Source organism: Medicago truncatula, chromosome 3 (assembly GCF_003473485.1).
Source record: "Medicago truncatula cultivar Jemalong A17 chromosome 3, MtrunA17r5.0-ANR, whole genome shotgun sequence".
Lineage (NCBI taxonomy): Eukaryota > Viridiplantae > Streptophyta > Magnoliopsida > Fabales > Fabaceae > Medicago > Medicago truncatula.
The window spans coordinates 45,755,887-45,827,318 of NC_053044.1; the positions used below are offsets into that span (position 1 = coordinate 45,755,887).

Sequence of the window (71,432 nt, forward strand, 5' to 3'; positions counted from 1 at the left end):
CCCTTGTGTCGAGGTTTCTTTGAATTCCGATTCTCATGTGCGGAAGATCTTAGAAGTGTCTGATCGAATGACACTTGGAACTTGAATCCGGAATCGTTACGTTTATCTCGTTGGTCACTAGATTTTAATTCCTTTAATCATAATCAAACTCATAGTCAAGTATGGGTTCGTTTCCATTATCTCCCTCTAGAGTATTGGCACCCTAAATTCCTTTTTGAGATTGCTGGGGCTATTGGTACACCTATTTTAATTGACGAAAATAATACAATTCACTTCTTTGGTCACTATGCTCGTGTACTAGTAGATATCAATTTGGTTGGCATTCTTCCTGATTCTTTGTGGGTTGAAAGAGAAGAATATACTTTTGAAATTGAGATTGAGTACGAAAAACTTCCTTACTCTTGTTTCACTTGCAATTATATTGGTCATTCTTTGGATCATTGTAAAAAAGATCCTTCCAATAAAATTGCTCGTGAAATGGGTGCTTCCAAAAATGATCAAGTTAAAAAAATCAAACATGATTTGGTCCCCAAAAGACAAGTGGATCAAGTGCAAGACTGCAACAAAGTTATGGCCAATGAAGACCCTATTATTTTTTATATAATAAGGTCTAAGGAGGTAGCAGCTACTGTGTTGGTGGGAGATCCTATTAACCTTTATGAAGAATCTACTGGCATTTCTGTTGGAGTAGTTTATGTACAATCAATACAGGTTGAAATTCCCATTGAGTAGCCTGAGCAACAAATAGAGAACCAACATAGCACACATTATCCCGATATGCATATAGTTGGTCCCTCGTGCAATGTCGTGACAGACTTAGACTATACTCAAGATCCCCAATCTTGGTGTGGTGGGATTTCTTTCAATGTCACTGCTTCTGAAGTTGTTTTAAATCTCAACGTCGCTCATGACTTGGAGATTTTGCAGCAACACTGAAAAGGAAAGGGTGACATGAGGCCGCGAGTTTATACCGATGAGGAAGAGCGAGAGGCGGCCATCAATTATTTGAAAAATTATAATGCTCTTATGGAAGAGCCCTTTAATGAGGTGGTTTCCAATGCCAAGAAAAAGAACAAGCATAAGGGTTTTCAGGTTCATAATACCCGCTATAGGGGTAGGTTACCAGATTGATTTGTTGTTTTCTTTTTGTTTGTTTTTTCTCTACTATTTTTCTTTGTCTCTTGGTCTGTTATGTTTCCTTTTTCTTCATGTTTGATTTACTTCCCTGTTTGAGAAGGTTTTGGTTTATGTTCCCCTTCTCTTTTTTATCTATATTTTTTGGGCGTGACAGTTGGTTCACAACTACACCCCTTTTTGCCCCAAAAAAATTAAAAAATTAGATAGATCATTGATGTTTCTCCTTTGTATATGGTGTCCCTGATAAAAAAGCAAGGAGAAAATATTTGTTAAATGGCATTGAGAAATGATATTTTTTTTAACCATTTTAAAACAGTTTTTGAAATATCCAGAAGTCCTAGCTCAACTGCAAAATGCCAAAATTGTTAGGCCGGATGTCATGACCGGGGTTCGAACCCCGGTACCTCCACTTGTGTGTGAGAATTTATAATGGCTTTGCCATTTCGTCTATCTACCAAAAAAAAAAAAAAAAAAAAAAACAGTTTTTGAAATAATTCTCACTTATACTTTTTTCTAGAAGAAGCTCTCTCTTATGCTCTCTTATTGTATTCTTCCTTTTTCATTCTTCCCTTTTCTCTCTATATTTTTTTATTCCAAAAAAAGAGAAAAGAAAATGTTGTGGCAAAAATTATACGAAAAATGATTGCACAAAAGTGTGTGATAGTGAAGGTGGATGAGAGTTTGTTTGGTGCACATCATATTTAAATGGCAAATGTTATTATATATGCACATCAAACATACCTTAAATCCATTCGTCTGTTTGAGAAAGATGCAATGATTTTTAAGAAGACACGAAATATATACTGTATTGTCTTTTACCAATCACTTTTTTTTTTTATTCACATGATTCAGAATTTGAAGCTAACCAACTTACTTAAAAGGTACGACCTCTTCAATTTATTTTAAAATCTACACGTTAAGTTATCAACCAGATTTTAATCTCCAATATGTTTCTGTCTATTTTAATAGAGCAATGCTATATATCAAGAAAGATTTTATCAAGAAAATTTTAAGAATGACATGACTAGAATAATCACCCTTAGATTTTATCAAGAAATAGTTCTGAAATTAATGTTAGCCAATAAAATCTCAGCCTGACCGGAAATCATGGGGTGGTGGATGTTATGTATTTTTTTATGAAAGGTTAATAAATGAGACTAAAATCACCTAATACAAGTGTAGAGCAAAATAATCAAGCAACTAAAACAACTTGGGGTGACAATTATAAACACAAGGAAAATTAGAAAACAACAAAAGAAAATTTGTTAACCCAATTCTGTCCAATACTGACCTACTATGTGGAGAGAGCAGCACAGAGAGCAGCTCTTCGTTCACTTATAATGATGAGTAACTTTACAACAAAAAGATATCAAAGGGTTACAAGAATCAGTCTTCAAACCTAATTCTACACAAAATCCCGAATCTATTTCTATGCCCAAAGAATCTATCCTAATTGTTCAAGGTGAATCAAAACAATCTCAATCCTAGTGTTGTTTGTTGCTAAGAGAAATCTATCCTAATTATAATGACATGATCAGAATAATCACCCTTAGATTTTATCAAGAAATAGTCCTGAAATTAATGTTAGCCAATAAAATCTCAGTCTGGCCGGAAATCATGGGGTGGTAGATGTTATGTATTTTTTTTATGAAAGGTTAATAAATGAGACTGAAATCTAAGGGTGGTTATTGTGTCATGTCATTCTTGATAAAATCATTCTTGATATTTAGCATTTTCCATTTTAATATAATTAAACTCCAATGGATTTTTCCTTAAAAAAAAAAAACTCCTTGTGAATTTTGTTCATGACTGATCATCTTTGAATATTTTGCTACCGGTTTTTTTTTCTTCTTCTTGTGCTACTAGCTATGAAGAAATAAAAAATAAAATAATTGCTTTTAGGTAGAATTTCAAAGTCAAATAAGTAATAACTATCTAAAATTTTATTTTATCTTCCAAAGTCCTGAAACGACAATGAAATGTTCAAAATATGATGCTCAATAAGTCCCAAAAGTAGCTGAAAAATGTGATACCTGGTGTCACAATGCATGGGTTAGTATCACAGATGTTTATCAAAGAGCCTTCACCAACCTTTAACCGATATCTTTTCTCAAATAACATTTTCGAGAAAACCAAATATTACGTCATATAATATATTTAATCTTTTAACATCATAGTTAGACTATGTTTATTTTATTTATACAAGTAATTTATTAAAAACTCTATATGACTTGAATTAATATATTTTTTTATTTGCAAATTAATTGTAATTGAACCAACTATCAATTGAACTTCGATCTTATATGAAAAAATTAGCTTAGAAGGTGAATATGTCAGGAACATTTATACATCCGACAGTTAAAAAATTTGAACAACAACGGGATTCAAAACGAACGTTTAGCATGAATCTTGTGTCCAATTTCGACATTACAATTATTAACCCAACTTTTTTTTTTTTTTTAAGGAATTATTAACCCAACTCTAATAACGTGTTAAATGAATTTAAATTTAATCTTAAAAACTAACTAAAAGAATGAGCGTTCAAACATATTTATACACTTAACGGCCCAAAAATTTGTTCAATGTGTGACTACAAACAACTTCAATATAAACAAAACATGTTGTTTATATTGTGAAGATTGAACGATTAAGTTTATTTTTGATATCACGATAATCATACTAAAAAAAATTTCAAAAAACTTTTTTTTAACTACAAAAACAACAAAACATGTTGTTTATATTGTGAAGATTGAACGATTAAGTTTATGTTTGATATCTTTGTTCAAAAAAAGTTTATGTTTAATATCACGATAATCATATTAATTTTTTTTTCAAAAACCTTTTTTTTTAACTACAAAAGCACAATAGATTATAATCATTCTAACAAAGCCAACGTGATATCAAACATACATCAACTTAAATTAATATATATTTTTTTTTTAAGAACTTAAATTAATATTTAAAACGCAACGCAAGGCAACTTAAATTTGACCTTGAATTGTAGAAGTCACGTTTTCAACGTTCAACCAAGAGAGGTCATAGACCTTTGCCCTGGGAACTCGTAATCGTAACATTGAAATTCAATTGGAGCCTTCTATATCTTGGACCTGCCTTTTTAATTTCCTCTTGTTAAGTTAAAAGAAAATATAAATACCTGGCTAAATTTTATTTTTCATCCTTTAAGTTAATTTTAAGTTTTGCTTTGATCCATTAAGTTTTTTTTTATCTATTCTGGATCCTTTAAATTCATTCTAGATACATTGAGTTTTGTTGATCCAACTTTCTCTTATAAATACGATCGGAGGGAGTATTAGATAATTCGATCCTCTAAGTTTCAAACTTAAACATTTCCGTTCTTTTTATCAGGATTAAAGTGTCCAACATTCATAACTTAAAGGAAACGAAAAAAATTAAAGGATCAAATTTTATAACATTTGTAGTTTAAGGGATGAAAATGAAACAAAATAGACTTAAGGAATCAAAACGAAATTTAAAAATAACGTAAAGAGTTAAAAATGTCATTTAGCCTAAATATTTCATATAGATCTATTTTTCGTACACCCGTTATATTTTTTTTGTTTTACACACACCCATAATGTATTTGATTAATCACGAATAAAAAGATAGTTAAAACAATTCACGTTAAAAGTTATGGTTATTTTATATAAATTAACCACAATAGTTGAGAATTAAATTAATCATATACTAGTATTTAACTAAAGTAATCATATTTTTAAAAGTGATTAATCATATATCATATGGACATCAAAAATTGAATGTTCATCAATCATTACTGAAACGACAATTCCAGTCCTAATGAAATTTCTATTCATATAATATATAATAGGTGTTAACTTTTCTTTACTAAAAGTGTGAAGCATCAATGAATATTTAAATACAATATTTTATTAGACCTACAGAAGACATAAAGGATAGTCTATTCCCAATCACTTTTTAAGTTATTTATTTATTATTCAGAAATCAGAATTTGAAGCTAACCACTTAAACGGGGTGCAAGCTCCTCAATTTATTTTAAAATCTTCAAGTTAGAATTTAATCTGCAGTATGAATTTTTTCGTTAAAGAAACTTATCATAATCTTTGAATACACTTGCTACTAGTTTTTTTCTCGTGCTACTTGCCATGAAGCAATAAAAATAAAATATTTTTTTCTTTAGAGTTTCAAAGGTGATTAAATTATAATTATTTAAAAATTTATTTTGTCTTCCAAATTCCAAACGGCAATGAATTCAAAATTAATTATTAGGGACATTGTAAATTGTAAAAGAAATGTAAGAAAATATTTGTTGGAAGGATAGCTCATTATCGTTTACCACTGTTTAAAAATATTTTCTTACATTTCAACAAGCTATCCTGTGAATTTATTTTATCTTCCAAACTCCAAAAATCATCACAATACACAGCATATTTACAGCACCACATTAGAACTAGCAAAAGGTTCAGTCAAATCGCAAAGTTCAAATCCAATTTATAGTTATATAGCTAAATATATTTTCTTTCGGTAAAAATACCTTTTTTCAAATTCAAACCATGAGAACAGCATCTGGTAAAACTTAAAAATGTCTCAAAATGCTAATAGTATTATACCTTGTGTTGAAAAAAGGACAATAGCCAGGCAAATATCCAACATTCATGTTTAATAGAAAAACAAGACCAAAATGGTAGCAGCAAGTCTAGTCTAGTTTAAGCCCTACAGAGTAACCAAACTGATTAAACCCAATAAAACAACTCTGGTACAGTAATTATCCATTAAATAATTCAAATCCACTCAAACATAATTCCAATATCCCAGAATAATGCAGGAGCTTCAGAGATCCGCCTGCATTTGTCAGCAAATCAACCGCTACCAGACAGAACCTGCAACAACAAAAAGTTCATGCTTCATTAGGACGGACATCACAAATTTCTATAACAAATATGCAAAAGAAGCGTAGCCTAAAACTTGTGTAAATTACTACTCTATTCTGGTAAAAAAAATAAGGAAATAAATTTATCACCCAGATGTTCATCCTCACTTAACAAGTGCTTTGTATAACATCCAAAATTTCAATTGTTCCTACTTTCTGTAATATTGGCTCTAAAGTGAGAACATAATTGCGAAGGAAAATGTCAAATACAATATATATCGATTTAACGATATATCATGTTCCATTCTTTATTATCATGAAAAAAAACTCATTAAAATTCTGAATCATATAATCAGATTTAAATACCTGGCGTGGTGATCGCGGCGGTGATCGCGGAGACGCTGAACGTGATGGTGATCGTGGCCTGTAATTGGATAAACAATTCAAGTGCATAAAAATGGTGGATTTGCACAAACTTAAAAAATAAAACCATGTCTAATAACTTTATATACCTGGCAGGCTTGATTGGTGATGCTGATCTGGATCTGGAAATAGACCGTGACCTAGAAACAGATCGCTCCAAAGACCTACTGCAGAATGAAATAACATGATTTACCCAAATAAGTAGTATGTCTAAAAGGCATGATAATGTAGCACGAGCCAACATCACAAAGTCGCAATACCTTCTGGCCCTTTTCGGACTTCTGCTCCTGCTGGGGCTTCTGCTGCGGCTCCTTGAACGACTGCTCTCATACTTCCTAACCTGCAAGATAATACTTTTAATTATGTATAATTCTCCAGATAATCCTTCTCATACAAACAGTGAAATAGTCCTACACTCAAACATCAAGTTACACATGCAACGTTCATTTTATAGAAGAAGAAACAAAGACAAGACAAATAATAAGGGTGCAAGATCGTTCAACATGCAAAAGTTTGTACGATCTGTGGCAATGATCACATATTAAAGCCATTCAGAAAAAAAACATTATCCCCTCCCAGAGACGATAAATGAAAAAAAATTATAAATGTTATTACAGATCTGGTTACCCGAATATATGATCTCGCCCAAGGATTTCTGAACTCAGTGTCATCCAATTTCCGAATCTGTGAAAAAGAAAATATGTTAAAAAACATATGGAAGGGGAATATTGTATAAAGCTGGGAATAACTCATCAAAATGAAACACTTACAGCATATTTCATGTCATCGTAATTAGTGTAATCAACAAGGCCAAAAGTCCCTGAGCAGAAAAGAGCAGTATGAGTGGAAGAAATGATAACTATATTGCAAGCACAAACATATATTGCAAAAGGACAACACTCCAGAAAATAGGAAGTTAGAAATAGCCATCTGATATCACAGGCTTATTCTGGTACCCTGCAGACTTGGTCACTAAACTAAAATGAGAGTGTGCACTGAAACAATTGAGAAGAAAAGGTGTCTACTAACATGGTCATTCGTCACTAATACCAGAATGACCAGCTGCGGGGCTGATCATGTTACTCTTTACATATCAATTGTGATTTCCATTTGAGGGGGAGCCTCAAGCCATAAAAATATTAATAAATTAATTTAATACAAAACAGAGGTGATCTTCAACCAAGTTATTTATCTTTTAGTAGGCCTTGGTTTTTTTTACGCCACTCAGATGGAGCAGAAAATACAAAACATGCACCATACGACAGCATAAATATAGAAAAGGTAAAAAGCTGATAAAGATATTGCAAAACAAAAACCAAAATAAATGTGTACCTTCACTGTCACGGGAAACTTCAGCAAAGCAAACATCACCAGCTTTTCGCATATGATCCTGAAACCAAATATTAAAATTGTAGGTGCTATGCTGATGATTTGAGTATCTCTCATTTGTTATTTTTTATGAACATTTTGATACCTTCAAATCCTGCCAGGATGCAGAAGATGGGAGTCCTCGAACAATAACTGTAGTAAACAAAAACAAAAAAGACTAAGATACTATGGTGTGTAGAAAATCACGAAAAGTTAGAAAACAAAAATATCTTCAATAATTATTGCCGATTGGCAATAATATGCATAAAAGTAGAACAAAAATCACTTGTAATTTATGAATCACATAAAGCAAACAAGCACATACAGTAACAAATATCGAAAATTGTGAATTCATAAACATGCAGATAAGAGTCATGGACAATGGTTCAAGAGTTCTCAGCATGAAAAATCTTAGAATGCCATGAATCGGGGAAATTTAAATTCCCTTTTTGAAAGAAAATTTAAATTCTTCCTTAAAGAATGATAAACATGATATTAGTCGGAGCTTAATGGGTGAACAGCCTAAATGAAAAATAAAAATGCAATTCCGCGTTTTTTATTTGGTAACAAAATACCATTCAGCATATGTTCCCTATCATTTTTATATTGAAAAAGGAATCCCTAAATAGACACACCTCGAAATTCAGAATGGCGAGAGACACCAAAACGGCCCCCACCAGCACTATCACCGCCGCCGCCTCTTCCACCGCCGCCGCCACCACCACCATACCCACGTCGGTCACTTGATGATGGCCCTCTGCCTCCATGGGCGAGCTCCACCTACAACAAGAACAGATTAGGCATTCCGAAGAAAGTTTTCACCTCACAAGACAAAAGTTGGAACAGTCCCTTACTCTTAATCGACAACCATCAAAGTTGTAACCATCACGACCCCGAATTGCATCTTCAGCATCTCGAGCATTGTCAAACTACCAAGCCAAAATACAAGTAATCTAGTAGTGAGAAAAAGGGTAAAGAGTGTCGCCAAGACAGAAATATATAAGAGAGTAATTATAAATACCTCAACAAAACAATAACATGGAGGGCGAGGAGGAACCTTCAATTCAATTTCCATTATGCGGCCATACTGTTAAGGGAATAATGGAAAACCATTGTAACATGACTATGTTAGTACATAACAATCAACCTCAAACATTGACCCTTGAAGCTACGTATAAGATAAGAATCAAGCAACAGATATAACTAAGGGTAAAATCCAAATCCAAGTTAACAAAGCTAAGCAAACTATAGTCCATTCAAAGGAAAAGGAGGTCAACAGAAAAAATACATGGCTGTAAGTAGTTAAGAATATATGATTCTTTATCCTTCATAAGTCATAAGAATTGAATAATGCAAACTATCTGCTTGTCAGTTAAAACAACAAACAACTACCCAAACCTTTTCTCGTTAACTGTTATCATCTGAATTGAATATATGTTTAATGAATTTTACTAATCGGTTAACATAATTGTAATTGATTTCCAGTAATTAAACAAAAAATAAATAGAGAAGTAGAAATGCAGGTTTGAGTAAAAGAAATTTTCAGTTCAAAACTCCTAATGGTGTAAAGGTAGGTTCCAGACAATAGGAAGATATAGAAAAATTCAGTAGCCAAACAAATTGAACAAAACACAAAATATCATGAACTAATATCATGAAGACATGAACTGAAGGCACCATAACATGGAAAACAGGAAAAGTACGCAGCTCAAACCTTGTAGAACAGATCTTCAATTTCTGATTCTCTTATATCAGCGGGCAGGTTGCCAACATAGATTGTGCGAGAAAAGCGACTACTCATATTTGATTGGAGAAATTGTACAGTTCTACAAAAAAACGGAAGCTCATCAACAAGTAGAAATCAATTACTGTCTGAAGCCACGCCTAAACCTGAAACGCCTAACTATCATCATTCTAATGATTACACAAACAAAAGTAAATAAAACCAAAACTATGAAGCAAACCAAGAGAGCAATCCTTGAAGAGAGCCGTGCTCCACAAGCTCCATTGCTCATTTGCTCCAAAGATGCTCCAAAGCTATAACAATATTGAAAATAAATTTGCTCTCCTCATCCTTTCCAGAAAATTAGCAAGCATAATCCTTCTGAGAGTGAGGAAGAATCTCCAATTATTTAAAAAAATAACCACAACTCCACCCCGATTCTCCCACTCCCACTCTATATTCCCTATGTTTGATTGCAAAGCTCAAATTTGTCCAAGCGCTTGTCATCTATCATAAAGAAAGCATTTGTGTCATGAGATCAAATTATGATCATATACTCAACAAGTTACCTTACTCATCTCTCGTTTAACCGCTTTGACAGATCAAACCCTAACATTACCCTTTTTTTTATTGATTAAACTAGCACTAATGGCCATTTTACAACCGTCCCCGTTGGTTACAAGGCTAAGCTCTTACCACTGAGCTGGTGCCTCAACTGTAAACATTACCCCTTGTTAATTTTACACACACTTGTTTTAGCTGCTTATTCTCCGGGACAAGTAACTGGTACTACATTCCTATACCCTCACCTCACAATCTGAAATACCCATGTATACAATTCACAAATCCTTAACTAGAATCATTACCCTTTTACCAGCTTCTTCAATCTCGTCTGCAGATTTCACCCCGTGAAATACACAAACTTAAAACGCAACCACATCACCTAAATTGGAGATTATTTTCCAATAATAACTAAGATATACAGAACAATAAAAATTCAAAATTCTAACGTGATAACTAAGCAGAGTCTTCAGAAATTGCACCCAATAGCATACAAGGTGGGCAGGCAAAACCCAAGTTGCGAATTTTAAAAAAAATTCAAACTTGGAGCTCAACGATGGAAATGAGATAAAATTTACCTCAAAACCCTAATTTAAAACGGGAACATTCAAAATTCAATAGAGGCATGAAACAAATTCAAATTCAACAAATCAAAAGAAATTTGATGCACGCCATACCAGAAAGATTACAGCTTGAGCACCCAATCGCTGCAAAACTGAAGCCGAAGCTGGAACAAGATCCCTACGAAATCGAGAGAAGAAACGAAGAGTTTGAGGCAAGAGATTAGGGTTTAAATCTATGGATCCGAAACGGGTTTGGGCTTCAATAGAAAAGGAAAACGGCCCATCCTTTGTTAATGATTGCTAATCGCACCCCTTATATGCTCAAATTTGTACGACGGTATATTTTCAGATGAAATACACCACTGAAAACGTGCTTCCGATATAATACCTTATTTAATGGGGAAAGGATGAGAAATAGTCGTAATTTTTTTGAGCATTTTGATTGGGATTATTTAATTTGAGGGAGAAATTTGCTATTTCAAAAGGACATATACACTTACATCTTGCCACCCTAACAAAACCACTTAACAAAAGGAGCATTTTGATTGGGATTATTTAATTTGAGGGAGAAATTTGCTATTTTGTAATTTAGGATCCCAAATTGTCCGACGCTCACAATTTTGAGACTCAATTAGTTTACTTATTCTTAAAGAATCTAAATTAGATAAGAGACAACATGAACAGGTGTTTATAAGCGGGGACAATCATCGCATCACAAACCAGTTTTGTAAGGTTGTGATAGGACCAACCATAAATTATAAGATTAATATGTAAATATCATTTATATGTAGGGTGTAAATATATTTTATATTGATTGAGAAATCACAGTTATGATTTGACAATGTCTTGATAGTTAAGATACCCTTGTATATATACACGATTATGCAATGAAATATACGAGCCAAATACAATCTTACATGTCCAAATATGTGATGCAATGCTCAAATCTTCTATCCATGAACCAAATGGCCGAATATACAAGATAAAAAAAAACACAGGTTTCTAAAAGAGTGTTGTGTGGCGTGCATTTAAATCATTTTCATCTTATATTTTGTTGATCTAAAGAAACACAGGTTTCTAAAAGACAATCTAAACTCGCTTCATACCTAAACCAAAACCCTTTTTACTGTCTGGCAAAAAATATACGAAGCAAAAACAAAAATCCGACCTACCGAACCAATGGACTAAATTGATGAATTTTATATAGTTTAGAGAATATTTTTTATATTTTTATAGTTTAGTGACTAAATTGGTGAGAAGTTGATAGTTCAAGATTAAAATGATGGTTATTCGATATTACACTTTAATATTTAGGTCTCTTCAATATTACATAGATTAAGGCCCCGTTTGGATAAACATCTTATATAGATGCTTATAGCATTAGTGCTTATAACATTAGAGCTTATATCATAAGCTCTTATACTTGATAAGTTATTTATGTTTGGATATGTACACTAAAAAGTACTTACATAAATTGAAGTGTTTGGATGTGACATTACATAAGCAATTATCGAAATTTTAAATATTTTTAATTTAACAAAAAAATCAAAGAATTGAACCACAGTTATCAAGATTTTTTTTGATAAAATTAATCAAGGTGTAAAAAAACAATATTATAACATATTAATTATAATTATATATATATATATATATATATATATATATATATATATATATATATATATATATATATATATATATATATATAGTATAATCAATATTTGTTCTTAAAAAAAATATCAATATTCATATAAGATAAAATTAACATTAGAGGTGTAAATAAACATATCATATATATTGATATTAGTGTGCAGTTTGTTACCCAAAAAAGACAAGTTAAATTTGTTTTTTTATTCAGTTTCATTTTGTTACGTAACAAAAAAAATAATAAAAATCTTCTTAAAAAAAAAAATCTTAGTTACGTTTGTTACTTTAGTAAGATAAGTATATAACAATTTTGTTACTGATGCACCGCCAAAGATAACTAACATTATAATTAAAATATTCTTTCAAAAAAAATTATAATTAAAATATATGTTTTGAAAAAGTGGATCTAGAGAGAATCGAAAGAGGTTACATAAATTCATAAGCTCCTTGTTAAGCCAGAGGGTAAGCTGAAAATTTAGGCTTATTAAAATATGGCATAAGCAGCTTATGAAACTATGATAAGCTATTTTTATTTATTTACCCAAACGCCTTTAAAAAGGCTTATGGGAGTAGATAAGCCCACATAAGCTCAAAATAAGCCAATCCAAACGGGGCCTTAGACTACTAAAAATGATTTTTTATTATTATTGTAAACAACAATTATTTATCATAAAATTATATATTTAATATAAAGTGCAGATAAACTTTATATTTTTGACCTTTTTTACACTTTGAATTCTCTTCTTCGTTCTTCCGATCACTCTTTCATCCCTCATTCAAAGATATATTTGTTTGTCTCTTTCTCCCTTAATTTTTTCCTTGCATGTTCTCCCTCTTGGGCCTCCACAATATGTGTCTATCTGTCTTTAAATTCTAGAGAGAATATCAAGGTAGAGAAAACGTAAGGAAAAAAGATTGAAAGGCAGACGGACACAGATCTTGAATGAGGGGGAGGATGGGAGAGTGATTGGAAGGAGAGGATGCAAAGATTTTACGGGAACCCGAAGTTTCTTGATCTTATTTGTTTCAGAGCTTTGTTTCCATGGATTGCCGTGTTAGTAATAATTATATTCATCGCACTAAGAACTTTAAAAAGAGAGAGATCATGCGGTGTAAAAAAAAAAAAAAAAAAAAAAAGGATAGCAGCCATATATGGATTAATTTCTAAACAAAAACTCTGCTTCTAACTTTATCTGTTCTCCAATTATGCAGACAGCTGATCTTTTTATCCTTCTGTTCGTAATATGTATGTTACAACAAAAATTCAGATGAAAGTGGAAAGTGAAAAGTAAAAGAAATTGTTATCTTTGTCTATGGAAATAACCAAAAAATTAATGAAAGAATATATTTGAATACCAATATGCTCAGCACAGATAGCATTGAGACATGTGCGTTGCCGGAGCACCTTATAACCTATACCTCTCAAATTTCAGAAAAATTGGATGTTGTATATCTATAGACTGTAGTTATGATATGCACGTCCACTATCAGTCATTTGGATCCATTTCCTCATCTTGATCCCAGACTTGAGTCTGATCAGTTTTACCACCATTTTTTTCAGACTCAGATTCATCAACAAAATCATTACTCTCATAATCTGGGAGCCCATCGTCTTCAGATTTTACCCCTTCTTTCCCCATCGAACCTGACAGACTAGCATGCTGCATCCATTTGGGGCAAAGGTCTTCGCCTCCATATAGAAATTGGCCATCCTCACCTCTAACGCGGTTAGCAACGCTGGCAGAAGCTACTCTACAAGATCATTCTGGAAGTGGATGTGAAAGGAACATTGCTGGTTTTGACAATCGAGATTGCCTTATGAGGCCTTCCTCGGTCATACTTTTGTTAAGATGTTCTTGCACTAAAATTGTCCAATTGTGTTTTGGATGGTACAAATTCTCACGGTTCATGTTGAAAAGTTCCGCAACAACTTTCCTGTAAGAAACATGAGGAAATAGGGTCACTAAAATGTAGAATTAAGGGAAATTTCAACTAACCAAAACCACAATCAACTACATGGTTTTCAAAGAATTAGAATGCTGAGAAGTTCAAAGCGCGGAAACAGAAGTTCATCATACTCATCACCTTCAGATGCATACATACATGCAATTCTCAAGGCATCAAGACAATCAATAAAAAATTACCGCATTAGAAAAAACATAGGTGGAAAGGAAGGAAGGCATACTATGCACACAATTTATTGACAGAACAACACATATGCATAAAATTTATCCAGAAAGTGCCAAAGACAGGCCCTAGGCTTGTCTGTGGTCTGCTGCAAGAGAATTGTCTTGTCTAGCATTTGTTTAAATACTGACATGTATGGATGTCTGGAATAGGACCGAAGAAAGTTGTAATAGTGTTCTTTAGATAAATATTCAATCAAGAGTCAAGACAAAACATGCCATCTCTGAGCATTGTTGGTTACTGAAGTGGAGTAAAAGGAAATAACGTGGCTCGTTGCTCTATATATTTACCCTTTCCCCCACATAGTTCCAGCCCAAAAAGAAAGAGATCACAAAATAATGTCATCTTTCACCCGCTCATTGAACTCAGTAACTTGGCAACTCTAGTTCCCCAATAAAATAAGAAAATTTGATGATTTATATGAAACCTTTTTATATCTTAATGAATATCAATAAATTGAGACAAACACCAAAGAGCACTTACCTGTCCGGTCGGTATGTTCTAGAAGAAGCAGTCTCGTGCAGCCGATGTCCCATGACAAGGCTTGAAAAATATGGCCATCCACTTCCATCATTGTTATATCCAGGAAAGAAGGCATCTGCTTCCAAAGAAACAATGTAATCTAGTGTGTCCCAAAGTAATCTATGCGCTTTCATCCTCATATCCATAGGTGAAGGATCAGGTTCTGTAGGGGTCTTAGTGATCCAACCATACCAGCCTTCCTTTTCATGTTGGTAAATTGGTCTATTTGGAGGTGGCGGTAGAGGCCGAGGCCGAGGACCGGCCCTCTTCCATTCTTCTTTAAGTTCTTCCTCGCTTTTTGAAGGAGGTGTCCGAAAAATATTTTGAGGAAGAGGTGGTTCAGGTCCAACCAAGTCAGACAATTCTTTCTCACTGCACAAGGAAGTGCGATCCAGTGTATTGATAAACATGGACCGCAAAGGAATTAAAACACGTTGACCTCCGAATGTTTCAGAGCCAGCCAGGTAAATTATTGTTTTGGAAGGATAACCCATTACTCGAAGGAGAATGCCAACCTGTAAAAGTTTAAACAAAATAACAAATCTAATCTCCGAACGGTAAAAAAAATTAATTCCAAAAGGCAATTCATATTTATCCACAAAAATGGAAGCAATGCTCCCAGAAGGCCACATTACTTCAATTTTAATTGTAAAATTTGTTGCACTCAGGCTAGATCTTGCACGCACAATTGAGAGCCATTAGCATTTTAGAGTTGCTCGACAGGTATTTTGGGTGCAAAATGAATTTGTGCAGGATGAATTTATTATTTTCAGTTTTAAATTTCTTGATTTGTTTTTTAAACAAAATTAGAGTGCAAAAGCAACACATGGCAGAAATGACATCTCAACTAAGTTGGCACCCCAAAACCACCACATATCTTGATTTCAATATCTCTTTCCAAATTTTACTCAAGCAGTTTTTAAGTGTTGAGTGGGGCGGGGTATAGTGCAATGATCGGAGTTATGGCTGCATGACGAGGTGGTCACAAGTTTGAGCCATGGAATCAGCCTCTTCGTTGGGAAAAACCCAAGTCCCACATCGGATAGATAGGAATCCTGATAAAAGTTTATAAAGAGGAGGCCCTCATAGGTTTGTACAGATGAGTTAGGCCCCAATCATGTGATTCAAGGTGACCTTGGGTTTAATGTAGTAAACACTAATTACTGTCATTACATCATGGTAGATTTGTACGGATGAGTTAGGCCCCAATCATGTGATTCAAGGTCACCTTGGGTTTTAATGTAGTAAACACTAATTACTGTCATTACATCATGGTTGATTTAGCATTACTACTACCCCTGAAACCTTCAAATGCATCCCGTCTTCCCCCCCAAATTACTTCAATTCTATCATTATCATTAATAAATTTGTTCATCAAATCTTTTAGTCCAATCATGTTATATTACTTGTAGCCTAGCAACAAAGAAAATTGATAAGGAATCATGATAACCCAACTTTTATCACATGTTTTGGTGCAAACAGCATAAAAATGAAAACCAGCAAAACAAATGTAAAAGTTCTTCGAACGACTCGAATAAATTTATGTGTTTTTATAGAATGATTTGTAACTTCCCCTAAGAGTAGTAAACATTAAAAGCAAGAGAATAACTCTGTTTCACAGTACATATACTTGAGTGAAAACATACAGTTTCTAAATATGTTCAGCAGGGATCTTCTAAGAAAAGTATGTGTAATCATAAAATAAAATGAACTTCCCTCTGCTGCAACTATTAGCGCCTACTACAAGCAAATTGAATATCCTATTCTTTTGGAACTGTCTTAAGGATATTCACCTTTTACAGTTGTTGCAAAATAAATCATACCCAAGCCAACAAATTCTTGGGAGTCGGGGGGACTATTTTGATTATAAGTTCATAAAATATTATATAGAGATGGTAAGACTTGACATCTAAACTTGGCATCCATCCAGGATCAGTGTCAAATGGAGTCAGGGATTACATTTGTCATTGTCTCCAAGTACAAAAGGTTACTTTTAAGATTTTTTTTTAGAAATATGAATCCACGAAATTCTACCAGGAAATAGGACAAATAGGTTACTTTTTTTATTAGAAGTACAAAAGGTTATAACTGAAAATAGGACAAAAACCACGAAAATCTACCAGGAAACCCTACTGGAAAATTTATCATACCTCTTCAGGCATGAGGGGACATAGACCTTTATCTCTTCGCAAGTGTGAATCCACATTCAAATCCTCATTGAGAATTTTATCCTTTATCATTTGAGCCCTTCGATGTTGTATGAGTTCAGTGTGTACATCCTAACAAAACAAAACCTCAACAAAATAAGCAAAGAGAAAAAAAGAAACGCAAGGCAAGCGTAAGGATAAACAGTGTCTGCCAACTGAAATATTACAAGTTTCTAATGTAACCACTAAACTAAAAAAAAAATCAGAAGTAGTGTACCACAGAAAGATTTATATACCGTAAAAGTATAACAATATTTCAATTAGTAATGGTAAGGAAGAGAAACACAACAAACCTGAAAAAGTTCTGCACAACCATTGTATGCCAAGGTTTCTCTCAGTAGGCCAGGATGGTATGCTAAGAAGGGTTGCCCCAATGATCTCAACCTAAAAAGACAGAATAAATTTCTTATACATCAAGTCATCAACTCCAGAAATAGTTATTTTCTGATGAGCAAAGTGTGACCACCAACCACCATAGAGAAAATCCATATAAAACTCTACTGGAAACCTAAAATGTTAGGAGCTCACAATAGAAATAGAAAACGAAAGGAATTATTTTATTTCTTGGGTTTCCACTAACTACTGAGCCATGACTGTATTTACTCTATAAATAAATCTAAATGATTCATCTATACCCTTGTATCTTCCTATTTATTATGTAACTAATTCCGTCTGACTAACTAGGTAACTACTCTGTCCTAATATAAGCCCCATAGCTAACAAACTACATTTTCATTTTGTTATATTGGATAACAGAAACTAAATTATAATTTTTAAAGACCTCCCCCCCCCCCCAAAAAAAAAAAAAACACTTTCAAATAACAAGGAAGTAATATGTAATAGTAATGCACGTTGACATCAATTAGTTTACATTGAAGGCATTCATACTTGTTAACCATACGATGGCCAAGCATTTGAATTTCTGGACGAAATTGAAGGGCCTGGAAAGAAACTCTGCATCTCAGCCTCTGAATCTCTGCCATGGTAGGTGGAAGTACAGACTGCAGAAACAAAATGTGTAAGAAAGGAAATTCTAGGGCCTGATTAGTTTCAGAAAATATTTTTCTGTTTTCACATTTAATTACAAATCTGTCAGAGTTTTTCACTTGTTTCCTGTTTTCAAAGATTTGAACAGAAAAACAATGAAAACAAAAAAGAAGCAATTCCCTTGCTACAAAAGAAAAGGAACATAAGCAAGCATTTGAACATGGGAAGGTTTAGGTGATGGAATCACAACCAATGTTTAATATTTTAAATTATCAAAATGTCGGAAATAAAAAGATATTGTAATTCCTCAAATAGGATTACTTTCAAGGGAACCAATGAGAAACCAAAAAGAAAAAATTGACACAAAATCGACAAGCAAAGTATAAAATATGTGATGCAGGAATCTAAGAAACTTTTAGCATAAAACACTTGATCGAGTGTAAGTCCACCGCATACCATGTGCATTTGTTATCATATTCAGACATTGATTGTTTTGCATAAGAATGAAGCTAAGCAGATCAAGCATATACATGGAAGTCTGAAGTCATTAATGAAATATTTTTGATATAGAGATGAAATATTTTACTCCCTCCGTCCCTTTTTATAAGACTACTTTACAAAAGTTGTCCGTAAATATAAGACTATCGTCAAATTTCTAGACGCATTTATTACTCTTTTTCCAAATACACCCCTCATTAATATTATCAATATACCTTGAAATATGAAAGTTAACATTAAATATCTCTATAGATAAAGAGTAATTTGGTAACAGTAGCATGCATTTGTGACAAATTTATTACTCCAACAACTTTTCTTAATACTCTTGATTTTTGTAAAATACTCTTATAAAAAGGGACGGAGGGAGTACTATCTTTCTTCCAATAAAATCTTGTATCCACACAAAACGGAAGCATTAGTTGACAATTTCAGGATACCGAAATACCTGCAGCGCTCCACCATTGGCAATAATTAATCCAATAACCTTAGATTTCTTTAGCTTCGGTAAAATTTCTTGAATGTAGAAGTTTGGAGAAGATGAACTTTTGGGCCTAAATGTAGGAAATTCATTTCTTTTTCTCCTTTCCATCAAACTTCCAGGCAGGGTCTTTGCAATAATTACATCTTTTTTTAGATATGCTATGAACTGCTCCTCATCATAAAGATAGGAAAAACTCTTAAACATTGGGCTGAATAAAAATTTAAAAACATGAATAAATTATATAAAGGCATCACAGAAAGAAAATATTAGTAGCATAAAGCACAGTGGCATGCTAATAAGTAATAACCACATAAAACTTGCAGCACATACCTTACTCCTTTTGAGCGAAGACTCTCTTGAAATTCTGGAATGACAAGAGTAGCATTTAAAAGCCTAGATATAGCGACCAAATCAGGGATCTATAAGATAAAATAAAAAAGCTGTTGTTAAATTGCAAAAGAAATAGGAATGACTTCAAAATAAAATAAATAAAAAAGGACTTATGCACATCTGATGGATCATACCGATGATCTTATGTTTGCAAATCCACCAAAAACTTTTGCATAGATGAAACCATTATTCTTTTCCTTTGGACCTGGGAAGGAAAGAAACACAAACTTGAAATGGAAAATGTAGAGGACGGATGAAAATGGCACAATGAGGAAATATACATAATATTTAATACGGTTTACTCATTGTAAAAAATTGTCAAACATCATGATCACCAAATAATAGTAGCTCAGTTATGTACATTCTTAGTCAAACTAGAGAAAAGGCAACAGTTACAGCCAACTTAAAGACATGACACTCATCAACAAAAAAAAATCAAAATTAGATAATCGAAATTTCATTTAAAAATCATTTCAATGGAGGAAAAAAACTTCCATTTGTCTAATTTTCATAAAGAGTATCTCTTGTTTATCAATTACATTCAAATAAGAGCAAATACTATGAATTGTACTTTAAATTGTCATGAATGCAGCATCTATAGTTTAGCAATTTTTATACGATATCCATCATTCCTCTCAATTTGTAATTCAATACACAAATTAACAGCTTCTGTTAATCATCTCCATGATACCTTTTTTTCACAACAATCTAGAATCTGGTTACTAGGTAAGATATTGGCAATGCTGAATAAATATATGACTTCATTTAAAATGAAATTTATAAATTCAAAAGAAAAAAAAGGCTAATCACCAAGATGTAAGATAGGAACACTTCGACAAACTTTTACTTTTAATGCCATACCGACAAAATTACAAGCCTAAATAGCACACTTCTGGTCGTCGCATGTCTCCCTAATAGAAAGCTAAGAAATTTAAGTCAAAATATATTACCAGTATAATTGCTTCTAGCGTCAAAACTAGGCTGCAGTGATTCCAAAGACTTTATGGAACCCCATAGCTTCTTATTCTTTACACCCTATAGCATTTGAAGCAAATAAACTCAATATATTAGGGGGTGTTTCGATAGAGGGTTTTGGAGGGAAAGGAAGGGGGCTTTTATTTTGAACATATATTCTGTAATTTAATAAATTTAAAATGAAAGGAAAACTGACATATTGGCATAAAACTTATGTTCTAAGCCCTTATTCACTTTTATAAACTTTTATATAACTCTTAATTCAAAAGTGAAAAATTACACACTCTTTTACTTTCCTTTCCGCCCAGCCAAAGATGTGCTTAAGTAAAAGGCAAAACATTTGACCATATACAAGCAACATATACATGTATAGAATAAGAACCAACCTGCCTTACCACCACAGAAGAAAAATCATCATGAAGACTTGCAATTGCTCTATATGGCACTATGTTAACAGTCCACAACTTTGCGAAAGACAGATGGATAATGATAGACACCACAGATAAAGAGATTACAGAAAGAACAACCCATTTGATCTTAGTTACAAATGCCATATTGGCTCTGTGACTCTACATCACCAATGCCGAACGGCCGATTTTGAACTTAGCTGCAACATCTATAAGAAAAGTATATACAAGAAAACAGGTTCGTCAAAAGAAGCACGCACCACAGTGATACAAGTTAACAAAATAACTATAACATACAAAAAGAATGCACCACATTTGTAAACCTCCACCGAATTACCAGATTCCCCACGTCACATACTATATTTAGTAACATAATTACATGCTTAAATAACAGCATTTCAAGGTTGTCAGAATCAAGAATTTGCATCAGATCAAAAGGGGATAGCAAGCTCGTAAAACATAAAATCGCAACCAAGATCAAAGGATCCTACCAAAACAAAATAAGTACTAAATATATATATTATACAATGCATAAATTAGTCTAACTTTCAAATCTTAAACAAACATATGACAATCAAGTCTCAAATCCTAAACATAAACAATTCAGAGCCTCAAATCTTAAACATAAAACAACCTAGCCATAAAGCTTAAACATAAACGACTCAAAACCAGGATCATTAGAATCATAGGAATCGCACGATTTCCTGTTTTCATGCGACTTTGCAGGGATTTTGCTGAAAATCAAGGTTTCCATGATTCTCATCGATATTATGACAATGATTTTTTGCATTTTCCTTGGATTAGTCATTTTCTCAACATTTTATAGTTGAGAAAATTATGTCATTTTCTCAACTTATGTTTGGTGTAGGGTGTCAGTGTCTGTGGTTAGTAGGCATTTTTCATAATAGTCCTAATCAGCCTTCCATTAGGGGGTAAATACTTGATACCATAAATTAAACATGCAGCACCGGTGGTAAAAAAAAACTAACAATTTTACAGAAAAGATAAATTGTTTAATTAGTTAGATCAACAGAATTACGCAAAATCATGAATTAGGCATAAGATATAGCTGAAACTGAAACTAACGGAACAGAGTAAAACATGCAAACAGAGTAAGTTGTGGAAAAGTGAAAGAAAAAAAAAACATAAAATTAAGCGTAATTCGTTTTTCAATTGTTCATGGATGCATAGAGTGATAAGATAAGAAGCGATTTGAATACCTAGGGTTCTTCTGGAAGGGTGCAATTTGAAGGGGTAGAGCACCCAACCAGCGAGTAGTGTTTGACGTTCTCAGCTGGAAACTTAGTGCTTGTTTGGTATCAAGTCTGATAGCCTCAAAAGCCAGTTTGTTTTTTGAAACGCTGTTTCAACATACTTTTGATGTTTGGATGGGTTTCAGAATCAATTCTCTGAAACGCGGATTTGGCCCCAAACGTGGGTTTTCTCAAAGCTATAAATTGAAGCTTTCACGGCAAAGCAAAATCTGAATCAAACAATTTGTTTTTCAATGACATGTAAATTTACATAATTACCCATATTACAAGTTAACAACTTTCTTCTTCACAAACACACACCTTCGATACAGATCTATCTTCCCCTCTGTGAGCTTGAGGCCAATGAGACCAGTACTGAGTGATGGAGAAATGGTCGGATGGAAGAAAAATAGTGAGATAGGGGAGAAGAAAGGTTAGAAGCGAGGTGAGAAGGAGATGGAAATGGTAGAAATGTAAAGAAGCTTATGAGAAATCTAAGAAATAGAAGAAGGAACACGTGATTTCTAGAGTGACATAAATTGGATTTTTTTTTATCCATTGGGTTGGGTTGTGTTCCAATATTTTGGATTGATAATATCGTTTGATGCTGTGTATTTTCACACCCTTGAAAATTTTTTATATTGTATTAAAAATAACCAAATTGATAAAAAATATATTTTTTTAAAAAAATCTTATAAATTTTCTTAAAAAAAAAAAGATTTTTATAAACTGATAATATATATATATATATATATATTTGATATTCAAACTGATATTATTTTAAAATAAATTTTTGAACCAATAAAAATCCATTTATGATTTTAGATAAGTTCAAATAAGTATCTAAAATAAGAATGGGATGTTTAGTTTTAAATACAATTAAAAGGATAATTTTGTCATTTTACATTCAAAATCAATTTTGATTCAAACTATCCAAACGAAATCAACTCATAAGAATCACTTTCAAACAAGTGTATCCAAACATAATCAATTCACCTCAAACTCACTTTTAACCAAAATCAATTCTCTCAAACTCAATTCTATCAAAATCAATTATCGTCACCGCTATACCAAACACACACGATCAATTAAGCGATTCCGATTGGATCTCTGCGGCAACGAGATTGGATTCTTCACTTTTACTTTTCTCCTAGTCCCGTGAATGGGGCAAAGGAGTGTTTGGATTGTGGAAAATAATGATAATTATATATGATTATGACAATGATTGGATTTTTTTGTGTGAATGCGATTCTTCTTCTTGAAGATCCAGACTCCAATATCACATTCACGTTCGCGTTTGCTTCCTCGATGAGCCTCAGAATCACAATCAAAATCACGTGGATCTTTATTCAACTACACTCTTTCTTTTCTCGAATTAACTTCAACATTACTGATTTACTGTTGTGATATGTCAATGTCGATGAATCAAGCGAATCAAGGGTCGATAACCATATTTAGAAATTGAATATTTACCTATGATAGATGGTGCTATTTCTTTCCTAAAATAAAATCTACAAAAATTAATGTGGAGATTGCATGAAAAAATTAACTAACTTTTTTATAAGATTTTAGATGTCCACGGTATTTATTTTTTTGAAAGAGAAATATCAAATTTTATTGTGACACCAAATCACATCCCTCCGATATATTTATACATCTATTTAATGATTTTTCCCCTATCATTTTATATTCATCCTAAAAAAAACTTTACAGTGTTAAATAAGTTTAAAATAACTTTAAAGTGTAAACTTTATTGTAGTGATCCAATTAAATATTATAGAAAATAATAAATAAGTTCACGACAAAATTTGATTAAATTATATTGTGGAAACAAAATTTCCATGTAAAGTTATAGTCTTAGGGTGTGTTTGTTAAGGTTAACACAAATATTACCAATAGTTAGATTAGCAATATAACATTCCTCTTTATGAAACGCGACTACCCACTTTTCATGACTAAAAGATGTGTGGAGAAAAATTACATTTGATACTTTTAAAGAGAAAAGATATGTTTGTTCACCAAACAGAAAAGATGTGTTTTAAGACAACAAACAGAAACGGTAAGTTGTTGAACTAATTGAAAAATTAATATTTCACGGTTAAATTGCTCTCATTCAAGTGAACTTTAAGAAACTATTGGATTACATAAGAAAGCGCATTGCTCTCATTTCAAATCCAAACTAACATGCAAGATACAGGCATGAAAAAAGTTCCATTGTACAATTTCACGCCAACAAGCATTATAGATTGTCATGAAAACTACTTTTATGACAGTAATAGAACAGTATAAGTGTAACGACATAATAAATCTCTGCAAAAATAACATTCTTATTAGAAACATTGTTGATTCTATTGAGAAAACTATTGTTAATAAAATCTTTCAAAATTAGTAACTTGGTATGATATTACTCCCGCATAAGAATTCAAATGGAATAAGAAAATAAACATATCATTCAGATTCAATTGTCACAAATATATCAAAAACTCCACCAAAATTAAACAATAAAATGAGATAGTAGATTGCTAAAACTCACTTAGATAAACAATTTATAAAACAAAACAAGTTTTGGATTCAGCCACTCCTTGAAAGGAGTCCTAATCTGGCTACAACAAACTATAAAGAGAAACCTAGTCAAACAAACTAAAGCCCATGTCATCGTCACTTTCTTCCTTGGCTTCCTCCTACAAACACAGTATGAAATGCATTAAGTTCAATATATACAACATTATAATCAAAACAAATTGAAGTAATAAGGCATGTCTACGAAGAGCTCATAATTTACAAGTTACTATAACAAAGCTATAATACAACATTAAACAATCGAAAAGACCTAAATGTAAAAAATGAGGATACAGGGCCTGTTATAATTGGCCTACTTAAGTTTGCATAAGTTTTGTGAGACTGTTTGGGAGAATTCATGAAATCAACTTAAGACAATTTGCACAGGCTAACAAGTTAAATTTATTTTATCTTATCTTGAGGGCTTATCAAGAAAAGCGCTACAAAAATAAGCTGTACAAAGTTGCAAATCCAAAGAGTCAAATAATTATATTCAGAGTTGCCTCGAAAAGGATAGACCGATTGTCAAATCCCAACGATGAGAAAAAACGTTGTACTACTTCAGAAATCAAATTAACTCCATGTTTTCGTGCAACTTATAACAAAAGTATTGATGCAACATATTTTCTTAGAGTAATTGCAGCTAAATGACAGTATTTATCTGATACAGATTCACCTCAAAGCAAAATGAGGAATAAAATAGCTAGAAAAATTATATCTTTTAAACCCAGATACAAGTTTTACAAAATAGGTATAACACCAACTTGATCACAACACTATAGACAATCAAAAAACCTTCAATATGCTTTACAAGACAGAAGCATAGATAAAGAAATTCAACAGAACAAACAATGTCAATCAAATCAATTCAAGTTTTTATACTAAGGAATATTCAAATACTATTATACAACCTCTTTTTCAGAACTAGAGGAATTCATTTAACACTACAATACAGATAAATCCTATTAGTTTTTATAGTAAGGAATATTGCAATACTATCAAAACCGTATCTAATTTCAATCCTATTGGTTCATTTCACCATTCAGTAAATCATCTTTACACAATTTCATACAAAAATCAGAATCAAAAAAGAAAGAATTAAAATTGATACCTTCTTTTCCACGGCGGCAGGTTCGGCTGCTGCTGCGGTTCCACCACCAGCAGCAGGTGCAGATACGGCAACGGCGGCACCACCAACAGCGCCGGAGTTCAAAACGAGATCATCAACGTTCTTGCTCTGAGCAAGCTTAGCGAATAGGCTTGGCCAGTAAGATTCAACGGTGACGTTAGCAGCCTTCAACAAAGTGCCGATCTTCTCCGCCTAAACAAAAACCCAAAAAGTAACACAAAAATGAGATCTATGAGCGATTTGGAGATTATTGAAATCGAATTGAAGAGATATAATAGACTTACGGTGATTGGGATTCCATCGTCGTGGAGGATCAAGGTGGCGTAAATGCAGCCCAATTCGCCGGAACTCATTTTGTGAATTGTGATTGTTCTGCCACACAAACTAGGGTTTACGAATTCCAGAGCTGCAAAATGTGAAGTTTCGATATATATAGTGGCGTGTTAACATAAACCTAGTTTAATTGATTGGGCCTTCAAAAATAATACGGGCCATTTTTCCTCGAATAATTGAAGCCCATGATACATAGAAGGATACGATGGTTGCTTTTTTGGCCCCTTATTTGCTTGTATCCCGTAAAACTATCTTTAAAAATATAAATAACTCATTTGGGAGTTATTTTTCGAACAATTTGAATATGAAAATTATTTTTTTGACAATGAATACTTCCTATTGACACAAGTAAATGATGTTTTTACCCCCAGCGGCAGTTAACTGTCATTGCTTTCTGTTATATGAACAGAACAGCATAGGAGTTTCCAAAACTCCATTGTTACGTTTTTTGCTTCCATAGGTGCGAATTTCACAAAGCATAAGCCATTTCAAGCCAATTTAAAGCAAAAAATCAAGTAAGTTTTTTGAATCCTATTGCATTGTTATTTTGTGATTGATTTGTTAGTTTTTTTTTTGTTAAATTGCGATTATAGAGGTTTATTGATTTTATGATGTTATGATAGTTAGGTTGTTTGAATTGTTAGGTTTAGGTTAAAATTGTTAAGATTGTTAGAATTGTAGAATTGTTATGAAATTATGGTAGAATTTTTAGGATTAGATGAATTGTTGTATAATCGTTGTGATTAGTTTAGGTTTGTTATGAAATTTTGTTGTTATGAATTATTATATAATTGTTACGTAGGTTTTGATCGCCAATTTGTTTATGTAGATATGTCTCAGAATCAGGGAAACGTTGAGTTGAACAACAGAAAGGAGTGTGGCGACAAGAAGAAAGAAAAATCGCCGATGACATGGCACGAAATCACATGTGATGGATCCGTTAAAAAGAAGGATTCGAAGGTGCTGGTGTATAATCATTCGAGGTTGAGGAGGAGCGGGTGCCCCAAGGACTGTCGAGGACAACCCGATTGACTTGTGTGACAAATGAATGTAATTGTTTTTTATGTTTTGGATCTTTTTTTGCTTAATTGTTTTGGATCTTTTTTTATGTTTTTTTTTATGGTACATTTTGCTTGATATATTGGTACTGTGAATAAATTCGCGTTTTGAATAAATTCAATTAAAATCGCGTTTTGAATAAATTCGATTAAAGTCGCGTTTTAAATAATTGCGTATTCGAATAAAAACTAATTAAATATAACGTGAATTCAACTAATTAAAATTGCGCAATGAATATATAAATTCGAAAAGTGAATAAATAAGATAATTATTGTTTCATTCAAAACAACATGTATCATGCATATTCAACTATATATGTTATCACATTACATTCCTGAATGTACCTTCCTACTGCAACAATTTTCTTACCTCTAAATGGGGTAAATTCAAACTTGTTAAACAGCACGACTCCAGCATGCGATGAGCATCTTGAATGATGGTATTCAAGTGTCAAAAGAATGAGGTGCATTCCTTGACACTTGGATTCAAGATGCTCATCGAATGCTAGATTCCTGCCGTTTAACAAGTTTGAATTACCCCATTTAGAGGAAGACAATTGTTGCAGTTGGACGTTTGTACCTTCCAACTCCAACAATTGTGTTACCTTTGAATGGAGTAAATTCAAACTTGCCAAGCAGCATGACTCCAATGTTCGACCGGCATTCCCATAGTTCCATTCAAAAGATTAAATTATTGTTAGGTTTGGTTTAAATGACGGTATTCAAGTGTCAAAAGAATGAGGTACATTCATTGACACTTCAATACCTTCATTTAAACCGGCCTAACAAAAATTTAATTTTTGACAGTAACAATGGGAATGCCGGTCGAACATTGGAGTCATGTCGTTTGCCAAGTTTGAATTACCCCATTCAGAGGAAGACAATTGTTGTAGCTGGAAGGTGCATTCATTCAGTACCTAATGACGATCTTCCAGTGGAATCAAACTTTTGATGATATCTTCAGTTGATCTCAGCAACGTCACCAGCATATCGATCCACTGAAACATTTTGAGCTCCCAAAACATGCTCGTCACGTTTTCGTCGTTCGTTAATTCCACCCAAGTGAATGATACTCTCCCCTCGTCAAGCGTTGGATGTAACGTCCTATTTTAATATTTATTTATTTTATTGAGTTTAGATGTCTTTTTATAATTTAGTCGATTTATTTTGATGAGTGATATTTTGTTATATTATATGTTAGTATTTATTAGTACAATATATATGTTATTTGGTGTAGAAATATAAATGTTATCTGGTATAGAAATATATATGTTATAGAAATATTTTATATTTTATATATATATTAGAATAGAATATTGAGATTTTGGGGACATATTTGGAAATAAGAGAAAATAAGTAGTTAATGATTTATATAAAAATGGAGAGTTAGAATTAGAAAATAAGGATTACGTGAAACTTGTTTTTGGAGAAAAAGGGAGAAAACCAAGAGAAGAGAAGAGTCCGAGGAGAGAAAGCGGTAGAGTCCTTCGTCGATCAGTCTAAGGTAAGGGTGGGACTAACATTATTTAATTTTAAGTTGTATAATTCTGAAAATTGAATTTGACATGTTGTAGGTTGTAGTTTTGGGAATTTGGAAATTAGGGTTAGAAGTTGTAATTGGTTGATTAGATGATATAAACCTGTTGAATTAATGAAGAAACAGTGTTTAGACCTTAGATTATTCATAGTATAATGATTAGAACCAATTTTAGGGTTGAGTTGATGAAGATTGAGATTTTCGCTTGAAAAGTCGGTGTCTAAACGTTTTTGCAAATAAGGAATTATGTGAGGTTTGAGAAAATGATTCTTGGGATGGTTGAGACTTGAAATAGCTGTAGATTATGATAGAGCCAAGTGTCAGGAGAGTGTAGGCGAAAACGCATCAAAATCCGATTAACGGTTTGAATTTTACGCGCGAAATGGTGAAAATCGCACTTTTTGAAAAGCTGAGTCTGAACCTGATACTGGTAAACCGTGCCGCGATTTTTGCAGCCATGCTGCGATTTTGATGGCAGAATGTTCAGTGGTTCTGGACATAAAAAACGTGCCGCGATTTCTAAAATCGTGACACGATTTTTATGAACCAGATCCTTCATATTTCACTATTTTTCACCCCTTTCCACTCTGAACCGGGTTTTGGTGTAAATATGAAAGTTTTAGATAATTTTGTTAGCTTTCCAATGGCTTTGGTTTGACTTGAAAATGATTTTTGGTTTTTGAGATATAATCAAAATACTCCAAGGAGGTCTTAGTGAAATCTTAGAAAAATTCAGTATAACCATTTCTAAGTTAGTCAAAAACTTAGAGAATAATTTCAAACCTCAAAACTAGAAGTACTATGAGTTCAATTAAGGTGTTTAAGAGTATTTAACCCATGTTGTGAGTTGATCTTGGGATATAAATGGAAGTTGTTAATAAGGTATAGACTTAGATAGAGTCTGAATCAAATGATTAATGATTGTTGGTTAGTTTGAGATATCTATATAATGTGTTGAAAATGTATGATATGGAAATTATTATTGTTTATATCATTCAAGTTGTTATTATTCATGTTGCTATGTTGCAAGATGTTTATGTTGATGTTTCTGCTGTTGTTGAATCATTATTGTCATTAAGTTGCAAGTGTTGGTCTAAGTTGTAAAGTTGTAAGTTGTTATTCCAAGATATTGGAGTTGTAACACCCCATTTTCCCAATATAAAATTTTTTAAACAATTATCAGAGTAAACATCGAATAACGGGATATCACATTTGAAACATAATCCAAAATCAGTTAAATAACAATTTAACTTCAACAAATATCTCAAACTTTGCAGCGGAAATTAATTCGAAAATCAGTAAATCGTTTTGGCACGTAGGCCCCATCAAAATATCTTAATTAAATAATCAACATCATAACATATCATAAATGATTCACGTAAAGAAATTAATCATGCATAACATAGACCCCATCCCGTTGCGTATCAGAGCGACCTAGACGACTCAGTGAGGCAAGGCCACTCACGACAGCAAACTGCACACTAAGCACGATCACCTGCAAGTTACTCATATGAAGAGCAACATTTTCAAGCAGAAGGGGTGAGATTTCATAACACAATAATATTAATCAATATAATTCAAAATCATGATTAACAACATAATCAATCTTAAGCATCATTGCATCTTCAATAAACAATTATCAAGTAATCACATCATTTCAATCATCATCAATAACAAAACATCTTTTGACTCGACAAATGCGACAATGCAAATCTAAACCTCTTTATGCATGTGGTACCAATCAGGGCATGAGCCCCCAACAATCATAGTATTAATATACTATTAAGGCAACGTGGTGAGGACAAAGCTCAATTCGTGGTGAGGACAAAGCTCCAGGGTATGAGCCCCCAACAAGTATGCTAATGCATGGACTCAATCAATCTAAAACAATCTTAATCAACATCTCAATATGCATCCAATAATTTGGAGCTCAACAACATCTATTCATCTTATAATGACTCATGCAACTTAGTTAAAAAACAGCAGCAGCATAATCAGATCACAACAGCATTATAATTTCATAACAACAATTCATTTTCAACAACATCAAGTTTATTCGAGAATAATTCAAGTAATGCATTTAATCGTTAAATCACATTACAAACAAGTTAACAGTTCTTAACAACTTCACAAGTCTCAGTTAACATCTTAAATAGGTTTCATTACTACCTAATTCAAGTAATTCATTCAACTCAGGTGACGACATTATCAAAAGCACTCAGTTCTGGAAGTGCTCGCGAGGCGAGAGCATCTGCTCGCCATGGCGAGTACTTGCCAGATTTCCAACTAAGGTTGTTCCAGGTTCAATCTTGTTCTAAATCATCCTCTAATCTTTAGTAAACATCGAAAGGTACTCAAAAGCTTCTAAGGTTCAACTCAAAAGTCCAAAACACGAAAATCAACATTCTCTCTGGTCATGCTCGCTATGGCGAGTAGGGTTGCTCGATGTGGCGAGCTACGACTTGTAACTCGCGAGGCGAGGGGTATTGGCTCGCGTGGCGAGCGATGAACTTCATCCCTCGCGAGGCGAGGATCATCGTTCGCCAGGGCGAGCGATGAATGTTGGCTCGGGCAGGATGCAGTTTTCTTCAAAAATTCATCTAAACTCATGGTTTAAAGGCTAATTTCGATTCTAGAATTCATCCTAAACATATTCTAAGGTCAAGGAACGTTTTCTACAACAATCTAATCAATTTCTACTGTTTGATCATCAATTTTAGGGATTTGACCTAGTTTTCGATTTCTACAATTCAATCCTAATTCTTGCTAACTAATCATCAGAATTGTAAGAATTAACATTACTGAATTATTAGTCTCACCCTTACCTTGTTAGATGAAAATCGCAGCTCTCCTCTTGGTCTTCTCCCTTCTATGGCTTTTTTCCTCCTTTTCCAAAGTTTTGATCGTACGTACAAAGTGATTTTTCTAAAACTATATTTTCTCTTTTATATCTCTTCCTAATATCTTATCTTATCTCACTTTCTCCCCCCAAAACTCTCTAAAATCTCAAAACAGCCCTCAACTAAATATTTTATTTTATTTTCAAATCTTATTTTATTTAACAATAAAATAAGTCTCATATCTCAACAAAATTATCAAAACACATCAAAATCATCCAAATCATCCAAACCGTCATAAATCAACAAAATTCACACATATATTATATAAATATAATATAATCGTCTAAACTCGATTAAATAATTAATTAAACGAAAGTGGGCGTTACATGAGTCATATAAGTTGTGGAGTTGTTTAAGTTGTACGTTGTTGAGTTCATGCATACTCATTTGAAGTTGAGGGCTTGATGCCATGTGAGCTTTTGCTCTTTACGTTGAGGGTTTGATGCTCTGTGAGCTTTTGCTCTTTAAGTTGAGGGCTTGATGCTCTGTGAGTATAATTATACTCTATATGTTGAGGGCTTGATGCTCTGATTGGTACCACATACATGATTAAGAAGTTGAAGTTGCATTGTCGAGTCGAAGTCGTTGGAGTCGCATTGTCGTTGTCGTTAAGCTGTCATTTATTAATGAGTTGTTAATGAAGAACTATGTGAAGTATTAATATTTATTAATCGTTGTTGTTTATGTTGTTATATGATGATGTTTATGATGTGAAGTATATGATGTTATAAGATGATGTTTATGATGTGATGATTATGTTGTTATATGATGATGATTATGATTTGATTATTATGTGCTATATGATGATGTATATAATGTGATGAATATGAAGTTAACAATGATTAGAAATTGATTGAGCTATCAATGAAGTACTATATGAAGAATTATTACTATTAAGTGATGATGATGTTTAAGTTGTTAAATGCATTTGATGAATTATATGCTTATTATTATTGAATGTGAAATCTCACCCCTTCTGCTTGGAAATGTTGCCTTTACAATTGGGTAACTTGCAAGTAATCAAGAATAGTTGTTGAAGTGAGTTGACTATCTCACGTGTCGTCGTTTTAGGGTCGCTCAGATACGTAACGGAATGGGGATTTTGCTGTTTTCCATGTGTTACGTATTTATTATGATTTTATGTTGAAGAATTGTTTAAATTGAATTTTAAATGAGTTGTTTAAGCTGAGGCTGCTGTGCCAACACGATGATTGAACTTAGTTGTTTTCCGCTGCAATGAGATTTAATTTGATGACTTATAATGATTGAAATATATAGTAATTTTGCTATATTTATGATTATAAGAAGTGTAGCATCCTGTTTAGTTGTTTTACTCTGATTTATGCAAAAAAATTCAAGTTGGGAAAATGGGGTGTTACATTGGACGTTTATACCGAACGTGTTCCACCCTCCTTGTGTCTCTGGGGTTGATTCCTTGGCTGAATTCAGTCAGTTCATCCTTTAGACCTCTTAACGTTACACCAAGGCATCAAACATTCAACCTCTGAGGTTCTCCGCCGTTGAATTGTGCATTAATGTCGATCCACCCGACCATTGTTTCAAATCTACACAATTAGAAATTAAAAATAATCAATGAAAAACTCATTCAAACACTTGTAGTGAAAATTTGACATAAACCCAAAAAATCCTAAACAAACCCTAAATTTTTTATAAAATTCGAAAAAAAATATAAATTTAAGCAATATAACTTCATTATAACAGGTATTCATAATATATGTTAATAGCATTTCAGATCTACAACATAACTATATTAAAAACAAATATTCAAACCCTATTAAAAAAAAATATAAATTCAAGCAATATAAATTCATTATAATAGGTATTCATAATATATGTTAATAGCATTTCAAATCTACAACATAACTATATTAAAAACAAAAATTCAAAATTTAATAATTAAACAACAACTAAAATTATAAACATATAAACACATATACTAACTAAAATGTATGACAATAACATAAGTGATAACTTACTTGTGATTTAGCGGAAGAAATTTTGGGTGATTTGGTAGAGTTTTTTTAGACAGAGAGTGGAAATTTAAAGGAAAGATGGTGATGGTGATGATGGAGTAAGTGTCTGGATTATGACTACTGACTTGAATATATTACGAACACAACGACAGTTAGACTAACGATTGTTAACTGCCGCTGAGGGTAAAAACGTCATTTACTTGTGTCAATAGGAAGTTTCCTATGTCAGAAAAGCAATTTTCTTTGAACATTTGCAAAGGAAAAAAAGAGTGAATATACTCTCTACCTCCTCACATATCCCTCCTACCCCTCAAACTACACACATTCTTCTATTTTTTCCAAAGCATATCCATTCTCCAATGAAGTCTTATTAGTCATTTGAGATATAGGTGATTTCCTCAAGGGGATGACCTCTCTCAAATTTCAACAAACAAACCACCTAATGTTTCATTTTAGTTAAAAAAAATGTGGAAAATAATAATAATTTTTTGATTTTACAATTTGTAAAAGGTTCGAATTTTTTCATGTTCCCAAACCTATTCTATAAAATTGTTAATCTAAGAGAAAGTGGTATAAACCTTTTAACATTCTTCTTTTAAAAAAAAAAAAAAATTTAAACATTCCTGGAGTCACTAAGGTGAACAGCTCTAAATGAAACAAACGGAACAAGAGGACTTTAAAAACAATGAGCTCGTAAAGGAAGTTGTGTCCCTCCTTAAAACCTAAACGAAAATTCTAAACGATTCATGTTTTTGTGTAAAAATTGACTTGTAATCGTTGATTATATTAATTTCTCAAATATTTTTTGCCTTTTAATTTGTTGTTATGAATTCTCAAAGATTCATAATTTGCTTGAATTTGTCAATTTGAGTAGTACCTTTAAAGTATAAATCTAGGCAAGCGAAATTTAAAAAAAAGAAAATTATCTTTAGATCAAAAGAAGGAAAAGACGAATATATATATATATATATATATATATCAACACACTAGAAAGAAATATTACATTGTTTGATATATCCCACCTTGAACCCTAATACACAATCCCATATTACAACCTCGTGAAAAATGCATTTTGATTCATGTTGATTTTCACAGAAGATGTAGGTTTATAGTCAAGTATATGGCATTACTTAGTTTTTAATGAACAATTGAGTGGAATCGTATCACTTTATCCTCAAATGAGTGATCTTGTGAGGCTAGTGACCAATTTGATGAGAACCGGTGACTTAGAGAGCTTAAGATTTTAACTTGAAACTTAGGTTGGTGATCCATTGATTTTGGACTTTGTTCAATGATTTCACATGCGTTTAAATTTTATTCTTATTGTTCAGATGTAAACTAGTTCCTAATTATTGCAACTTAAGCAATTGACTGATGACAAACACAACTTAAGAAATTGATATATTTTTTTTTTTTATTCATGAATCGAATTCGGGTTCACCCGAACGATTTGTTCTTGGTGAAACTCATCCACCACTTTAGCACAATATCTTTTCTAGTTTAGGCGAAAGCATAAAGATATTAGACCCACCAAAACAAAACAAAAGCTAAGGATGCATGGTCACATTTTATTTTATTTTTTTTAAAATTTCTTTTTCATGTAATGAATGAAGGATAATTTTGTAAATTAATTCAAAATCTCTCTTTGTCATTAAAAACTAACTATATTTCTTAATTTATTTGAATTTGTCAAAGTGACTTGTAAATTTAGGATGGAGAGAATATTTTATAGAAACAAAAAACATACTTCATTCATTTCAAAATCAACTTCATGTGATATTTTTATACACATTAAAATACCCTCATCTAACTTGATCTTTCAAGTTTTGTGACATTTCTCGTTTCCTATTTTCAGGTGGGTAGAATTCCCTTAGAATGTATTTTCGTGCTCATAGCTTCTTTGATTACAACATCTAAAAACACGAAACACAAATAAAATGTTGAATTGTCAAGTTTTGATTGTTTTCGACATCCACGACATTTCCGAACCTTAGGAGACTTGAAAAAAACCGAACCAACTCGCATTCAGTTGTATTTACAGCTGTTCATCTCCAATCGACTGAAGACGATTAGTCTCACCGTAAAATCATCCGTTTACCGATCTCGACTACCATATCATTTTATTTTTAGGTGCAAACAATTTTAAATCAATTTTTTCATGAAAAGTGGAGTTTAGTATGACATAGATGAAACTAATGAACTACACCTAATAATTTTGTTAAAGTCGTAAATTCAAATTCCTAATAGTGCACAAATTATTCTTTTCAATACAATATGTATTTTAGAACACAAGTCAAGTCAGCAATATGTAATAAAAAACACGATGTAAACTATAAAGTCATTCCCTCTTGGTTATAAAGGTGTGTATATGGTCAAGAAGAAAGTTGTTGAATATTCAATTGAATCAATCAAATTTGGCTTACAATTAGTCTATTACGAATGAAAAAACTTAAAAACCAAAGCAAAGGGTTGAACACGCGTAAGTGGTTGTTCAACGCGTCAATAGAAGAAACCTGTCGAGTCCAAACTCCAAACCAGAACCCCACTTAGAAAGTTCATGAAAATTCCAAATTAGTCTTCCTTCCACGACTCTTCCACTTTCTTCATCTTTATCTATATTAATACTATAAATTCTTTCATCATTTTTGCATATCCAACACAACACAACTAGAACATCTATTATTCAAAGCAACAGAACAACCAAATACTTTGATACTTCAAACACAACTTAAAAAACAAACATGTTTATGTCTATGTTCAGCCACTTCGAGATCTCACAGGCCCAGAAATGGAGCTTTTCCTTTGGTTTTGCCCCGGCAAAGGATGTAAATTCAAAGGCTAATAAAGAAGCGACCGAATCCAAAACCACAGGGAAAAATCCAAAAACATCAACACCCAGTGAAGACAAGCAAATCCCGGCCCCTTCGAGACAAAGGTTTGCACCGGAGTTGGATGGCCTACACTGCTTTGAATTCATAGTACCTTCTGAGTGATGGATTCAGTTCGTAACAATAACAAATTAAGCTGCGTAATTCGATTCATTTATTTTCAATAGTCTTGAAAAATTGAGCTATGTACTGTAATGTAAATTATGTTTAGCAATAGCATGTAAAATTGCAAGTTGAAAAATTGAAAGAATATAGCATTCTTTTTGTTAATTATTGTCGTGAAGCTGTAAAAGAAGTCTATGGATCACAGGATTGGTTTCTGAATTGGGACTAGTTGATCGATCCACACCATGCATTCAATGTGACAGTCAAAGTGTTATATCATTTTATTACTATATTTTCAACCTATGTTCAATTCCTCATCCACAGCGCGTAACATATGAAGCATCTGCTGAAGTTTCTTTTCAGTCATTTTTTCAACTGATCACATGCAATTTATGTATGTGTTTTGATTGCTGCCTATTTTTTCATAACCAATTTGATGTGACTATCACACTCATACTATAATAGCATCTCCGACCAATGATATAGCTCCTCTTGAATTTTTATCTCTTCACTTCTAGACACCACCATACCACAAAAGAAATTATATCCACCCATTTTTGGCTGAGACATGACAAGACTGTTTTCAAAAGGTCCATAGTTTATATTCTAAATGTTAGTGTACATATTCCTACCAATTTTAGCTAAGGATGTAATGGATGGACTTAATTTCATATGAAATAAAAAGTAATAATGTGATTTCTTAAAGCTTGGGAAAAATAGTGGCTTGTTACAGCAGTAACATAGATGAAATAAAGTTTTTCTTTGGCATTAGTTCATACGTTACTTTCATTTCAAGTTTCCCTTTCTCATGGTTCAAGGCAATGCTAACCCAACTTTACTAGCCATTTTTATCCATTTTTGTATGTTTGCTTCTCTTCATTGCCAAGGCATATTCTCTCTGTCTACCCTTGCTATCCATACAAATACAATCAATGTTGCAAAAATGGCTAAATGTTAATTTAACTTGAGAGATTAATATGGCTATGGGAAGTATTTATGTAGCTGTGCCTACTCTTGCTGCTGCTGTTGGATTTTATTTCTTAGACAGAAACCATGTTAAGGTATGAAATGGTTATATATATATCTCTGAATTAGGCCCCTAATTTCATTAATGTCAAGAAAATAATTGTGTATGCTTTGTTTAACATATACGGATATATCTCTGAATTTCAACATGTTTGATCTTCAGGAAATCAAAAAAGAGTTTTCGGTGTCCAATGAAAAAATGATGTTACAAGCGAAAGATCAAGGGAAGGGCATTCAAAATCCAAAATTCGCACCACAGCTTGATGGTTTGCATTGTTTTGAAACCTTTGTGATGGATTAATTTCTTTGGAGCATGGTTAATTTAATTGTATGTTTGTTAATTAGTGATACTGTTGTATTTCCTCCCCACAAAAATAGCCTCGTTTTTTATCTTCAATTTAGTTAACACATAACATATTCTATGTTGTGCAACATAAATTTATATTTCACAGTTTACTCTTGTATATAAACTTAAGTTCCCAGCGACATTTTCATATATGTATAAAAATCAAAGTTGACATATTCCTAAAAATTGAGAAGAATAAACAAAGAAAATACTTGTGAGGTACGGGTAGACAAACAGTTAGCTATAGAGATTAAAATTGACACATTTTCAGAAATAGCAGATAAAAATTTGCGAAATATTTTAAGGGATTAAAAGCAAAAATTTCATTTTTGAGGGAAAACCTTCATTGTAATGATCAATGATGATTTTGGAGCAAAAGAGGATGATATTTAAACAATTAATGTTGTCATGTTCTAATTCCCACATAAAATCTAAAATACCAGGTCAAACTCTCATTAAACTAAAGAGGTCCATTCTTTACTGATTCAAAACAATAATTAAATCAATTTTAAAATTTATTAAATAAAGTAAAGTAACACCGTTGGATAGTAAATATAACCACAAATAGTTGGTAACACCAAGTACAAATATCAAAATGATTAGAAAAAGTGGCAATTGTGGACGCAATAGTTCTTTCAAAAGGAAAGTATGGAAGAGTTCAAAGTACTAGTATTTCATATTAAAATCAAAAGTTTAAAAATGAAAAGAAAATGACCGGGTCATCACCTGAGTTTGGGTCTGCAAAGATAAATATGATTGATTCATAGTAACAAAAACGATTAACCAATATTTTGTTTTGGTCAAATAGCCTCGTGGTTAGAGCTCTAGAGCTCACACATTTTAAATGTGGAGAAGTGGAATGTTCGAGGTTCGAACTCCGGCCTCGCATATAATATGTTATCAACTGAGCTAAGCTCATAGTGATACCAATAACCAATATGACTTGTGTTTTTTTATTTCAATTTTAGTGGAAATAAATTGAATCTAAAGATGTAAATTCGATTGTTCTCCATTAAAATGATTTTGCTTTTAGAATTGTTTCTATTTTAAAGTTAGATTTGATTTTTTTTTAACAAGCTAAAAACAGAATTATGTTTTTGACTCTAAGATTCGGTTAACTTATGTTTGCATGAATGATGCGAAGTTAAATCATTTTACTTTCAACAGATTTTTAATCAAAATCAATTTTTATAACCGCATAACCAAAACATCAACACTCGAACACTGTCCCTTGTTTAATTTGCGATCTATATGCATAGCACTAAACGTGGAGAGTTAAATGTATGGAGAGCAAGAACTAACGCAGGTAAATGTATGAATAGCAAAACAATCGATCATACGAAGATTCAAAACAAAACAAAAAATCATATCAAGGAAGATTTCAAAAAGAAGAAAAATGATAGTGATGTCCCCATTCTTGTCAATATATGATTGCCTTAAGTTAGTACCCAATTCCATCACTCAGTTGGAGTTCATCTAGACCACATAACTGATGAGTACAATCAACTTATGGAGTCACATGCAAGGTGTCCCTATTGTAGATCGTACAAAGAGTGTGTGTAGCTGAGAAAGTGTGTATCTTTTACTCCAAGGTAGATGCTAAATATATCACATGAATCCTCTAGAGATTGAACTGAATTGGGAGCTTGGACTTCAAGGATCATTGAAATTGCTTTTAAGTTTGATATAGATCCATTTTTTGCGTTTTATTCTTATTTCATTTCCAACGTGTCTATATTTTATGTGCCAACTTCACATCAAACCATATGGTTAAACAATTAAACACGTATCGTAAGAATATGTCACGCCAAATACATGACCATACTTGCCCCAAAAGATATGTCCTACATGAGAAAAGTGATAAAGTGTTTCCACATTTAAACAACAATCTAATAACAGTTTCCTCAGTTTGAGAATGCAAGTTAAATTTAGTAAATAGAAGAAAGTAAAATTTATTGATTATTGCAATTATAGCTAGCATACATGTATTGAGCCAACTTTACCATGTGAATATTTTTACAATACATGATGTGAAGTAACAAAAATAGATTACTTTTATTGCTGCGGAGTTTTGTACAACCACAGAGTTTAGAAATTCTGTGGTTTTGACCTACTCATGGTCTAAGAATTAAAAAAACAAAGTTATATAAAATCAAATACCCTCTCTCCCAAATCAACAAGCCGAGACTTTCTCATTCCCCTAGATTTGGTTTTTAATATATTTATAGATCATTTAGCCAAAAAAGGAGCTTCAATATTTTGAAGTAATAAAAAGGAAACTATAATGGTTAAAGTGGATCATCCAAAACAATGGCTTCAAGAGGGATGTAGATTGTATGTAGCCACACAAATCACACACTTCACGTAGTCAGCACATCAGTGGCTGTTAGATCAAGATCTGGTGGTCTAAATTTCAAACTCGATAGTATAGTTTAAAAAAATTGTCAAAATCTGCTTCCTTTCTGCACCGCTCGATCTTGGTCCAACATCAACCAATGTAATGCGCATTTGGATGCAAAAATTTGTGACGACAACAAATCCAAATCCCTTCAAGAGATTGATTCAACCTTTAGTTCTATTATCTTTTACCCATATTAGCAAATCCAAATCTTTTAGCAACGCCAAATATAACAGCCTTGGTCACCAATCCTTTATCAAGACTACAAGCAAGAGCAACAGCACCACCAATGACTAGCATCTTCGGTACGGTCATGCCCTTTGGTTTGTCGTCAGAAGTGATCGCACTTTCGGTTTGTAATGATTCATCATCAGACGATCCTATGGATTGCAAGTACTCGGGACTTATTTTTGTATTGACACCGGCCATGAAAGCAGAACGAGAGAGTGGAGCTCCAGAAGCTTTTGCTTCTTGATAAGCGCGCAAACCGGGCTCAATCTTTTGTACCATTCCCCACATGCCTTTACGCACTCCAAGCTTTGCAATTTCCCATGGAATTCCCATTTCTTCATGATGGAAGAGTAAAATTTCACATGCAGTTAGTTGACCATTATCTCTCTTTGATTCAACTGTAAAAAAAAATAGCATATGATCATTGATCAGCCATAAGCCTACTATATAACATGTCCAGTGGTGAATGAATGATCAGCTCAAAACAATTTTACACTGTCTATCAATTGTAATCGTCAAATCATCTAACTTAATCATAATTAATTCTAAAGTCACACATATGATTGATTGTGATATATTAAAAATGAAAAACTTTGTACTCTCAACAGTTTATCAAAATTAATCTCTTACATAAATTACACCTTAATTGATAAAGTTATCAAAACAAACCTGCTCGAATGCACCAGCTAGAGTAATACACATCTACACGTCTAGGTTTTTCTTGTCTTGGGATTGAAGGACAATCTACCCCCTGAAAGGAAGAAAAGTAATTATTAGAACAAAACACTAAATATACACTGCAAAACTTAACCATCCTCAATCAATGACTTCAACTATTGAAGAAAAAAATGTGAACTTTCTTCAAGTACCTTTGTGATGCAGTAGTAGGACCTCCCACATTCCCATATTCTTCGTCCGATAATGTATTCTCTGTCTTTGCAGAAGAAGGGGAACTGTACCACAGACAAATAACAGCCATAAGCACATGAAAACAGTTACAAAGACAGCAAAGAATGACAATTCAAATGAATAAATCAAATCAAGTAAACAGGTTTCACACCTTTCGTATCCATTGCACTTTCATGGTTCCAGTAGTAGGACACTCTTCTAATGTTGTCGAGTTCACAAGCATATCGTCCCATTTAGGTCGGAATTGATCATCCCAGAATAAATCCCTCACCATCTCAGGAGTTGCATCTTCAAAAATAGTACTGCTTCGATATTGGGGAGGACCATCCTATTGAATCAAAAAGACAAATTAAGTAATTTGAATAAACCAACATATTTTACAGATAACTCATTAGAAATTCAATTTAAGGAATTAGAAACCTTCTCTCGTATCATACCTTTGGTTCTCTACGCCACGCCTGGTAACTCATAGTCGGAGTAGATTTATCCATCATCTGTATCCAAGGAAGACCTCCATCTTTCTCTTCAACAAGCTTGTATAAATGATGTAAATCATCGATTGTAACACCATTAGAAGTATCTTCACCAGATTTGTTAGAACTGCATAGTTAAACAAAGTCAAAAATAAGTCAATAACATATCATAGCGAATTAAACATTCAAACAACACTAAAATTTTCATACTTATGACACCACCCATTCAACCCAAATTTTCAAACTTATCCAAAATTGGTTAACAAAATATCCAAATTAGCTTTATCCTACTATCTTTAATTCCCAATTTCACTAGTAGTTAAGGATAAAAAAACAAATATAAAGCACCATCATAGACCAATTACGGATTAATTCAATCGTTATTTCATAAATTAACTACTATTCAACATATAAAATTCCAAAGGGTGACGACAATTAACAAATCAAAAATAATATACCTAATTCCTCAATAACAGGAAAAACATAAACTTTAAATATATACAATTAACTTATTTATTCAATTAATGGAAAATTACCTTGTGGAACTATCAAAATTGGTGGGTGAAGAAGAAGATGAACCCTTTTTATTGATCTCTTTATTGATGCACAAAGAATCAGGGTTTGGAGTTTGCATTGTAATGGAAGAATTAACACAAGGAGACAAAGAAGAATAGAATTTCAATGGCGAAAATATAGGAGAATCCGAAATTGGTGAAGCTAAATCAAATGACTTAGCCAATGAACTAATCCATTTCGGTTTCCATAACCAACCAACAATAATTCCTAAGAAAAACACTAACAACATAGGACTCATAAACATCGTTGCATAAAAACCCCAAATTGCAGGGCTTTCCATTGTAACAAAAAAAGAGGAAAAAAAGTTTCAAAACCCTTTAAGAGGGTGAAACAAACTAAAGGGTACCCTCAAAATTTGATTTTTTTTTTTTGTTATAGAATGAGTTCTGAGGAAACTAAGAAGGAAAAGTTAAAAGGGGTATGTGGTTGAAGAAGGAGCTGTGGAATATTTGAGGAGAAGAATAATTAGAGAAATAAATTAAAAAGATGACAAAATTGGTGAAAAATAAGAGGAAGAGGAAGAGAAAGACAAAAAGATATGGGGTGGTTTGATTAAGACATGAAGGGTAGAAAGAAGATAAGAAGAAGGGGGTTTTGTTTTTATGGGTTTGGGTTAGATTGTACGAAGAAGAAGTATGAATAGGAATAGGAATAGGAATAGGAATAGGAATGAACCAATTAGAGTGGTTTTGGTTTATGTTAGGTGTTGCCTTGGAATAGATTAATTGGAAAATGAGTTTTGGAAGAGCCAATTAGTTATTTGGGGAATCTAGAGGCCAAATATAAAGTGTGGTGGTAAAACGAGTGATGTGAAGGAAAGAAGCGTGTGAATTTGTAGAGTGTTGATTTTGATGTTGGAATTGAAAATGAGGTTTGAATAATTTGGAATTTGGAATATTGAAGTCTAAGTTTTGTCAATTAAATGGAAATGGGAGTGAAGGAAATTGAGGTAGTGGAAGTGGTGATTGAATTCTAAGCCAAACCGAGTGGTAGTGCTCTCTTTTATACCGTCATTGAGCCTTTCATAGCTCTTGTTTTTCACGTTGGGTTTCTTCCATTTTTAATGTTTCACGCGCAAGTCCTCATATATTCCACGTAACCAATTTTGTTTTTTAATAAAAATAAATAATCCACTTAACCTTGTTAGATCATCCCAATGAGGGCAAATAGATTGCATGCACTCATTTTTTTTATTTTTTTTTACTGCAATTGCAATCGGATGGTTTATGGATTTCGAAGAGTTGAGATTAACTTATTAGAAATGAATTGTTTAATTTAATATAAACAATATCGATTAAAATATAGGATTTATCCAAGATATATGTGATGATTTGAATGTTTAAATATCATTATTCTATAAGTAAACATATATCTCAACTCTAATAGTCATCCATATAATTAATCTCCTCTGGTCAACCATGGGTGCCTTTTATCCTTGGAATATAAGTGTGTAAACAAGTTGTTAGTATTAGAATTTCGATTATTACTATTTAATGGCTATCAGATTATAGCTAGGGTAAGTTCTATAGTTATGTTATCTAAACAGGAGGCATATCAATATATTCTACAAAAGCAAATTGATTCAAGGATGACGTCTAATGGTTTAAATGGCAAAGTTAAAAAGTGGAGTGATAAAAAATCAAGAATTTAATCTTCACTTGTAGTATAAATACTATTACTATCGTCCCTTTTCGTAAATACCGTTTTCACTCGTAAATTTATGTAGTAATTTCTAAAAATAATAATATTCTTTTTCTCTGAAAAATATTATTATTGTTTTGTCAAAAATAAATAAATTAATATTGACCGTTTAAAAGAAACATTCTACATAAGCAACTAGCACAATTTTTTCATTAACTCAAAGTTTGAATTTTAGACCAAAGTGGATCGTTGACACAGAGAAGGATGGTATTGATTAATGTAGTGTAGTGTATGTCCTGTATTTGAAAATTGAATATGATATTTTCTGATATATGATTATTTTTATGTATAAGGGTGAAAAGATGGACACTCACTTGTCCGTTTTTCTGCTCTTTTTAATAAAGATCGAATAACACACCTATGAACTCTAGTTTTGAGAGCAATGAATTTGGACAGACGAACTTAACATTAAACATCCACATAAACATTTTTTGTTTGAGTTTGACGAAATTAGGATAATGGTGCAAATATTTTATGACATAAATGACCAATTTGTAACTAAAAAAACTTTAACTTGTTATAATCATGTAGGTTTTTTTTTTTACCAGAGCAAATTTAACTATTATCATTTATCAACCAATCTTCAATACAAGAAGGATAAAAATTAAAAATACGGTGACTAGCCAAAGAACAGGCCGCCCTATCTAAAGTGTGAGCAACCATGTTCGCTTGTCTCCTAACAAACTTCACCTCGAAGTTGGAATGTAAAGATAGCTGATAAATAATATTAGAAACAATAGCATAGAATTCTGAATCACCATGGCCCGGAGACGACAGAGCTTGCACTAAAGTAGCTGAGTCTGACTCGAAGACAACTCGGTCCCATCTGTTCACATCTGCAAAGTGAATGACATCGAGTAGGGCTATTGCCTCCCCCTCCAACACTGTCATATCTGCCCGCTGCCATTTTGTTTGAGCCCGAATAAATTGTCCACGAGAGTCTCTAACACAACACGCAAAAGATGTAAGATGGTTGCCGACATAGAACCAACATCCACATTGCACTTCAACCACGTCTCGCACGGTTTCTCTCAAACTGAGTTGTTGCCTTAGACTCTATTCTGCACGTGTTGCACAACCGGTGGTGAGGGCTGTTTATGAATCTCTTGCCATTGTTGTCATGCATCCATTGTTGTCCTTCCAATGCTTGTTCAAGTATGATGGGCATCATTCCAAATGACATCATTGCGTGCAGCCCACAAATGGTATTTGCCCTATATACTACTATCAAGTGGTCCTCGTAATGTTATATCATATATGTACAACCCCGTCATATTTTGTTTTAGGAGGAATGCTAACAACATTCTCTCTCGTATTCACTCTTTTATTAGAAGATATAAATGCATGTCTCACCACTTTGTATTGGCTTAATTTTCAAAGTGCAGACCCACAATGATTTAAACTAAATTAATAAGAAAGTGGGTATTAATTTTGTTCTCGTTATACAAAAAATATGTAACTCTTGGACAACCCATATTTTTTGTAAGAAACAAAAACAACACCAACACTTTCATATTTTTTATCATGAAACATATTTTTACTTCAACGAGCAATTCACTTTATCATCTCATATTTCTCTTATGGATGGATAAAATAAGAAACGTCTCCTATGCAACCCTCTTAAATACAGCCATTTTAGATGCTCCGTAAAATTGTGTTACTTGAATTCCTATGTAAGACCCAAATTGAATTAACATTATGAAGTTAAGTGGTTCCTCAATGAAGTAAGTATCTAATATTTAATTATGTTGCAAAAGAAAAATTAATAAATGTTTTTTTTTTCTGTAAAAAAAGAGAAGGTACAGTTTAGCGTTAGAAAGTTTTCAAGATAAAGAGATGTAAAAGTCGCTTTCATTTTGTAAGAAGTAATATTTGATTTTTTTTGGATAAAAAATATGTATAATTTGTTAAAGAAAAATACTCAAATATATAATATTTTTAAAATGGCTGTTAAAGATCTCGTTTAGAGTAAATATATTTGTTAATTAAGTCAATGTAACTTGTGCTGCATAAAAATAAAAAAAATAAAATACTCTACAATGATAATACGTTCAGCTTGGCCTTCCGAGTGAAAAGTCATCCACACGGCTTTGAAATGTTTCTTTTCTGAATGGAAAGCACATGATTAGAGCAAACTTAAGGATTAAAGACTCAGATTAGTTTAGTTCACATTATGAAAAAGGAGAAAATAAAATAATCACACCCACCACACAAATCATTTTGATAAAAAATCTCGACCAAGTCGTGAGTATGCTAACACCGCAGCCATATTCTTTATATATAAAAAATATACCGCAGCCATGTAGAACTAATATTATCCAAAAATGTCACGACTAAATATATGTTTCATTTGTCCGGAATCCATTGACCAAATATTTTAAGGATTTGTTTGTTTGTTAAATGCTAACCATGTCACTATGTAAGTATAATTTTAGGATAGACCAGCATGGATGATAATATAAACAAATTTCATTTTTAATTCCGTTGCTCTACGTAGAAGGGGTGTTGTAGTGTTGGGTCACCGAGGGAGTTCGGAGGACCGTCCACATCGAGGCTAGAACAACCGCACAAGCAAGAGAGACGCCACACTCTTACCCAAAACCTTAAGGCAATGAGTTTATGAGTCCTCTTACTTATAAGGCATTGAACATTTACTCTTTTATCCGATGTGGAACATATGAATCACACTTGCACACAACAACACTCCCCCTCAAGTGTGAGTCCATCAATTCATCATGCTCTCTTACTTGCTTGTATCGCCGTTGCTGGTTTTGTTCAACCTTTGCTGTTTTATCCGATGTGGGCCACTGTTGGGTCACTAAGGGGAGCCAGGGGGACCGTCCACATTGAGGCTAGAACAACCGCACAAGCAAGAGAGACGTCACACTCTTACCCAAAACCTTAAGACAATGGATTTATGGGTCCTCTTACTTATAAGGTGTTGAACCTTTACTCTTTTATCGGATGTGGGACATATAACTCACACTTGCACACAACAACATGTAGCTGCTAAATTTTGATGTTTAAGTCAATATATATGTGATTGAGTACCGTGAGAGGTTTATAATAAAAAATGCGTGTACATTTCACTCAAGATGTGGATCATCTTATAAGTGGAGATTAGGGTGATTAATATTGAAGACAAATGAAGAAAATATAGAGTTATATATATAAAAGAAGAAGATCATACACTTCAGTGACTTGTGACACAAGTTTTCACACACTATAAATTATAGGCTTAAATATGTATTTCATCCTTACAATTAGGGGTCGTTTAAAAATTGGTCCATGTAATTGCTAGTCCTGGCAATTTACCCTTGCATTGTTTAATCATTTAAAATTTCGTCCCTCTAATTAGATGACATGACAATCAATGTCACACATGAAATTCCAATTTTACCCCTGGATTTCCAATTCTTTCTTCAATATTTTGTCCTCTTCTTAAGGGCAAAATTGGAATTTCATGTGTGGCACTGATTAAGTTGGTCAAAGGACGAAATTTTAAATGATTAATCATTGCAAGACTAATTTGCAAAGATTAGCGAATACATGGATCAATTTTTAAACGACCCTTAATTACAAGGATGAAATACATATTTAAATTTAAATTATATTTTGTTGTAAAACAGAAGTAACTACTTCCCTTAATCCTAAAAAAGTTAGTTATGATGAGTTGATATGATATATCCTTGCGTACATGATAGTTTAATGTGATCCATCGGTTATCTAGCATGAGTGATTGTAACTAGTAAGTTTTGTTATTGATTCATCATGTGAAAATTCAATGCAATGCACACTATGTTTTATCTCATTTTATCTAGGCTTCCTTGTTTTCTATTAATATTTGATTCTCTCAACAATGAATGAAGGAATGATGACACGAGTCTCCATGTGATTCTCTTGTGATCTAAAGGTCATCGTATGAAATGAAAAGATACGCTAGAATGAGGTTAGCGGACCAAAACCTTACTATGTATTCTCTAAATCTATGCTAGATTTGAACCTAATTCAAAAAAATTAAATTTCAATTCGTTCATAAGTAATGAAAAGCATCTTTAAGTTCGACTTTTTGTGTACATAGGTTCAGGTCCCTAATCCTGCCTTTTAGTGTTTTTGTGCCTTATCAGAAAAAAAAAAAAATCTTTAAGTTCGACTGGATTTTTTATTTTACTTGTTTCAAGTTAAATTTTCAAGTAAAACAAAAAAAATGGCACCAACATATATTATCCAATGACAACCGAGCTGCTACATATGCATGGACAGATCCTGAAGTCTATCAAGCGAAGGGTGAAAATGATGAATAGTGAACACTAAATATATAGTTTGTCATTCGTTGTAATGAATATCTGGGCGCAAACCTGGTTAAGACTTTGTGGCTGTTAGAGTGATTCTTATACATGCTTATACATTTATACTAATGGTGTGTTTGTTGAAGCGGTGGGAGGCAGGAAAACCACGTTTAGAGAGAAGCTCAAGTTTGTAGCTTCCAAATATCACGGCAATATTTGCATTGAAACGCGGGAATTGGTGATTCAACGCTACACCAAACATAGTATAAATTGCACTTTTGTCACGCCACTATCATGATCTGGCGCTTTTACCCTCCCACCCAACAAACATATCTTCAATGCATACTTTATCCCTCAGTTTGTAATTTGGAGGCACCTTTTGATTTTGACGAGATCAAAGCCGATATGGTATAGTTTTAGTCTAAGTGGACAAAAATTGGATAATAGCGAAATGACATTTGTATCTTCAACGAGAAAACATACAAAAAACGGTGTGCCAATGTTGTATTATTGTGGCGTTGATTCTCCCTTGGTCACTACTTGATTGCCTGTACCAGAAAAAACCATAGAAGATTTTTTAGATGCACTAAATGAAAGGGTTTCATAGAAAAAAATATTAAATTTTTCCGAAATATAAAAAAAACAGAAAAATAGTCAATTTTTTTTTGTTGGAAAAATCGAAAAAAAAATTAGATTTCAAAATTTTTAAAAATTAGAAAAAAAAAACTATTAAGATTTTTTTCGATTAAAAAGATTTTAAAATATTCTGGAATTTAATTTTCAAAATTAAAAAAAAGGTCAGATTTTTTAAAAACATTCTGGAAAAAAATATAATTTTTAAAAATCTGAATACAAATTTAGAGGGTTTTAAAAAAGTCATGGAAATTTCATTTTTCCTAGAATTAAGCTTTTCCTTAGAGGAGGTAGAAATCATAAATCTTATATTTGTGGAATGAAATGATTTTTTTTCCAATATTTTATTAAAATTGTGGAATAAAATTTTCGAATAAAAAATCTGAATTTTTTCTATATTTGTATACAGATTTTTAAAAAAATTTCAGATTTATCTGACCTCTTTTGTAATTTTGAAAATTTGTTTTTTTTTTTATTTTGAAAATTAAATTCCAGAATTTTTAAGATATTTTTAATTTTTAAAAAAAATATGATTATATTTTCTGATTTTTTTCTAATTTTTGAAAAATAAAATCTATTTTTTTTTTCAATTTTTAAATTTTTTGGAAACAAATATGACTATTTTTTTGTTTTTTTATATTTTGGAAAAAATCTTAATATTTTTTTTGAATTTTTTAAAAATTAATTTTCGATTTTTTAAATTTTTGGAAAAAAATTGAATATTTTTATGTTTTTTTGGATTTTTTTATTTTTTAAAATTTATTTTTAAATATTTTTAAAATGAAATCTGATGTGGATATATTTTTTACACATGGCCAATTAAAAAAAAAATGCCAAATCAGCGCCACGTAAGCAAATTTGCTGAGTTGGATGGGGAGGGATGTTTTCCCGAAAAAAAGTTTTACAAGGATGCAATTCAAACCGAAAATTTTATAGGGGCGAAAACCGGAAATGGTCTTTATTACAGGGGTGAAAAACACTATTAACCCTATATTTTGTAACTGGTATGATGACAAGGTTCTTGAGAGACAAAAGAATATTATCAAGCATATTGTGAAGAGGGATGATGCTTTGAAGAAAATGATGACAATGTTAGATAATTAAAGATATTAACGGTCAAAATTGTACATCGACATATGTGAAATGGTTGACTTGGACATGTATTTTGAAACAAAAGGAGTATTATCAATCAACAAAATACATTTATTCAAAGCAAAATAATTAGAGTTTGATTTATAACTGATCCAAAACCATTTTCATAACACACTTTTCATAATGTTACCCCAAGACTAACAAAGGCAAAGTGGAAGCTCCAAGCACAAATATAGGTGCCTTACATTACATAATGTCCTAACAACACATCATAAGTCATAAGTGGGTCTAAAGTGACACAATAATTTCATAAAAGCTTGAAAATCACATTGACTTAGTACATTAATTTTGAGAATCCAATGTAATCGAAATATGCATTGAATCTGCCACATTGATACAAAAGTGGGGCATATGCAATCAACACTCCTTATTGATAAAAATGAACAATGTTTGAATTTCACTCTTGTGAATTACGTGGCATCACCGACCCGCTCTTTTTTTCTACTCTACCATACCACCATTCATTCATTCATTCACATTCACAATTTTCAATTCCTTCGCTTCCAAATTCTTCTTTCTTTCTTTCCGTCCACAGTCCACTACTCTCTTTCTTTCTCCGTCCACCGTCCATCATGATCTGCTCGCCCCGGTCCAATAAACCCGGTTCAAACTGGCTCGACCGTCTCCGGTCCAATAAAGGTATCCCAACGGATGATAACCTCGACCTCGACACTTTCATTCTTAATCTCGCCACCCATTCTCCTCAACCCCGCCCCATTAAACCGCTCCGCCACCGTCCACCAATAACCCACGACGATCCACCGTTAACCACCGTCCTCGCTCATCTCTTCAATCCCGGCGCCGCCACCATCACCTCAAAGAAATGTCCCAGGAAACAAACAAACCCTAAAATTTTCATCCCTTCTTCCACAATTATCTCCACCACCACTGCCAATGCTCCCGCCGCCACCGGCGTCGATGCAGCGGTGGATGTAGAAAATCGAGGTGTAGAAGGTGAAGACGGTGAGGAAGATTTCAAGGGTTTCACGAAAAGTGAGGTTACTGTGATAGACACGAGTTGTCCAGTGTGGAAAGTTGATAAGTTTGTGTTCAGAAGGAATAATGTTTGGAAAATCAGAGAGAGGAAACAAAAGAACAAGTTTGTAGCGAAGAAGAAGAGTAAATCGACCCATGAGCTTGACATTCATGGAATTGGGTCCTCCAAGTAAGAGCATTATTGTATTCAAACTAAAGTATAATTTTTTAACTTTGATAATCATCTTACGGTTATACCATATATGTTACTGACTTAATTTATGGTGTTTCTATATTTGGGTTTTGCTGTTATGGAATGTTGTGTGTTGTTTTCATAGTTATTGCATGCTAAGAAATTGAACTTGTCTTTATATTTTTTGTTGGTTTCGGTAGATTGATTCCTTTCCTATTTAAGAATTGTGTTGATGGGAGTTTATAATGATTAATGTTAGCTTCCTTTAACTGTTGATTTATGATTTTTTTCTCCATCTCAGGTAGTAGTAATATTTTGGTGAACAATAGAATTGAAGTTGTTAGTGCAATGTGGGAAAATCTTTAGTTTACTAGTCATATATTGTGATCAGTTTCATGAGATTGGAATCACAATCACAATTCACAACCTTTTCTACCCGGTAGGGGTTTCACTATATTTCTTATGAGGCCTAAGGCTATAACTTTCCTTTTTTGGCCAATTCTGTGGTGCATCAGTGAAACAAGTCTTGCATATGCACAAGCTAGTTTTTATTATTGGATCAATAAATCTCATCATTAAATTATATGAGATATGATGCGACTTATTAATCCAATGGTGAAAAGGACACTTATTCATGGTGCAAGACCATTTTGCTTGTGCAATTTAGACAAAGCCTTCCGTTTTAGGCTTTCGGATTCAACCATCGAATTTTCTGTCCTCACTTCTAATCTTAAACTTCATAAGGTTACTTAACTGTTGCTGGAACAATCTCATTACATATTCATATCACATTCCTATCCCTTGTTCATATTCATAACATAATCAAATATTTGCTTCAAAGCACTTTGTGTGCTCAATGTAGATTTTGTAAAATCTAATATATCATGTTGATTGTTGGTTATGATTACTTTATTTGGGTTCCACAGTTCCACTAAAAGCAGTGTCAGGTACTCAGGTTCAATTTTAGAAGCTTTGGTGCTGACATGGGTCAACCGTTTATATTTATTACATCTAATGAGTCAACTGTTTATATTTATATTTATTACATCTAATGGGGTGCCGGCCAAAGCCCATGGGATGTTTCATTAGCTTTCTGTGCATTGAGATATGTGGTGTTGAATAAAATGTTTGTAAGGATTGTGTTACCAATTCAGTTAGAGTGGTTTTTTAGGGTGACCGTGTTAAGCTTTTTATACCAGATTTTATCCTCCTTCTGCTGCTTAATTAGTAGCACAAGAAAATACAAGAAAGAATACGTCAAATTATATTCAGACTATGGGTCGAGGTTACTGTGTTTGTGGTGCTTTTGATCTCCAATTCCCTTTTACCGTGATAGTCCTAATTCTCTTTTGTTGGGTTGGAGATATGTTACTAACTTACTATCACTTGTACTGTCCTCTTTCTCGAATATAAGTACGATGATAAATCCATCAACAGTATACTATTGCTGTTGGTTAAACACCACCTGACCTGACATAAAATATCACGAAAGAGTGGAAGAATGTGATATCATAATGATTAACTTTACTAATAGGAGACTCTGTTATAGTGTTATCTACATGCTTATCACCGTCTTTTGAATATAAACCCCTTTGTGCAGCTCAATTTTCTATTTTTCTTTTACTTTAAGTTGTTCAAAATAATTTCAAAGTGATACCTTTACTCGCATCACTCTTTTTCTCAACTAGCCATTCTATATCTTACTAGCCCCCTCTTACACTTATCTAAATTGCTCAAGTTATCCACAAAACAAATAGTACTAGGCAATTGATTATCATCCATAGATTTATCCTTATTTCATTAAGTTCAAGTAAATATTATTCTCTTCATACTTTTTACATGTGATTTAACACACACTTGATTGCAGTTCAGCATGAAATTTCCACGTCTTTCAAGAGTTATTTCAATCCGGTTACTCTAACTCCATTATACATATGTGAATCTGTTATTTGTGGTCAGTTTATTTTGACATTACCATTCTACACCCCCATCTCAGTTTCCCTAAAGTTTTTTGGGAAAATTTTATTTGATTTCATTATGTTGTTTTGATGTAAATTTGAAAGCAAGCTAGTTTTCTGTCAACTGATGTTGATTCATGCTTTGTGGTGTTAGAGAACTGCTTTGACCATATATCTTAGAATTAACCCGAGTTTTTCCTTGATATATTTAATTTTCTTTCTGCAAGACAGGGGGTAAATCAAAAAAAATATTCTACAGGGGGGAAAACCGGAAATGACCTATATTACATGGGGCTAAAGACCTATTAACCCATAAAAATATATCACGCTGATCCATGCTGTTTTCAAGTTGTGAAGCAAATATGCAATACTCTCTCATCTTTGAAATGAGTTGCAATAAACCATATATGCTAGTGCCACTGACTTAATTTATGGTGTTTTTATATTGGGTTTTGCTGTTATGGAATGTAGTGTGTTGTTTTCATCGTTATTGCATGCTGGGAAATTGAAGTTGTCTTTATATTTCATGTTGGTTTTTTAGATTGCTTCCTTTTCTATTCAAGACTTGTGTTGGTGGGAATTTATGATGATTAATATCAGCTTTTTTTAATTGTGTATTTATGATTGTTTCACTATCTCAGGTGAACATTGACTTGATAGCATTTTCCTGAACAATAGATTTGAAACTGTTAGTGCTATGTGGGACAATCTTTAGTTTCCTTGCAGTTTATTATGATCAGTTTCATCAGAGTGGAATCTCACTGTATTTCTTTTGAGGCCTAAGTCTATGACTTTACTTTTTATTGCTGTAAAATGACAATTATTTTCTTTACAGAGTCATATCTGGTTCCTTTAGCCTGTTCATATTCATAACATAATAAATATTTGCTTTCAAGCACTTTGTGTGCTCAATGTAGATTTTATATGTTATTAAAGGCTAATAAATCATGTTGGTTATGATAACTTTTCTTGTGTTCCACTAAAAGAAATGTCAAGTTTAATTTTATGAGATGCTTAGAAGCAAACCTCATTGTATGTTTCAATAGCTTTTAGTATATTGAGGCATGTGGTGTTGAATAAAATGTTTATAAGGACGGTGTTGCAAATTAAGTTAGTGATTCTTTTAAGGAAGCCATGTTCAGCATTTTATACGAGCTTCCATCCTCCTTCGGCTACTTAATTAGTAGTAGCACAAGAAAATACAATAAAGAATACATATCTTACTATAAATGGACTGTGGGTTGAAATTATTGTGTTTGCGGTGCTTTTGGTCTCCAATTCCCTTTTATGTGATAATCCTAATTCTGTTTTGTTGGGGTTAGCTTGGAGATATGTTACTATCACTTGCACTGTCCTCTTTCTCGAATATAAGTATGATGTTAACCCCATTTTACAGGTCCTTCTCATCAAAGACTTTTAGGAAATTTTAATTTGATTTCATATGTTGTTTTGATGTAAATTTGAAAGCAAGCTAGTTTTCTGCTAGCTGGTATTGAGTTGTGCTTAGTGCCTAGTTTTCTGTGCCACTATGTCCTTGATAATTTTTTTTCTTTCTGCGGGAATGACAATTAGAAAGCAGTTATGTTTGTTTTTTTTCCTTTCTCTATCATACAGATGATATGATGCTAGATATATATTATGCCGAACCATGATTTTGTTTAAAGCTGTGTGCAATACATCAATATTCAATACTCTAACCTTTGAAATAAGTTGCAATGAACCAACTGATAAGCTTCTTTTATTTCACGGCCACTGCATGAAACTAACATACACATTTCCTGGATGTGCAATGCTTCAAGCACGCATGATTGATCATGCAGTACACGTAATTTTTATATTTCTTGTGCTGATGTTCAGGGATAATACAATCAACACAGGAGGAGAGAAGCCTGTAAAGAAACTGAAGGTGATCTAATACCTCATCCCAAAAAGAGGCAAGTGCATTTACTTCGAGCTTCTTGTGGTAACTAACTCTTCATTTGGTGCTTTAATCAGGATGTATTTATGGTAAGTATTTGATGAGTAAAAAACATAAGGATATTGATTTAACTACACTACAAGGTAGTCTAGATGGATTGATCTTCTTCCTTTCATTTCTCCTCTGCAAATACTTTTCTGTTTTTTATTTTATTGACTATAAATATACCATAATACCTTGCTGCTTCCCTTTTTCCAGGGCTTACACATCATGAAAGGAAAACAAATCTGTGATTTTAATAAAAGCAGCTGCTTAGTAAAAGAGTATAGGAACAAGAACATAGTCTAACAAAAGCCAAGATAACCAGACAATAGTTCAAGTCTAACAGGTCATTTTGCCTGAGATTTTAAGTTGGTTGCAGCAAGCAATGATGCAGGCTTCGCGTTGGTACTACTTGAAAAGAGCTTGGTTTAAGTTTTGTTTAGAGTTCTACAATTGCAATTACAGTGTCAATAAACTTACCTCTGTAAATGTCTCTTCCATTCTCCATAACTTGCAACATTCTTTCCCCAGTATATTTTGCAGCTGTTGCTTTTATGTTGTCATTTGTTACTAGGATCTATTTTCATGTCATGTGAGGTGGATGATCATATTTTGGGATAATTCCCATTGACAGTGAATTGGCTTCAAGTTCAGCTTAGCTATTAAGAATGGGTTTGCGGCCAACCTTTCCAAGATCAGTCTCCGGATAACTCAGTATCTATCCCCATTACAACTTGATAAACTCTTCACAACTGACCTTGTTTATCACACGACCATAAAAACAATTGAAATGTTACGTACTGTGTGTGAGCCTTAGACCAACAAATTGGCCACATAGAGAATTATCGAAAGTTTTCGATAATTTTTTTAGCACATAAGAGGGGAGACGGGCAATCACCTATAAAAATCTCGAGTGAATTCCCTTAAGATAATAAGTAATCAACACTTTCCAACTTCTCTCAAAATCTTTTGGGAATCTCTCTAGCTACCCTCTATAGGAACACCTTGACTTTCTGTGGAATTTTAAGCCTCCTAAGTTTCACCAAGTTTTCTTCTCCTCTCAACTTGTTGGAATTTTAAGCTTCCTAAGTTTTCTTCATTGAGGAGTTAATGTTTTCACCATGACCACACCGAGCTTCTTCTTTTGACAGCTTCCCTTAAGTTGACCCATTCCGTTGTTACAAATTCATAATAACGTATGAATATCTTAATTAGAAATTCTAGCAGTGTAGATTGTTCGCACAAACTAATAAAATATGGGAACAGATTAAAACTTTTTGCATCATATATGGATTTCCAGATTAATTACATTTACAATTAAGAGAGGCTTGTGCTTTGTAAAAGCAAATTGGTTGTTGATATATGATGGGTAGTGTTGTGATGTCTTGTCAGATGCAAGTAGTTCTTAGTCCTACTTATCAGATAAACCAATATACAGAATATTGATGCATTACCCGTAAAACCGCTATAAAGAACAAAGCTATATACTGTGTTATATTTGAAGTCGCAGTCACGTTGCGATCCTTGAAATAACGTGGTATTGCGGTTAAATTTGGCCGATGCACGTTATACATCAGTCATGTGGTGGTGGTGGAACTATAAAACACGTTGCGCTTCAAACCACGGTTGCAGACCTTTTATAAAAAATTGGTTTCCACATAAATTTTTTACTTTCCTAACTAGAAAGCGTTGTTTTACTTTTTGGTTTATGATGCTCCAAATGTTGAGACGTTTACTCTATTCAATCAATAATAAAGAGGGCATCGCAAATAAAAAATGCATTCAATTAACTAACAAGAATTCTGTAAAATACCAAAAACATCAGATATTTGATTATCTGTGAGATGTGATGGAAACTCAAAAAGAAATGTAATTCTCAAGTTTCCTCTCTTCCCTGGTTCTGTTGAGATTGGCATACCTTGGTCTGTGATAATCTTCTGATAGCCAGGTATATGATCTCATCTAATGTCAAATTCATATGCTCTCCACCCAACAATGGAACTGATATTGTACATCCTGTAAGTGCCTTTAGTAAGGGAATTTCTACACATAATTCCAAGCCATCCCCTTCTCTTCTAAATAATTAATGTCTTTTCTCAGTTATATAAAAATATTATGTCTTCTGAGTATGCATAATTAGGTCTCATTCCCTTTTCCTTCAAATTTAATCTTTGTTCCTTTCTTCCATCCAGGTTGTACATTTATTGTTAATAGTTCCTCCTCTTGAACTACACTCCTGCATGATAAAACAAATTAAACATCAAAAACATATTCTTAAATCATGTGTTTCTCTCTCCCTTTCGGGTTAAATTACATATACGTCCACACATGTCTCACGCTCTAAAAAATATAAAGGTTAAATGTCTTTTTAGTCTCTTAAAATATATTTATGGTCTTGTAGCTAACCCAGTCAATTGGAGAGCTTATATACAAAAGCTAACGAATCTTTGGTGGAAGAATCCTTACTTGCAACCATCAAGCACTTAAAATAGGATTCTCTACAAAACTTAGGGAATAATTCTAAACCTCAAAACAAAAAGTATTAGGAGTTTAATTAAGGGAGTTTAAGAGTATTTAACGTATGTTGTGATGGATCTAATGGGTTTGACGTGAATATCTTTGTTGGATAATTTGAAATACATATATTATGTGAATGTTGTTGTTGAATAATTTGAGATACATATATTATGTGAATATTGTATGATATAGAAATAATGTTGTTATACCATCCAAGTGGTTATTATTAAGTTGCATATGTTGGTCAAAGTTGTCAAGTTGTAAGTTGTTATTCCAAGATATTGGAGTCATATGAGTTGTTGAAGTTGTCTAAGTTGTAAGTTGTTGAGTACATGCATACTCATTTGAAGTTGAGGGCTTGATGCTTTATGAGCTTTTGCTCTTACGTTGGGGGCTTGATGCCCTGGATTGGTACCACATGCATGATTAAAAAGTCGAAGTTGCATTGTCGAGTCAAAGTCGTTGTTGATGAGTTGTCATCCATGAGTTGTTAAGTTGATGAGTTGTTTTCTATCCACGTGTTGTTGATGAAGTGCTTATGAAGATTATATGATGTTGTTTAGATATTGATTATGATGTTGTTATGTTGTTTATGATGTATTGTTTATGTTGTTATAAGATGATGTTTATGATGTGTTGTTATAAGATGATATTTATGATCTGTTGTTTATGTTGTTATAAGATGATGTTTATGATGTGAAGATTATGTCGTTATATGATGATGTTTATGATCTGATTATTACGTGTTATACGATGTTGTATATAATGTGATGAATATGAAGTTAATGATGATTAGAAGTTGGTTGAGTTATTAATGAAGTATTATAAGAAGAGTTAATGTTATTAATTGATGAAGTTTAAGTTGTTAAATGTTTTTTATGAATTATATGTTTATTATTAGTGAATGTGAAATCCCATCCCTTCTGCTTGAAAATTGATAAACTTTTAGCAAGTGTACTAAAACTATCGAAGTAATAAAATAAGTTCGTATCCACGAGGACTGTGTCAATCTCAACTTAACAATAAAGTTAATATCTAGGATGTGTAAATTTTATAAGTGCCTGAGGCAGTAGATTAGGGTGCAATAAAAAGTAAATAACAAGAAATAAAATGGTTTGATGATTGGATTAAAACAGATGATCAAGCCAGTGAATCCTCTATTGCTTTATGTGAAATAGCTTATCTCTCTTTACTCTCAACACTTATTCAATCTTTACGACAAATTAACTAATTAGTTTTGATCAATCTCTTGACTCAAAACCCTTTCTTAAGTTAAAACCTTTTAATCTCTTAAACCGATTGAATAACCGCAGAAGCGATGTCAGAATGTTAATTCATATGTCATAACCCTCAATTTCCTATCTCTAGGTTCCTATGTTGAATTAAACAGAATTACTATTTCAGGATTAAAAGCTAGGGTTAGTAGTCATTCAATTCCTAAGATCAATTTATGTGATTGCAAGAAGCTAGGGTTAATAGTCATGCAAACAATCATATGAAAAGCAATGAACACAAATGATTCTGAATAAAGACTGAATAATATTGATAATAAAGACAATTTCAACTACATTCATATATTACAATAGGTTCATCATGACTCAATCAAAGGAATTAGCTAGACATGATTAAATAAAGAAACAACATAGTAAAAAAAAATAAACCGATAGAGTTTCGTCGATGTCGGCGTTGCTCCTCAATCTTCTTTCAATCTTTGTTGTTCTTCTCTCTTTACGGTTCCCATGTGCAAGCCGTTTTGTTTTTTCTCTCCCCTGTAGCGTCCCTTTTCCAAAACGTAAATCCTATCTTTATTTCTTCCAAAAGTGTGATCACCTTTCCTTGTTCCTGTACGTTTTCTCCTATAAGCCCATCAATTAATATGTTGCTTTTTGTCACCTCTTGTTTTTCTCTTCTTTGATTATATAAATATAACCAATAATAATTATAATAACCTATTAATTCCAATCATTTGCTTGCTTGACTCAATAGACCAAAAATATCATACTTTATTCAAATTGACTCTAAATTAAATATTAAACTAATAAAATTAGACTAAAAACTTATTTAAAAAAAACTCTAAAAATAGTGAATGACTGACTGTCATCAGAAATGTTGCCCTCGCAAATGGGTAACTTGCAGGTAATCAAGATTAGCTATGAAGTGAGTCGACTCTCTCACGTGTTGTCGTCTTAGGGTCGCTCTGATACGTAACGGGATGAGAATTTTGGTTGTTGCTTTTTGTTCCTTACGTATTATTTTATGAAGTTTTATGAACATGTTATTGGAATAATTTTATGACATTTTACATTGAGGCCTTTGTGCCGAGGTTGTTTTAAACGTTGAAATAATTTCCGCTGCGAAGTATTAGATGATATGTTGTTGAATTTGAAAGATAAATAGTTATTTTATTCCGTTTATGATTTTATGAAAAGAAGTGTGACATTCTGTTTATGTTGAAATACTCTAATTTATATGTGAAATTTTCAAGTTGGGAAAACGGGGTGTTACATAAACTGAGAGGTTGTTCCCGGAACAGAATTAGTGTTGTCTCCACAAAAGCTTCCATATAGTCAAGTACACGAAAACTCCCAATCTTGACTGTAGGTTTATACTCGGGTTCATGAGTAGTAATACATACAGGACAAGTGACTTGTAGATACAAACGGCTAAAATGAGATTAATTCATAGACATGAAATTCAATTCATTGAAATTTGCTTAGGAATCCTAGAATTTTAAAACGCATATTAAAAATTCAAGATAATAGGAAAAACACCATATGGGTGGTTTGGTAGGAGGAGGAGATTTGGGTTAGAGGAGACGTCGCCGGGTTTGCCCTTAAACTTCTCGATTGCATTTTCGTCAGGCAAATCGAAATCACGACAGTCTCCACACCGTGAGTTCACCAGTCCTCTCTCAATCGCCGCCATCTTTCAAAGCTTTTCTTATCTTCGATTCGATTCGATCCGGGGACTTATTGGGTTATTTTGGAACCCTAGTTTTTGGTGGCATTTCACATGGGAAAGGTCAATCCTTTCCCACCACCATGGGAAAGTTGGATTCAATGATTAGATTAAGTGAAGAACATATTCTTAACATGCTCTCTCAACACTAGATTTTTCTTCACACTATCTTCTAACAATTTAAAAATTCTAAAAATTAATTTTCAGAAATTAAAAAAATCGAAAAAATATAAAAAAATTCAGATATATTTTTTTAAAAATTCTATAATTCATTTATTGAATGTTAGAATTTTATTTTTGGAAAAAATGAAAAAAAAAATGTTCAGAATTTTATTTCAAAAACCTTATTTTCCAGAAATTTATTTTCTTAGAAAAATAAAAAACTTTAATTTCAAAATATTTTTTTTAGGATTTTTATTTTATTTTTCAGAATATCTTATTTTATTATGAAATTAAAAAATATATTCTTTTTAGAAAAATAAAAACTTATCTTAGTTTCCAAAAAAAAAATATGTGTATATTTTTTCAATTTTTTTAATTTCTGAAAATTAATTTTCAAAATTTTTAAATTGTTGGAAGATAGTGTGAAGAAAAATCTAGTGTTGAGAGAGAATGCTAGGAATATATTATTCATTTAATCTAATCATTGAATTAAATGCCATCCTAATTTTTTTGTTATTGTGCGTGCGTTTGTTGTGGAATTGAATTGAATTGAATGGAATGAATGAATAACCTTGTTTTGTTTTGCGAAGGAAGTATATTATTCGGTATTTGGGCTTCGAGTTGTGTTATTTGAACATCCATATATGTGACAATTTTTGTGACAACCAAAATTTTACAAAGGAAATGAGGTAGTGACACAAAAACCAAAGCAATAGAGAGAGAGTAAAAAGATCATGTGAGTATGAGAGAAAGTTGTCACAAAAGTTGTAAAAAATGGTTGTTCAAATATCATTTCTTTGGGCTTCTTATAGGTAGATATAACTTATATATTGGGAATACACTCTCTAGCTGGGTGACGTTTATGATGGGAATGGCCCTTAATTTTCTCATGATGGGAAATGCCTAATTCCAACATTGATATAATACTTATATATTGGATGGCTTAGATTGAAAGAGTTACTTTTTAAATGACTGAAATAGAACAGGAGGGAGACCTACCTGCTACCACACCACTACCAACTTCAACATGCATTTAAATTTTATTTTATATGATTATGTTTTTTTTTTCTTTCATAAATTATTCTACACATTATGATTATGAATTATGATGTTAATAAAAAAAATCGTCAAAAGAAAATATTTAAAAAAAAACTACGGTAAATTTGACATCTATTATTTTCTTACATTTATACCCAACCACATTTTTTTTTTCGTGAACTGAATTTATTTACTTTTTTTCTTCTTAAAATTCAATTAAATTGAGATAATTTATATCTACCTATAAATGTTTTCCGTAGGGATCTATCTATAAATGTTGTTTAGCCACTAAAATCCGCAAAACTACATATAAGTTTTTTCTTTTATTTGTAACTTATTTATCTAATAGTAATTTATCTTTACTTAATATATCTCTACAACTTAGGTCTTAAAGGCAGACTTGAAAATTAATATATCTGATCATGATGCTAAAAAAACAACAAAAATATTAGATGAAAATACCAAATATTAATTTTCAAAATATTAATATAGTTTAATTTGCACTATCCATTATTAAAAAAGTATCATAAGAATTGATAAAAATATTCTCTTCACTCACCAGCCTAAATAAAATTATAAATATTTTGAACCACTTGTGTTGGTCTAGTGGTATTAGCTTGGACTTGGTCTCAGGTTCGATTTTCTCTGGCGCCAATTTGAGTGGACTAATTTAGCTTCTTCAAAAAAAAAATTATCTTGATTTTAATCCTTATAGAATTTTCTATCATCACCGATTTTTTGTTTCAATATTTTAATAGTAGAGATTAAAAATATCTTCTTCTTTTTTATAAAAAGTAAATACACGTTATTTTATAGAAACTAAGCTTTATAAAGACTTTTGTCAAAATAAAACTTACAAAGAATAAAAATGTTACCCAAAAAAACAATGGTAGAAGTGGACATATTCATAAGTAAATGCAAATAGAACATGGAAATTGGACCAAAAGGTACGGTTCTTTAATTGGTATAAAAGATACACTGAAGGAATCTAAGCCATCCAATATTGAACTAGTAGATCAATGGTAGAAGTGGACATTTCCCATGGTGAGAAAATTAATAGATTCACCCACCATAAACGTCACCCTCTAGCTGCCCTAAAAAAGAACACCTTGACTTTATGTGGAATTTTAAGCCGATTTGTGTTATTTGAACATCCATATATGTGACAACTTTTGTGACAATCAAAATTTTGCAAAGGAAATGAGGTATTGACACAAAAATCAAAGCAATAGAGAGATAAAGTAAAAAGATAATGTGAGTATGAGAGAGAAAGTTGTCACAAAAATTGTCAAAAATGGTTGTTCGTATATCATTTCTCTTTTAAGCCTCCCAAGTTTCACCAAGTTTTCTTCCACTCTCAACTTGTTGGAATTTTAAGCCTCCTACTTAGATCAAAAGCATGGATAAAGAGCCAAAAAAGAGAAGAAAAATCAAGAAAAAGCCATTTTTGAATCACCACTGTTGTGCTCATCATTGCACTAGGTCGTGTTGCCCCTTGCTAGAGATGTCAAAAAATGGGCCGGGCTAATGGGCCACGATTTTTGGCCGGGCCTAAAAAATTAGCCTCAATAATACATTTGGGCTTTTTGGCCCAAGCTCATTTGATCCATATAAACATTGGGCCGAGCCGGGATGGGCCATCGGGCTTCTCGACGGTCCATTATTGCTATTTAATTTGATATTTGTTAAAAAAATACTAGTATATTTTTTTAAAAAATTATCAATTATTTTAAAATTTATTAATAAAAAAATATTTAAATAAATAAAAATGAAAGAATTTAGCTTAAAGTTTATTAATTATTTACATTTTTATGTCCATCTAATCATATTTTAGCAAAAAAATAGCAGCGAAAGACTAATCATATTTTACACAACGTCGTGAAGGTGCATGTGAAGTCCTGTGCGGCTTACCACACAAAAGCGCGCCCATGTTGAATCTTGGCCATTGAAGCCATCTCTAACGGCTCGTGTAACTAACACCACAAATTTCGGAGGCAGTTATCAAGCTCCTCGTCTATATAAGTGTGACTTAGCATCACGCTCCAGCTACGATTCGTTCACCCATTTTTTGGCACACAATCCACCTCGTTCACATACTAACTTAAGCTTGTAGTGCTAACGCGCATGCATACACCATTCTCCTCCATAGTATAAGTTTGCTCCCCTCCATGCTGGAACACTGCGCACCACTGGGACAAAAACTATCTCTATCAGAGAACCACCACTACATTTCTCTAATCTTCAACGGACAGATCAATAATAAATTTGTATACTTTTTTATGAAACATTCTTAGATATCTCATTAAAGATATTGTAACCGAAAATCATCTAACATGGATTCAAATTAATATATAAAATAATATTCAACTTGCTAACGAATAATATCTTTATAAAAAAGTATCTTAAAAAAATGTATCTTTAAAAATATTACTGCTGACGCCTTTTTATTTATTTATTTATTGGTTAAGTATCATAGTAGACACATTTTAAATGTGGAGAAGTGGGGTGTCCGATGTTCGAATCCGACTTTTATATATATTATGAAATGTCCCTACCTATTAAGATATGTTCACGAGGGCATTTTATTTATTTTCACCATAATTTAAATACAAATATACATATTTCTTAGTTATCATCTAATGTAATTAATTCATGTAGGAATGGAATTCAGGTTCAACAATTCATCCTTGCTATTAACCATTTGAGTCAAATTGTTTATCTAATTTATTTGATATATTTTTTTGATATATATTAATATAACAAGTAAATAAGAAAACCCTTTTTTTAGAGAAAAAATAAATAAATAAAGAAAAAGTTCTTGTGGTTTTTAGCGGAAAAATAAGAAAAAGACCTTGTGATATGCAACATGGTTTTCTTTTCATATCCATAGCATTATTTTACTCATGGCCAGGATTGACTAGAGAAAGTGCCACTTTGCAGAAATGGCGCTAGCAGCACTTGCTTCTTGTTCTTTTTCTATAACAACGTTTCATCCCTACTACCCATCAAATCCTTCACACTCCCGTTCACCCTCAACATTTTCCCCTCATCTTCAAACTCAATCCTCCTTTTCCTTCCTCGCCAAATCACCACCACCAAACAACCACTTTTTCCGTTTTCATTTTCGACCCTCCATCCTTTGCCGCTGTAGTAGTTACTCCCCCAATGTCAATACGTATATCGGTAATTAAACTTCTCTCACACATTTTCTCAAATACCTTACATGCATTCGCTAACGTATTTTATTTTATTTTTCATTTTGCAGGTACACTTGTCTCTTTATTTGAAGAAATCGGTATTAGTTTCAAGCAAACAGAATTGCTCTTACTCAATGCCCCTGAACTTAACTCTATTCCATTGGATTCATTGCGTGATCGCGTTTTTTCATTATATTCTCTCGGGTTAGATCGTGTTTCCATCAATCACTTAGTTACTGAACGTTTAACTGTCCTAACTGCTAATGAAATTGACCCATTGTTGAGTTTTTTGAGAAATGAATTACAAGGACAACTTGAGAAATCGAAGCTGAAGCGGCTTTTATTAGCTAATGAAACGAAAAATTTATCTGGGTTTCCTCAGAAGGTTCGATTGCTTGTTGATAGTGGAATTCCTGTTGATAAGATTGTACATGTGCTCAACAAAGTGAATTTGTCGAAGGCGATTTGTCATAGGTCAATAGATGAAATTGAAAGAATTATAGATTTCTTAAAACCCTTTGGTGGTATTCATTTGATTGTGAAGCATCCTGTAATTCTCAATTGTGATTTGCATAATCAGCTTATTCCTAGAATTAGAGTTCTTACTGCGTTAAGTGGTGGAGATGAGGATAGTATTGGGAAAGTGCTGAATAGGTTTCCTATTATCTTGAATTATAGTGTGGAACATCTTGAGGAACATATAAAGTTTCTGAGGTGTTTTGCAGACCTTGATGATCAACAAATATTTAAGATAGTGTTGGTGTTTCCGGCTATCTTTACCAGTAGCAGAGAGAGGAAACTGCGTCCTAGAATACAATTTCTCAAGGAATGTGGGTTAGACGCTGACGAAATCTTCAAGTTATTGACCAAAGCAGCGTTGTTTTTGAGCATTTCGTTCCGTTCGAACCTTGCGTATAAGCTTGGGGTTTTGGTCAAGATTGGGTATAAATATAGGACGAAGGAGTTAGCAGTGGCGATTGCAGCTTCTACTAGAATAAGCTGTGAGAATATGCAGAAGATGGTTAGCCTATTCTTGAATTATGGGTTTTCATTAGAAGACATTTTTGCTATGAGCAAGAAGCATCCTCAGATACTGCAGTATCATCATGCCTCTCTAGAGAAGAAGATGGATTACATGATAGAGGAGATGAATCGTGACATTCAAGAGTTGCTGGATTTTCCTGCATATCTTGGATACAAGCTTGATGACAGAATTAAGCATAGGTATGAAATAAAGAAGGATTTAAGGGGGGAACAAATGTCTATCAATAAGCTTTTAACTGTTTCAAGTGAGAACTTCACTGGCAAACGAAAAAAGGTTTCTTCTGTAAAATCTGAATTGAAATAAAGGTGAACAGCTTAACCCTGTTTCCCTTTTCCTTGTACATTAGTTTTGCTGCCCCTAGTTATTTTGTTTATTCCCTATGTTTCAAGGACTTTAATCCCAAGAAAAGTTAGTGCCAAGAGTAATACTTCTTCCTGTGTTTGATAATATCCCCACTCCTAAATTGTTGACAGAAGAATTTAAAAAACTGAGGTGAGACTAGCTACAATAAACTGCTAAAACTTGTAAACGTTGCCTTAAAGACTGTTTTAGAAGTAGTAATTTTCTAATGTAAAATACTTTATTTTAAGTAACAACTCCTGAGAATATTTGCTGCTTAGCTATGGATATGCCGACCATAAATCCCTATATCAACATTTTTATACTTGAAATTATAAAGATTTAGACCATTTTTTTTTTGGTTACAAAAGATTTAGACCATTTAGTCCCTTAAATTTGTGCAAACAATAATTTAGCCATTTAAATTAAAGACCGTAAAGCCAATAAGTCTTTTTTTTTTAAATTAGAACAATTTTAGAGGTTCGTCTTGATGCAATAAGCGACTATTCAAAGCAATTTATGAGCATTTTATAAGTTTGTATGAATGTTTTCTGAAACAATATTTTGGTCGAGAAGCTACAATCGACTGACGTTCTTTCGTTTAAGGGACTAAATTACTATTTCAAAAAATTTAAAAATTAAATTCTTTCACCCCTGTGATTTCAGAGATGGAAATGTCGATTTATTTGACCAAAAATTGATTTCCTTGAAGAGGTGTTCAAAATCGAACCAATCCAAACCGAAACCGTAAAAAACTGCATATGATTCGGATGCAATCAGATCATTTTTTTACTCAACCGCATGGTTTGGTTTGGTTTGCGGTTTTCATTTTACCAACTGAATCAAACCAAACCAAACCGCAACATAAGACAAATATTTATTAAACATATTTCACCTAGACCAATACTCTTATAAACTCAATGGAAACTTTTATAAAATGACATTTTTTCTCTTGTTTAGTTCCTTCTTTACTTTTTATTTCAAAAACGTATTTATGTGCTGCTTGTACTTTTAGAGAATGATAAAATCTTAGTATTTTGCATTTCTTACAAAATATGATTACTTTTTGTCCACGTTTTTAACTTGGTCTATGTCGTTGGAATCATTGTAAAATGAAAATTAAATTGTAATGTTTGATGAAATTGAAAACATTGCGAAAAATATGTTGCTTTTCGGCTTTTTAACTTAATTTTAATGTTGGAAACAAAAAATTATATCGTCTCGAAAAATCCGCACTAATCGATCCAAACCAAACCGCATTGGTTGATTTGGTTTGGTTCGGATTTTGTTTTTAAAGTCAACCGAACCAAACCAAACCGCATGATTTTTTATCTTGCGGTTCAAATTACTTTTACCCTCAAAACCGAACCAAACCGCACTGCGAACACCCGTATTGGTTTGGTTTTCTCTTTTCTCTCCAGATGATGCAATGTTGTTGCCTGCAGAAGTAACAGAATCAATAGAATTGACCAATTAAACGAGGTTGTGGCTTTGCATAAAGGTATCTGTTGTTGAAAAACACCTGCCTTGCCTGTTTGTAAATTGTAACTTGTAAGAATACATCCCGGGCATCCGAATTTTGGATATCCTTCGTATTTAATTGGTCATATTTGCCTGGAACATGGGTGTTTTACCACCTCTATTAGAGAAGGATCTCAAAATCCACATGTAGGTGTCCGAAAAGAAAGAGTGATATTTCAAGGGAGCTTCTTCACCTATGTTTTTTAAAAACCGACTATGTCCAAAAGTAATTTGGATGGGTGTATTTGGAGCTAAAATCATATCGTTCGGGTGTGTTCATCCGGTCAAGTTCGGTTTTTAAGAAATCGTTTGAAAGGTAGTTCTCTAATTTCGAAGTTAGACATATGTTTTAGGGAAAATAAAACAGACAACTTTTTCAAAACAAAACCAACAGACCAATACGTCCTATTTTAATGGAAGCGGGGGAGCCATAAGGGAACTTCTACGGTACACCTGCAAATTACGGTGTATCGGTACTCTAGCTTACAATTTTTATAATTTAACTATAATTTTTTATGAAAAAAATAGGTGTTTGTTGACATATATATTTTAGAAAATATCATTTTATAAGAAAAAATATCATTTCATTTTTTATAAAAATCATACTAATTTTTTTATATTTTATTGTAAAAAATAATCAAAAATCTCTATTATGAGTAATAAGAATTCAGAAAAATCAAATTTTATTGCGTTGACGATTTTGGTAAATAAGATTTAGTTATTATAATCATAGGTGATAGAAAATAATTTTTTCCTACAAAAAATAACTTATTTAACTATTAATTTAAGGATTTGGTGTACCAATACACTCAAATTATTGGGTGTACCATAGAATTTGCCGAGCCATAAAGCCAACAAGGTTTGCCGGCAAGGCGAAAAATTCAGAAAGAAAATTACAATGTCTAGTAAAAAAAGTTAAAATATTTTGGGAAGGGACGGCATTCTCATGTCAACCTTGACTCCATCCTTGGTTGAGACTTAGATTCAACTTTGTGTCAAGAAATCAACTGTTTGTGGTGCAGCCTCCAAATCTATAAGTAACGGGGGAGTCGAACATGGCTTCTGATGATTTTTCACAAGATGTTGTCTTTACTATTTGGTTGAGAACTCACTGGGCATCCTTATACTATCAAAAAATGCTAAAGCTGCTTTGCCCATTTTCTGGATTATGGAACAATAAATGTGGTAAACATCACCCTATCTTCCACAACCATTCTATCCCATAGAAACTCAACAGTCATAATTAGAACTGTCACAAAACCAGTCCACTCATATTGATCATCCACTTTGGCCTCATTACAAGCATCACAAACAGATACTACATTAGTTTTCAAGTCTACATTTAAGAAGAAAGCTATGGCAGTCAAACCAGATACATTAAAGACAAATCTCATACACTTCAACAGGACTTTCTAACTATAAAGCTCTTGCTTGGTTGTATATTTGTATACCTGTCACTTTGATTTCTCTTGGCAGCCAACATCTACCTAATAAACTCAAAACGCGGTAAAGGAATAAAGTGAAAAATGATTTAAAATTTTGAGTAATCTGGAAAAGTAATAACACAAAGCAGAACAAAACGAACGATGAAAGAAAGCAGATGACATTGTCAGAGGAAAAGATGTATCGTGGAAGTTATGTGCAGCACACTCAATGGTGCATCTCTTTCATTTTACAATCACTGGCTATCCAAGTGTACATTATTATAAACTTTAAAACTTGGTTTGCACTTGAAAGTTAAAACCCCAGAGTCTCCATTAGAATTTCATATGCAACTTCTTGCTCCAAAGAAATTGCTATTACTATCCGCTAATCATGTACAAGCTCTTGTGTTCTTAGAAAATGAGTTTCACGTGGAATTCCTTTCATTCTTGCAGAGAGGGTTCTTTAGCCGGTTCAACCACTATAGGCTCCAATTTATCTGCTTCACCATTTCCTTTGGGAATAATGAGTCCATAACCTCCTTCTTTTCTTTTGTATACAATGTTAACCTCCCCTGAAACAAAGGAAGTACACTTTGTTACCCCCTAAGATAGCATAAAATTGAGCCGAGACAATAAAATGTAGTGAGAAACATGGTCAAACCAAAGATAGCTAAAACAGTAGTATTTACTGACCAGATTCTTCATTTCGAAAAGCATAGAAGTCATGAGCAACCATTTCCAACTGGTCAATTGCTTCAAACACAGTTAAAGGAGGCATGTCGAAGTATTTTGTCCGAACAACCTGTAAAACAGCCTCACAACTAGAGTAAGTGCAATGTAAGGAAAATAAACAATAAATAACAAAACAGCAGCAGCATCTCTTGATAAGTAATGATATATCATCAATCAACATAAACAGTGTAAGAGCAAACTGCAAATCTACTTCCAAACGTGAAATTGAAGTTTTTCTAATCAGTTTGGAGGATAATTTTCAATTATATTTCTAGAATGACACAGCCTAATATGATACTTCTAGCTACATAATGATTAATATCAACAATTAAGGTACCAACCTCTTCAATAAGTTCTTCTTCTTCCTCCTTCTGTGGGGAGATTTCAGTTTCATCCTCCGTGGGTAATGGCAATACTGCCTCTCTAAATTTCAACCTATTGGATCCCTTCATGTGGCGACCATGATCAGTTTCTTTTTCCTTAATCTTTCTCAGCTTTCTCTGAATGACCGAGGACACCAAATCTATACTCGCATAGGTAGTTTCCGCATGTTCCTCAGCCCGCACCACCCCATGCCTCTTTGTAAACAAAGTAACCTAATGCAAATCGTCGAAATCAACTAATTAATTCAAGACCCTGAATCCATCATAGGTTACAACAACAACAAAAGCAAAATTAGAAAATGCAAGAGTGAGATCTACTACCTCACATCTACGTGTTCTAGGTCCTCGACCAAATTCTCCTCCACCGCGAGTAGATAGCCTGACATCAACTTCCCTGACTAAATAGCTGTGCTTCTGAACTGCTCTTCCCACTTTCTCCTCTACGTGCTGTTTCACCGCATCATTCAGCTGAACTCAACCACAGTTAGTAAATGAGTTATACAATCACACTAACCGTTGCTTTCATAACCTTAATTAATTACACTTATTCTTCTCATTATTTCATTGTGAATGTAATTTCAATCTTTATTTTTCTCT

General features: G+C 32.7%; 7 protein-coding genes and 1 long non-coding RNA gene across 11 annotated transcripts in view; 3 read left to right on the forward strand and 5 right to left on the reverse strand.

Annotated features, from left to right (window-relative positions):
- Nucleotides 1-5,710: 5,710 nt before the first annotated feature.
- On the reverse strand, nucleotides 5,711-10,912 carry LOC11430819 (serine/arginine-rich splicing factor SR34A). 4 transcript variants are annotated; one of them, XM_024780046.2, is made up of 14 exons: nucleotides 10,757-10,900; nucleotides 9,760-10,025; nucleotides 9,510-9,621; nucleotides 8,817-8,882; nucleotides 8,650-8,724; nucleotides 8,431-8,575; nucleotides 7,902-7,948; nucleotides 7,760-7,817; nucleotides 7,198-7,247; nucleotides 7,055-7,111; nucleotides 6,688-6,767; nucleotides 6,517-6,594; nucleotides 6,371-6,428; nucleotides 5,711-6,014 (listed from the first exon to the last, which is right to left on the reverse strand). In XM_024780046.2, exons 3-14 carry the CDS (start codon nucleotides 9,594-9,596, stop codon nucleotides 5,994-5,996), a joined length of 822 nt encoding a protein of 273 aa, XP_024635814.1. In that variant the 5' UTR covers nucleotides 9,597-9,621; nucleotides 9,760-10,025; nucleotides 10,757-10,900; the 3' UTR covers nucleotides 5,711-5,993. The 4 variants fall into 4 exon arrangements, with proteins under 4 accessions (XP_024635814.1, XP_039687620.1, XP_024635815.1 ...); XM_039831686.1 differs by having other exon boundaries at nucleotides 9,760-9,899; nucleotides 10,757-10,857; XM_024780047.2 differs by lacking the exon at nucleotides 9,760-10,025 and having other exon boundaries at nucleotides 6,517-6,591; nucleotides 10,757-10,912.
- A 2,528-nt stretch (nucleotides 10,913-13,440) lies between these two features.
- LOC11428212 (protein EMBRYO SAC DEVELOPMENT ARREST 30) lies at nucleotides 13,441-22,661 on the reverse strand. Its single transcript, XM_013605997.3, has 11 exons — nucleotides 22,164-22,661; nucleotides 20,923-21,152; nucleotides 20,512-20,596; nucleotides 19,696-19,766; nucleotides 19,502-19,590; nucleotides 19,136-19,379; nucleotides 18,094-18,206; nucleotides 17,499-17,589; nucleotides 17,149-17,277; nucleotides 14,960-15,513; nucleotides 13,441-14,224 (listed from the first exon to the last, which is right to left on the reverse strand). Exons 2-11 carry the CDS (start codon nucleotides 21,088-21,090, stop codon nucleotides 14,050-14,052), a joined length of 1,719 nt encoding a protein of 572 aa, XP_013461451.1. The 5' UTR covers nucleotides 21,091-21,152; nucleotides 22,164-22,661; the 3' UTR covers nucleotides 13,441-14,049.
- Nucleotides 22,662-24,617: 1,956 nt separating this feature from the next.
- LOC11441480 (60S acidic ribosomal protein P1) lies at nucleotides 24,618-26,329 on the reverse strand. Its single transcript, XM_003602320.3, has 3 exons — nucleotides 26,169-26,329; nucleotides 25,867-26,076; nucleotides 24,618-24,877 (listed from the first exon to the last, which is right to left on the reverse strand). The coding sequence occupies exons 1-3, from the start codon at nucleotides 26,235-26,237 to the stop codon at nucleotides 24,824-24,826; spliced, it is 333 nt and encodes a 110-aa protein (XP_003602368.1). The 5' UTR covers nucleotides 26,238-26,329; the 3' UTR covers nucleotides 24,618-24,823.
- A 9,921-nt stretch (nucleotides 26,330-36,250) lies between these two features.
- Nucleotides 36,251-38,221, forward strand: LOC25489792 (uncharacterized). The gene is made up of 2 exons (XR_003010644.2): nucleotides 36,251-37,760; nucleotides 37,889-38,221. It is a non-coding gene; the product is annotated as an uncharacterized lncRNA (long non-coding RNA).
- Nucleotides 38,222-39,998: 1,777 nt separating this feature from the next.
- LOC11444767 (uncharacterized) lies at nucleotides 39,999-43,623 on the reverse strand. The gene is made up of 6 exons (XM_003602324.4): nucleotides 42,619-43,623; nucleotides 42,047-42,209; nucleotides 41,761-41,937; nucleotides 41,570-41,653; nucleotides 41,370-41,451; nucleotides 39,999-41,098 (listed from the first exon to the last, which is right to left on the reverse strand). The coding sequence occupies exons 1-6, from the start codon at nucleotides 42,936-42,938 to the stop codon at nucleotides 40,650-40,652; spliced, it is 1,275 nt and encodes a 424-aa protein (XP_003602372.1). The 5' UTR covers nucleotides 42,939-43,623; the 3' UTR covers nucleotides 39,999-40,649.
- Nucleotides 43,624-51,005: 7,382 nt separating this feature from the next.
- Nucleotides 51,006-56,212, forward strand: LOC11440450 (uncharacterized). The gene is made up of 3 exons (XM_003602328.4): nucleotides 51,006-51,598; nucleotides 55,417-55,493; nucleotides 55,736-56,212. The coding sequence occupies exons 1-2, from the start codon at nucleotides 51,006-51,008 to the stop codon at nucleotides 55,472-55,474; spliced, it is 651 nt and encodes a 216-aa protein (XP_003602376.1). The 3' UTR covers nucleotides 55,475-55,493; nucleotides 55,736-56,212.
- An 8,814-nt stretch (nucleotides 56,213-65,026) lies between these two features.
- Nucleotides 65,027-66,855, forward strand: LOC11421673 (transcription termination factor MTERF8, chloroplastic). Its single transcript, XM_003602332.4, has 2 exons — nucleotides 65,027-65,377; nucleotides 65,460-66,855. The coding sequence occupies exons 1-2, from the start codon at nucleotides 65,137-65,139 to the stop codon at nucleotides 66,737-66,739; spliced, it is 1,521 nt and encodes a 506-aa protein (XP_003602380.1). The 5' UTR covers nucleotides 65,027-65,136; the 3' UTR covers nucleotides 66,740-66,855.
- A 2,971-nt stretch (nucleotides 66,856-69,826) lies between these two features.
- LOC11425207 (ribosome-binding factor PSRP1, chloroplastic) overlaps nucleotides 69,827-71,432 on the reverse strand; it is a 2,145-nt gene continuing 539 nt past the window's right edge. Inside the window, exons 2-5 of the mRNA XM_003602333.4 lie at nucleotides 71,157-71,303; nucleotides 70,794-71,048; nucleotides 70,414-70,522; nucleotides 69,827-70,292 (exon numbers count right to left, since the gene is read on the reverse strand). Of these exons, the coding sequence (XP_003602381.2) occupies nucleotides 70,162-70,292; nucleotides 70,414-70,522; nucleotides 70,794-71,048; nucleotides 71,157-71,303 (642 nt within the window). The 3' untranslated portion in view covers nucleotides 69,827-70,161. The remainder of the gene's footprint in view (nucleotides 70,293-70,413; nucleotides 70,523-70,793; nucleotides 71,049-71,156; nucleotides 71,304-71,432) is intronic.

Coding starts and splice junctions, on each gene's coding strand:
- LOC11430819 (XM_024780045.2), bottom strand. CDS start 9,596: ATGAGTAGTCGCTTTTCTCGCACAATCTATGTTGGCAACCTGCCCGCT. Junction 8,725..8,816: donor CATGTTATTGTTTTGTTGAG/GTATTTATAATT, acceptor TTGGCTTGGTAG/TTTGACAATGCTCGAGATGC. Junction 6,768..7,054: donor GGGCGAGATCATATATTCGG/GTAACCAGATCT, acceptor ATTATCTTGCAG/GTTAGGAAGTATGAGAGCAG.
- LOC11428212 (XM_013605997.3), bottom strand. CDS start 21,090: ATGGCATTTGTAACTAAGATCAAATGGGTTGTTCTTTCTGTAATCTCT. Junction 19,767..20,511: donor CGCTAGAAGCAATTATACTG/GTAATATATTTT, acceptor TTTCCTTCCCAG/GTCCAAAGGAAAAGAATAAT. Junction 18,207..19,135: donor CCAATGGTGGAGCGCTGCAG/GTATTTCGGTAT, acceptor TTGTTTCTGCAG/TCTGTACTTCCACCTACCAT.
- LOC11441480 (XM_003602320.3), bottom strand. CDS start 26,237: ATGAGTTCCGGCGAATTGGGCTGCATTTACGCCACCTTGATCCTCCAC. Junction 26,077..26,168: donor ACGATGGAATCCCAATCACC/GTAAGTCTATTA, acceptor GTTTTTGTTTAG/GCGGAGAAGATCGGCACTTT. Junction 24,878..25,866: donor CTGCCGCCGTGGAAAAGAAG/GTATCAATTTTA, acceptor CTGTGTTTGTAG/GAGGAAGCCAAGGAAGAAAG.
- LOC11444767 (XM_003602324.4), bottom strand. CDS start 42,938: ATGGAAAGCCCTGCAATTTGGGGTTTTTATGCAACGATGTTTATGAGT. Junction 41,938..42,046: donor CGTGGCGTAGAGAACCAAAG/GTATGATACGAG, acceptor TTGATTCAATAG/GATGGTCCTCCCCAATATCG. Junction 41,452..41,569: donor CCTACTACTGCATCACAAAG/GTACTTGAAGAA, acceptor TCTTCCTTTCAG/GGGGTAGATTGTCCTTCAAT.
- LOC11440450 (XM_003602328.4), top strand. CDS start 51,006: ATGATCTGCTCGCCCCGGTCCAATAAACCCGGTTCAAACTGGCTCGAC. Junction 51,599..55,416: donor CATGGAATTGGGTCCTCCAA/GTAAGAGCATTA, acceptor GCTGATGTTCAG/GGATAATACAATCAACACAG.
- LOC11421673 (XM_003602332.4), top strand. CDS start 65,137: ATGGCGCTAGCAGCACTTGCTTCTTGTTCTTTTTCTATAACAACGTTT. Junction 65,378..65,459: donor CAATGTCAATACGTATATCG/GTAATTAAACTT, acceptor TTCATTTTGCAG/GTACACTTGTCTCTTTATTT.